The sequence below is a fragment of the Erinaceus europaeus genome, chromosome 16 (assembly GCF_950295315.1).
Source record: "Erinaceus europaeus chromosome 16, mEriEur2.1, whole genome shotgun sequence".
NCBI classification, from domain to species: domain Eukaryota; kingdom Metazoa; phylum Chordata; class Mammalia; order Eulipotyphla; family Erinaceidae; genus Erinaceus; species Erinaceus europaeus.
In genome coordinates this window covers 71,153,952-71,225,552 of record NC_080177.1, presented here as the reverse complement: position 1 = coordinate 71,225,552, position 71,601 = coordinate 71,153,952, and the positions used below count along the sequence as shown (strand labels likewise).

Sequence of the window (71,601 nt, the reverse complement as noted above, 5' to 3'; positions counted from 1 at the left end):
TCTGTCCTATCCAACAACTACAACATCAATAACAACAACAATAATAACTACAACAACAATAAAAAGAAAGAAACTATTGTTAGTGGGATTTAGAATTGAGGCCTGGGGTGGGTGGGGTGGGTAATGGGTGGTGAATTGGATTAAGCACACATAATAGAATTGAGCCCTCACAGTATGAAAAAATTTTAGAGGGCTGGGGAGCTAGCATTATGGTTAAGCTAATAGTCCTTCATGCTAGAGGCACAAAAGGTCCTGGGCTCAGTCCCTAGCACCACCATAAACCAGAGGTGAGCTATGCTCTGGTTAAAAGAAAAAGAGGGTGCCCGACAATAGTGCAGTGGGTTAAGTGCACACGGCTCCAAGCACAAGGACCTACATAAGGATCCTGGTTCGATCGTCCGGCTCCCCACGTACAGAGAGAGGGTCACTTCACAAGTGGTGAAGCAGGTCTGTAGGTGTCTATCTTTCTCTCCCTCTCTGTCTTCCCCTCCTCCATTTCTCTCTGTCCTATCCAACAACAATAACAGCAATAACAGTAATTATAACGATAAACAAGGGCAACAAAAGGGAAAAAATAGCCTCCAGGAGCAGTGGATTTGTATAGTGTAGGCACTGACCCCCAGCAATAACCATGGAGGCAAAAAAGAAAAAAAAAAGAGGGGTTTATGTGTGTAGTATTATGGAAGATATCATATAAAACAATTTTTAAATAAAAGTTAATAATTTTTAATTTTTTAAATATTTATTTATTCCCTTTTTGTTGCCCTTGTTGATTTTATTGTTATAGTTATAATTATTGTTGATATTGTTGTTGTCGTTGTTGGATAGGACAGAGAGAAATGGAGGGTGGAGGGGAAGACAGAGAGGGGGAGAGAAAGATAGACACCTGCAGACCTGCTTCACTGCCTGTGAAGTGACTGCCCTGCAGGTGGGGAGCCGGGGCCTTGAATCGGAATCCTTATGACGGTCCTTGTGCTTTGCGCCACCTGTGCTTAACCCACTGCGCTACCGCCCAACTCCCAAAACAATTTTCAACTGAAAAACAAATTTAAGTGAATCATGACCTAAAAGATAAAAATATGAAGGAGGGGCCAGGTGGTAGCGGGCCTGGTTGAGCACATGTGTTACAATGTCCAAGGACCTTGGGGAGCCAGAGACGACCCGAACTGCCCCTGCGGCTCCAGACAGACTATGACCCACATAGTCAACGACTGCCACCTCTCCAGATTCAAAGGAGGTCTCGAAACTCGACATCAGGCTCAACCTGACGCTGTTGTTGGCTACGGAAGAAGGGCAAATGCTAGAAGAAGGAGGACCTGGGTTCAAGCCCTGGTCCCCACCTGCACAGGAAAGCTTTGTGGTGAAGCAGTGCTGCAGGTGTCTTTGTGTCTCTTTCTGCCACCTCTACGCCTACCCTCATGATTTCTGGCTGTCTCTATCAATAAATAAATAAAGATAATTTAAAAATAAATAATTTTAATAAAAATAAAATCATAAAGAAAAATTGATTCCTTTAATTAATGAAAGGGTCTTTGTTTTCCTCTCCTCAGAAGACAGAGATTTTTGCTTGTTTTTCCTTTTAGAAAATATTTATTTGGGGGGGGTAGATACATAATGGTTATGCAAAGAGAGTCTCATGCCTGAAGCTCCAAAGTCCTGGGTTTAATGCCCCATGCCACCATAAATTAGAGCTAAGTAGTGCTCTGGTTAAAAAAAAAAAAAAATGAGGCCAAAGGATGAATATGGGATGATCTCACTCTCAGGCAGAAGTAGAAAAACAAGATCAGAAGAGAAAACACAAATAGAACCTAAACTGGAGTTGGTGTATTGCACCAAAGTAAAAGACTCTGGGGTGGGGGTGGGGGAGAGTATCGGTCCAAAAAGGATGACAGAGGACATAGTGGGGGTTGTTATGTGGAAAACTGAGACATATTATGGATGTACAAACTATTGTATTTACTGTCAAATGTAAAGCATTAATCCCTCAATAAAGAAATCAATAAAATAAAATAATGGGGCTGGGTGGTGGTGCACCTGGTTGAGTGCATGTTACAGTGTGCAAGGACCTGGGTTTAAGCCCCTGGTGCCCACCTGCAGGGGGAGAGCTTTGCAAGTGGTGAAGCAGCGCTGCAGGTGTCTCTCTGTCTCTCTCCCTCTCTATCTCCCCCTTCCTTCTCCATTTCTGGCTGTCTCTAACTCAATAAAAATAATAATAAAAAAAAATTTAAGTGGTCCAGGAGGTGGCGCAGTGATAAAACTTTGGACTCTCAAGCATGAAGTCCCTAGTTGGATTCCTGGCAGCACATGTGTGCCAGAGTGATGTCTGGTTCTTTCTCTCTCCTCCTATTGTTATGCCTGAAGGTTCGAGTCCCCATCTCACACAAAGAAGACCAGAATCACATGCAATAGCAAGAGCCTTTATTAGCAAGCTTAAGCTTGGGCCGCCAACACCCTTCCACGCAAGGGGAGAGAGAGAGAGTCTGCTACTTGATAATTTTTCATCCTACCTTTTTATAGTTGCCACAGGGTGGGTACAGGTGGAAATATTTATGCAGAACAAGGAACAGTTGGTTTCGGGTTAACAGCTGTTTTCAATATTTGGGGCTTTTCTCTAACCTCCACACTATCTTTCTCTTAAATAAATTTAAAAATCTTTTAAAAAATTTAAAAAAGAAAATATTTATTTTAGTGGTCCAGGATATGGTGCAGTGGATAAAAGCGTTGGACTCTCAAGCATGAGGTCCTGAGTTCAATCCCAGCAAGGAGGTATCTATTTAGGGAGTCGGGCGGTAGCGCAGTGGGTTAAGCACATGTAGCACAAAGCACAAGGACCGGCGTAAGGATCCCGGTTCGAGCCCCTGGATCCCCACCTGCAGGGGAGTCACTTCACAGGCAGTGAAGCAGGTCAGCAGGTGTCCATCTTTCTCTTCCCTCTTTGTCTTCCTCTCCTCTCTCCATTTCTGTCTGCCCTATCCAACAACGATGACATCAATTACAACAATAATTTAAAAAGACAACAAGGGCAACAAAAGGGAAAATAAATAAATATAAAAATTAAGGAAGGTATGAAAGGTATTTATTTTATTTGAGAGAGAAAGAGAAAGAACAGAGCATACTCAACTCTGGCTTATGGTGGTGCTGGGCATTGAACCTGGAACCTCAAAGCCCCAGGGATGGAATATTTTTTGCATAACCATTATGTTATCTCTCCAGCCCTCTTTTTCTGTTTTTTTAATATTTTATTTATTTATTCCCTTTTGTTGCCCTTGTTGTTTTATTGTTGTAGTTATTATTGCTGTTGGTGATGTCATTGTTGTTGGATAGGACAGAGAGAAATGGAGAGAGGAGGGGAAGACAGAGAGGAGGAGAGAAAGATAGACACCTGCAGACCTGCTTCACTGCTTGTGAAGCGACTCCCCTGCAGGTGGGGAGCCAGGGGCTCAAACTGGGATCCTTAGGCAGGTCCTTGTGCTTTGCGCCACCTGCGCTTAACCCACTGTGCTATTGCCTGACTCCCTCTTTTTCTGTTTTTAAGCAATCAGGCTGGGATTTGACCTAGGATTGACTTTAATCTTGTCTGATTAAGCTGCAAGTGCCAACATTCATTTGTTCTTTGAATTATATAGTTAAGTTATGTGTTAATTTAAAGTAGAAAAAGTAACAAAGCAAGGGCAAATGCCAAGGACTCACAATTTGCTGCATTCACTGGAGATTTCACCCCTGGGTTCATTTATCACATGTTCCTTGAATGTGGGCGGGGCTGTGTAACTCAGCCTGTCCCTTGGCTCTGTGAGTTTAGAAAGAAAATGCCAACTCTGTGAACAGATTCTCCAGAATGTCAAATGCACAGACAAGAAACACCAACTATAGCATGTAGGACATATGGAGACCTGGGAGGAAATCCTTATATGACCACTGATTCCAAAGGAAAGGTTCTCAATCTTTACTAAAGTGTAGAAAAGCAACTGCAGATGTATTAAGACAGTGAGCTACAGACTTTCAAGTAAGTGTAAATGGGAAGAAGAAAACTTCAAGCTTGACCAAGGGAATAGTAGTTAGGTGTACACGTTGAATGGATCTTTTTCTGTAGTACCTGGGACATTATAAGCATTCAATAATGCTAAACTGTCCAAGTAATGTGAACTTTAGATAGTTACTGCTTCTACTTTTAGTTGTTTCAGCTGAAAAAAAAAATAGATTTACTAGAGTAGTAAATGTCAAAGTATAGAACTATACTAAACAAAACTCAAGATTGAATCCCCAGGGAAAAGATGCCTCATTCCCATGGACCTAAATCAGGAATGAATGAATACGAGATGAAGAAAATTTACACACAAGGTGCCAGGTGGTGGCGCACCTGGTTAAGCGCTGTGCAAAGACCCAGGTTCAAGCCGCTGCTAGTCCCCACCTGCAGGGGGAAAGCTTCAGGAGTGGTGAAACAGGGCTGTAGGTGTCTCTCTGTCCCTTTCCCTTTCTATCACCTTCTTCCCCTCTTCCCTCTTGTCTCTAGCCAATAAATAAAGATAATTTTAAAAAACTAAAAAAAAAATTTTTTTTAATTCACCCACACACACTATTATATATATTTCATTCATTTAGTTTCACAGAAGACAGAGACTTGGGCTGGGGAGAGCATAAAGGTTAATCAAAATAACTTCCACACCTCCTGAGGATCTGAGGTCCCAGATTTAATCCCTGGTACCATCCTAAACCAGAGCTGAACAGTGCTCTGGAAAATAAAATAAAAAAAAGAAAGCAGGGTGGCTGGGTGGTAGTGGACCTGGTTGAATACACACATTATAATTTGCAAGGCAGAGGGGGTGGGGCAGTAGTGCAGCGGGTTAAGCCAGGTGGTGTAAAGTGCCAAGGACCGGTGTAAGGATCCCGGTTCAAGGCCCTGGCTCCCCACCTGCAGGGGAGTCGCTTCACAGGTAGTGAAGCAGGTCTGCAGGTGTCTATCTTTCTCTTCCCCTCTCTGTCTTCCCCTCTTCTCTCCATTTCTCTCTGTCCTATCCAACAACAATGATAGCAACAACAACAACAATAATAATAACAAAAAGGGCAACAAAGGGGAAAAAATAGCTTCCAGGAGCAGTGGATTGCTAGCGCAGGCACTGAGCTCCAGCGATAACCCTGGAGGCAAAGAAAAAGAAAAAAAAGATGGTAGACTCTTTGCTACTTGCAGTACAGGGCTAGAAGAGACTACAACTCTCAATATTTACAGCAACTGGCCTTAAAGTATGGGCTTTGAGAATGTCTGACCTGTTGGTCTGTTTACAAAATTTTATCTATATGTATGTGGATTTTTCTCAGGGAGGAGGGAGTCTTAGGTTTTTTTTTTAAGATTTTATTTATTTATTCATGAGAAATGATAGGAGAGAGAAAGAACCAGACATCACTCTGGTACATGTGCCACTGGGGACTGAACTCAGGACCTCATGCTTGAGAGTCTAGACCCTTAGCCACCACGCCACGGGAGTCTTAGTTTTAACCATAGTTTCAAAGGTTCCCTCCAAATCAATTTTCTTTTTTTTTTTTTTATAATTTTTTTATATTTATTTATTTATTTCCCCTTTTGTTGTCCTTGTTTTTTTATTGTTGTTGTAGTTATTGATGTTGTTGGGTAGGACAGAGAGAAATGGAGAGAGAAGGGGAAGACAGAGAGGGGGAGAGAAAGATAGATACCTGCAGACCTGCTTCACCGCCCTGTGAAGCGACTCCCCTGCACATGGGGAGCCGGGGACTCAAACCAGGATCCTTATGCGGGTCCTTGCCCGGCATGTGAGCTTAACCCACTGCACTACTGCCCGACTCCCCCAAATCAATTTTCAAGACAAACACCAATTTTCAAGGCATAACCACTTCATCCAAGATTTTATCATGTCAGTATAAGAAATCTATGTTAAAAAGTCCATTGCAGAGAAGGGTAGATAGTATAATGGTTATGCAAAGAGACTGTCATACCTGAGGCTCCAAAGTTCCAGGTTCAATCCTCCTCCCCCACCATAAACTAGAGATGAGCAGTGCTCTGGTTAAAAAAAAAAAAAAAAAAAAAAAAGGCGGGGAGGGAGATAGATAACATAATGGTTATGCAAAGAGACTCTCATGCCTGAGGCTCTGAAGTCCCAGGTTCAATCCCCTGCACCACCATAAACCAGAGCTAATCAGTGCTCTGTTTAAAAAAAAAGCCAGGCAGTGGCTCACCTGGTTAAGCACACACATAACAGTGCACAAGGACACAGGTTCAAGTCCCTGGTCCCCACCTGCCGGGGGAAAGCTTCACGAGCGGTGAAGCAGGGCTGCAGGTGTCTCTCTGTCTCTCTCCCTATCATCCCCCTTTCTCTCAATTTCTGGCTGTCTCTATTCAATAAACAAATAAATTTAATAAAAAATTAAAATAAATTTTTTAAAAGTTGCCCAAAAAAAATTGACACTCACACATAACCAGGGTGTCAGTTACCTGTGGTCCAGGGGGTGACACAATGGATAAAGCACTGGACACTCAAGCATGAGGTCCTGAGTTCAATCCCTGGCAGAACATGTACCTGAGTGATGTCTGATTCTTTCTCTCCTATATTCTTCATGAATAAATAAATAAAATCTTTAAAATATATATTACCTGTGGTCTGTTTTCTAGACACTACAGAAGTTGATCAGAAAATTCCCATTCCCCTTATCTGATTATCTCCTTAGCAGTACACATGGTGAACTCAGGTTTCTGGATTCAGGGAAAAAAAAAAAGTTGAAGGGAGGTAAGAAGGAATGAGAACAGGGAGTCGGGCAGTGGCACTGCAGGTTAAGTGCACAAGGCGCAAAGCGCAAGGGCCCGGCTTAAGGATCCTGGTTCAATCCCCCAGCTCCCCACCTGCAGGGGGGTTGCTTCACAGGCCTTAAAGCAGGTCTGCAGGAGTCTGTCTTTCCTCCTCTCTGTCTTCCCCATCTCTCCATTTTTCTCTGTCCTATCCAACAACGATGACATCAAAAACAACAATAATAACTACAACAATAAAACAACAAGGGCAACAAAAGGGAATAAATAAATATTTTTAAAAAAAGGAATGAGAACAAAAGAAGAAAATGGAATTGTGGGTGCAATAGAGGAAAGAGATGGTAAATTCAACTGGTGTTAGTCCATTTGGCTCTAAGCCTTACGACTCTTGGGTTTCTTGGGTCGAGGAGAACCAGCAGTGTGGAGATGTCTGTGTCCCGCAGGGTCACGCGGCTGTGAGCAGTGAGTTGCTGGGGGGCCAACACGCTGCAACTGCTTTTGCCTTGAGGAGTGCTGATCCTTGGGGGGATGCTGGCACCACTCCTCATTCCGTTGCCGCCTTTTGGGCACTGAGAGCTGCCCTGTTGCTGGTGCCTTTGCCTTTAGGTCTCTGCCGGCAGCGCTCATCCGGAGGAAGGCTGTCCTCATCCTACAGACAAAAAGTTAGTGGCTTTTGGCTTTTCCAGTGACGGTTATGTTTTTCTTTTCTTTTGTTTTTTAATCTTTTTATTTATTTATTTGTTCAGTTTTTTGTTGCCCTTGTTTTATTGTTGTAGTTATTGTTGTCGTTGTTGGATAGGAAAGAGAGAAATGGAGAGAGGAGGGGAAGACAGAGAGGGGGAGAGAAAGACAGACAACTGCAGACCTGCTTCACCCTCTGTGAAGCGACTCCCCTGCAGGTGGGAAGCCGGGGGCTCGAACTGGGATCCTTAAGCCGGTCCTTGCGCTTTGCGCCACCTGCGCTTAACTCGCTGCACTACCGCCTGACTCCCGACAATTATGTTTTTCTACAGCCTATCTAGTGGCAGATAATAATGAATCAATACAAATTTATCTAATTTCACTCCATTATTTAGACTTAATTTTTTCCCCTGCCCCACAACACACTGTAAATCTTTGAGGACAAGGACATTGAGGTTTCCAAAGCTTCTTCTTTTTTAAATGAGGTTCTGGGGATCCAACATGGTGTTTCACTGTATGCAAAACATGTGCTGTACAGATGAGTCGAGTTTCCATCTGTCTTTGTCCTTTGCATTGCAGTGATCACACATTCCTCTTAGTAGAAAAGCCTGAAATACACCTTAACTTGTGGTTTATTTTAATTACATATATTTACTTTTTTTCAAAGTAACTTTCTTTTAAAATTTATCTTGATTTATTTATTTTGGATAGGACAGAGTGAATTTGAGGGGAGGGGAAGATAGGGAAGGAGAGAGACACCCGCAGCGCTGCTTCACCATTTTGTGAAACTTTCCCTCTGGTCCTTGGACATTGTAGTATGTGCACTCAACAGGTCCCTATATATTTACTTCTTAAAAAAACTTGTTTTGGGGCCGGGTGGTGGCGCAGCGGGTTAAGTGCATGTGGCGCAAAGCACAAGGACCAATACAAGGATCCCGGTTCCAGCCACCTGCAGGGGGGTGGCTTCGCAAGCGGTGAAGCAGGTCTGCAGGTGTCTATCTTTCTCTCCCCGTCTCCGTCTTCCCCTCCTCTCTCGATTTCTCTCTGTCCTATCCAACAACAACAGCAGCAATGGCAACAGAGCAGCAATGGTAACAGTAACAATAATAACAACAGGGGCAACAAAATGGGAAAAAATGGCCTCCAGGAACAGTGGATTTGTATTGCAGGCACCAAACTCCAGAGATAACCCCAGAGGCAAAAACAAACAAACAAACAAAAACTTGTTTTACCTTTTATTTTATTTCATTTTATTTATTTATTTTTGCCTCCAGGGTTATTGCTGGAGCTTTGTACCTGCACTACAAATCCTCTGCTCCTGGAGGCCATTTTTTCCCATTTTGTTGCCTTTGTTATTGTTATTATTGTCACTGCAGTTGTTGGATAGGACAGAGAGAAATGGAGAGAGGAGGGGGGTGACAGAGGGGGAGAGAAAGATAGACACTTGCAGACCTGCTTCACCGCTTGTGAAGTGAACCCCCTGCAAGTGAGGAGCCAGGGGCTCAAACCGGATCCTTATGCCAGTTCTTGCGCTTCATGGCATATATGCCATGTGCGCTTAACCCGCTGCGCTACTGCCCAACCCTCTTTACCTTTTATTTTAAATAGAGAGTTGTAGAAAGAGGGATTGAGGGAGACCAGAGCACTATTCATTTCTGGCTTATGATGGTACAGGGGATTGAACCTGGGACCTTGGAGCCTCAGGCATGAAAGTATTTTACATAACCATTATGCGGTCCCCTTTGTCCTACATATTTACTTCTGAACTAATGAAATATAGCACGAAAACAGAAACAAAATACTAACTTCAAAAAAGGAAACAATGAAATATAAGGAGACACTTTAATATATAGCTTTCAAGGATTTGTGGCAATCTCTAGGTACCTTTTAATCTCATCCTGTTGCTTCCAAGAAAGTGTCTTTAATACCATGTGTTCCTCATGAAGCTGAAACAAACTGTCCTCCAGTTCTTCCCGGCTCATGCTACTCAGAGGCCGTTGAGGTTTTGTATTTTTTCCTAAAATTCCAGAATGTAAACGGAGATTTAAACAAAAAAGATTTTATCTATCTATTTATTTATTTATTTATTTAAGAAAGGATTAATTAACAAAACCATAGGGTAGGAGGGGTACAACTCCACACAATTCCCACCACCCAATCACCATATCCCACCCCCTCCCCAGTAGCTTTCCCATTCTCTATCCCTCTGGGAGCATGGACCCAGGGTCATTGTGGGTTGCAGAAGGTAGAAGGTCTGGCTTCTGTAATTGCTTCCCTGCTGAACATGGGCGTTGACTGGTCGGTCCATACTCCCAGTCTGCCTCTCTCTTTCCCTAGTAGGGTGGGTCTCTGGGGAAGCAGAGCTCCAGGACACATTGGTTGGGTCTTCAATCCAGGGAAGCCTGGCCGGCATCCTGATGACACCTGGAACCTGGTGACTGAAAAGAGAGTTAACATACAAAGCCAAACAAATTGTTGAGCAATCATGGACCCAAAGCTTGGAATAGTGGAGAGGAAGTGTTAGGGAGGTACTCACTGCAAACTCTAGTATACTTCTGCTTTCTTACTTTGGTGCCATACTCCAAACTCAGTCAATTTCTGCTTTGCGTTTCTACTTCTTTTTTTTTTTTTACATGCATAACATTCCCCAGATTCCCATTTAACAATACAACCCCCACTATTTCATTCATCATTTTTCATGGACCTGTATTCTCCCCACCCACCCACCCACCCACCCCAGAGTCTTTTACTTTGGTGTAATACTCCAATTCCATTTCAGGTTCGACTTGTGTTTTCTTTTCTAATCTTGTGATTTTATCTATTTATTAATGAGAAAGATAGAAGGAGAGAGAGAAAAAACCTGACATCACTCTGGTACATGTGCTACTGGGGATGGAACTCGGGACCTCATGGCTGAGAGTCCAGTGCTTTATCCATTGTGCCACCTCCTGGACCACAATGGAGATTACTTTTATGTGTGATTTTTTTTTTTTTTTTTTTGGATTCAGGATCCCATGCTGTTGTTTCCAGTTAGCATGAACAAAAGAGAGGAAGAGAGAGGGAAACAACACAATACCTGAGCCTCCTCTGACGCCAAAGCGCCTGCCATGTGGTGCTAAGACACAATCTGGGCTGTGTGCCTGGCGAAGCTCACTTCCTATGCTATGATCTATTGCTCTAGCCCCATGGGTAATTTTTTTTTTCCTCCAGGGTTATCGCAGGGACTATGTATGTAGAGCCTGCACTAAGAATCCACTGCTCCTGGAGGCCATTTTCCCCATCTTGTTGCCCTTGTTGTTGTCATTGCTGTTGTTAGAAAGGACAGAGAGAAATTGAGAGAGGGGTAGACAGCAAGGGGGAGAGAAAGCTAGACACCTGCAGACCTGCCTCACCGACCATGAAGCAGCCACACCTCCACCGGTAGGTGGGGAACTGGGGGCTTGAAACAGGATCCTTACATTGGTCCTTGTGCTTTGCACCATGGGCACTTAACTCCTTGCGCTACCACCTAGCCTCCAGGGATTTTTTTTTTTTTTTAACCTATTAGATCTTTCATCCAAAGGGCTTGAGCTTTTGTGTAAATACATACACAAATACACAAACTTGGTTCTCAGTAGTTGTGTGAGTTTGTGGTTGTTTATGTGGTTCTGAAGATTAAATCAAGGTTCTCACAAAGGCAACCACTGAGACACATCTTGACTCTTTCTTGAATAAATTATTTTTTAAAAGATTTTATCTATTTATGAGAAAGATAAGAGGAGAGAGAAAGAACCAGACATCACTCTGGCACATGTGCTACTGGGGGTCAAACTTGGGACCTCATGATTGAGAGTCCAAAGCTTTACCACTGCGCCACCTCCCGGACCACTCTTGAATCAATTATTAAGGAAAAACTCAGCCAGTGGAGAAATGGCTCAACTGGTAGAGTGCTGGACTCATTCCTGAGGCTCCTGGTTCAATTTCTAGCACCACATGTACCAGAGTGCTTTCTGGTTTCTGTCTCATGTGAACAAGACATATGTAATCATATGTCATATGTAATCAATAAAAAATAAAACTTGGGGACCAGGTGGTACACACCCAGGTGAGCAGACATGCGACCACCTACAAGGACCTGGGCTCAAACCCCTAGTCCCCAGCTGTAGTGGGGAAGCTTTATGAGCACTAAGTCAGGGCTGCAGGTGTCTCTCTTCCTCTCTCCCTCTTTATCTCCTTCCATCTCAGTTTCTGTCTCTACTCATTAACTAAATAAATAAAACCTCAGAAAAAGAGAGAATTCCAGAAGTATCTGAAAGTGTACAAATAAACTATTTATTTATTTATTTTACCAGAGCACTGCTCAGCTTTGGCTTATGGTGGTATGGGGGATTTAACCTGGGACTTTGGAGCCTAGAGCATGAAAGTCTCTTTGCATCACCATTATGCTGTCTACCACTCCTGCCCTTAATGGACCTTTTTGTCATTCCATATTACTTCTAGATATTTTAGATATCATTCAATATTATTTCAGCAGGAGATACGACTCAACCTCCTGAAAAGAAAGTACATTCTTGGGGGCCAGGCGGTGGAGCACCTTGTTAAGTGCATACATTACAGTGTGCAAGGACCCGAGTTCAACCCCCTGGTCCCCACCTTCATGGGGAAAGCTTCATGAGTGGTGAAGCAGAGCTGCAGGTGGGGACCAGGGGCTAAGCTGTCACTGTGAAGGCTAGTAAAATAACAATGACAGACTGAGCTGCTTTAATTAAAAAAAAAAAAAATGGGAGTCAGCGGTAGCACAGTGGGTTAAGCGCATGTGGAGCAAAGCAGGACCTACATAAGGATCCCAGTTTAAGGTCCCGGCTCCCCACCTGCAGGGAAGTCGCTTCACAGGCGGTGAAGCAGGTCTGCAGGTGTCTATCTTTCTCTCCCCTCTCTGTCTTCCCCTCCTCTCTCCATTTCTCTCTGCCCTATCCAACAATGACAACATCAATAACAACAATAACTACAACAACAATAAAAACAAGGGCAACAAAAAGGAAATAAATAAATAAATATTTTTAAAAATCATCCTTGGGGGAGTCGGGCTGTAGCTCAGCGGGTAAAGCGCAGGTGGTGCAAAGCACAAGGACCAGCATAAGGATCCCGGTTCGAGCCCCCGGCTCCCCACCTGCAGGGGAGTCACTTCACAGGCGGTGAAGCAGGTCTGCAGGTGTCTGTCTCTCTCTCTCCTCTCTGTCTTCCCCTCCTCTCTCCATTTCTCTCTGTCCTATCCAACAATGACGACGACAACAACAATAATAACTACAACAATAAGACAACAAAGGCAACAAAAGGGAATAAATAAAATAAAAAATTTAAAAAAAAAAATCATCCTTGGGCACTGAATTTACCTTTCGACATTGCTGCCATCAGAAAATTTGAGTCTGTATCTTTAACAGGTCCTCTAGTGTGTCATCCACCAGACAAAGTGACAGCCTATGAGTCCTCAGACTATGAGAGATCCCAGAGGACACTGAAATAAAAAAACTCTTGTTACAGAAGATTTTCAGCACTTTTGTGAATGCTATTCTAGTCTTTTTAGAAGTGATGTGGAACTCTCTATACTAAAAAGTTAAGACCAAGCACTCAGTAACACTGACATTATTTATTCATAGTGACCTGTTTCTGATTATAGAATTTATGCACACCATTTTGGATAATTTTTGAGTGTCTTCTCAGTCAGGAAATAAACATCATTTCCTCCTAGCTCTAGGAAATGAGCCATTGACCAACCCCTTCCCATTCTATTTTCAGGGACTGCAGAGAGGAGGGGAGGGGATGGGGAAGAGAAGGGAGTGGAGGGGAGGGGAGGGGATGGGAGATCTGGGTCTGACACATGTGCAATTTCACTGCTCCAGGTCACTTTTTATTCAAACAAAAGAGACACACAGAGAGACAGAGACACAACACTGGAGGTACCATCAGCGCCATAACACCCCCCATGTGCTGCTGGCGCTCTTACCTGGGTCACATGCATAGCAGGGTGAGTGTCCTACCTGGTGAACTATATTTGAGGTCCCTCACATGGGAATTTTGTTTTTCTGTTTTACCAGAGCACTACTTAACTCTGGCTTATGGTGCTGCTGGGGATTGAAGCCTCAGGCATGACAGTCTCTCTTTACCAGAGCACTGCTCAACTCTGGTTTATGGTGGTGCAGGAGATTGAACCTGGGACTTTGGAACCCCAGGCATGAGAGTCTCTTTGCATAACCATTATGCTATCTACCCCTACCCATAGAGATTTCTTTTTTAATTTTTTAATCTTTATTTATTTATTTTGAATAGAGACAGAGAGAAATTTTGGCGGGGGACTAGTGCGGGAGAGAGACAGAGAGACACCTGTAGTCCTGCTTCACCACTCATGAAGCTTTCCTCCTGCAGGTGGGGACCAGGGGCTTGAACCCAGACCCTTGCGCACTGTAATGTGTGCACTTAACCAGGTGTACCACTGCTTGGCCCCTACCCCTAGCGTTTTTTTTTTTTCTTAATAATCTTTATTTATCGGACAGAGACAGCCAGAAGTCGAGAGGGAGGTTGGGATAGAGAGGGAGAGAGACAGAGAGACACCTGCAGCCCTGCTTCACCGCTCATGAAGCTTTCCCCCTGCAGGTGGGGAACCCCCTAGAGTTTTTATTTCTCTTTCAGACCTGATCTTTTCTCAGTTTTCCACAAATACCATTGCCATCCTTCCAGTTACAATGTCTTGACTACATCTTTCTTTTTTGTTGTTTAGTATGGTATCAGGGCATGAACTCAGCCCTGACACATGATGCCATCCTCCCTGAAAGACCTCCCTGGCTCAATTTTATTACTTTTTACTTAGAGAGAGGAGAGGCAGATAGAGAGAAAGGAGATGGAGAGTGGTCCAGGAGGTGGTGCAGTGGATAAAGCACTGGATTCTCAACCATGAGGTCCCGAGTTCCATCCCCGGTAGCACATGTACCAGAGTGATGTCTGGTTCTTTCTCTCCTCCTATCTTTCTCATGAGTAAATAAATAAATTATGAAAAATAAAAAAAGAAAAACAGCAAAAAAAAAAAAAAGGAAAGAAAGAAGATGAAGGGACACTGCGGTACAGATACTCCATCCATAGAATTCCTGTTGCTGGGAGTTGGGAAGTAGCTCAGTGGGTTAAGCACATGTGGCATGAAGCAAGGACTGATGTAAGGATCCCGGTTCGAACCCCGGCTCCCCACCTGCAGGGGAGTGACTTCACAGGCGGTGAAGCAGATCTGCAGGTGTCTATCTTTCTCTCCCCCTCTCTCTTCCCCTCCTCTCTCCATTTCTCTCTGTCCTGTCTAACAATGACAACTCAATAATAACTACAACAATAATAAAAATACAACAAGGGCAACAAAAGGGAAAATAAATAAATAAAATTAAAAAAACAATTCCTGGAAGCCAGGCGGTAGCGCAGCGTGCTAAGCGCACGTGGTGCAAAGCGCAAGGACCAGTGTAAGGATCCTGGTTTGAGGACCAGTGTAAGGATCCTGCAAGGGAGTCACTTCACAACTGATGAAGCAGGTCTGCAGGTGTCTATCTTTCTCTCCCTCTCTTCAGCAGTGGTGTAGAAATGCTGCTGGTCCCCCCCCCCCCCCATATATATCCCCTTCCCTCTCAATTTCTGTTTCTATTAAAAATAAAGTGGTCTGGGAGGTGGCTTAGTGATAAGGATTTGGACTCTCAAGCATGAGGTCCTGAGTTCGATACCTGGCAGCACATGTGCCAGAGTGATGTCTGGTTCTTTCTCTCTCCTCCTATATTTCTCATGAATAAATAAATTAAATCTTTTAAAAAAAACCTACACTTGAGAATATTCTTTTTTTAAATTTACTTTTATTATCTTTATTTATTGGATAGAGATAGCCAGAAATTGAGAGGAAGGGGGAAGATAGAGAGGGAGAGAGACAGAAAGACATCTGCAGCCCTGCTTCACCAGTTGTGAAACTTTCCCCTACAGGTGGGGACCGGGGACTTGAACCTGGGTCCTTGAACATTGTGATGTGTGTGCTCAACCAGTTGCACCACCACCAGGCCCCTTGAGAATTTTCCAATAGACAATACAAAGGTACTATCAAGGGAGCCGGGAGATGGGTCAGCAGGTGGAGTGCAGGCCTTACCATGCTTGAGCTCCTCTGTTAAATACCTGACACCACATCAGAGCTCCATGAACAGCAACAGGAATTTAAAAATATATATATTTATTTATTCCCGTTGTTTTCTTGCTGTAGTTATTGATGTCATCATTGTTGGATAGGACAGAGAGAAATGGAGAGAGGAGGGGAAGACAGAGAGGGGGAGAGAAAGACAGACACCTGCAGATCTGCTTCACCGCCTGTGAAGCGACTCCCCTGCAGGTGGGGAGCCGGGGGCTCAAACCGGGATCCTTCTGCCGGTCCTTGCGCTTTGCACCACGTGGGCTTAATCCACTACCGCCCAACTCCCCTAAATATTTATTATTTTTAATTTGACAGGACAGAAAGAAACTGAGAGGGGAAGGCGAGACAGAGAGGAAGACAACTGCATCACTGCTTCATCCCTTGTGAAGTTTCCCTCCTGTAGGTGGGGACCAGAGGCTTGAATCCAAGTACTTGTCCATAGTAGCATGTAGTCTCCACTGGGTGTGCCACTGCTAGCTCAAATTGTCCCTTTCTTGCTGAAGTTACCTTGACTGGTCAAATGAAAAAAGCTTACTAGCCTGCTCATTTTGAACAGATAGACTAATATAAAAACACAAACACAGGGTCTGGACATGGTGCACGTAGTTGAACACACACGAGTGAGGAGCAGGGCTCAGGTGTCTCTCTTTCTCTCCCTCTCAATTTCTCTCTGTTCATTCAAAAAAAAAATAATAATAAGATGACCCAAAGGTGGAGTGTTTGACTTGCAGCATGAAGTCCTGAGTTTGATCCTGAGCATCATATATGCTAGAATGTTGCTCTGGTTTTCCCTCTCATTAAGAAATAGAGAAGTAGCCAACCGTGCCGGCGGTAAAAAAAAAAAAAAAAAAAGTAGGGGCGTTCTTGGGAGGTAGCGCGGTTAAGCGCACTTGGTGCAAAGCGCAAGGACTGGCATAAGGAAGCCGGTTCGAGCCCCCGGCTTCCCACTTGCAGGGGAGTCACTTCACAGGTGGTGAAGCAGGTCTGCAGGTGTCTTTCTCTCCCCCTCCGTCTTCCCCTCCTCTCTATTTCTTTCTGTCCTATCAACAACAATGATAGCAATAACAACAACAATAAATAATAACAGCAACAATAAACAAGGGCAACAAAAGGGAAAAATAGCCTCCCGGAGCAGTGGATTCATAGTGCAGGCACTGAGCCCTAGCGATAACCTTGGAGGCAAAAAAAAAAAAAAGTAGTAGTAGTAAATAAAAAATAAGTAAATAAAATGATCCAGTCAGCTTCTCTTACACTAATTTTGTAGTCGCCTCTGATTAAAATGTGGAAAGGATGAACCATAAGGTTGTGTGTGGATGCCTCAGAATACAAAATTACTAAACCATCTCACGCTTCTCAAAAATACCCTAGCCGGGATGGGGGTAGATAACATAATCATTATGCAAACAGACTCTCATGCCTGAGTCTCCAGAGTCTCAGGTTCAATCCTCTGTACCACCCCACCCCAACCCCCAATACCACCATGAACCAGAGCTGAGCAGTGCTCTGGTTAAAAAAAAAAGGGGGGTTGAGGGGGAGTCAGGCGGTAGCACAGTGGGTTAAGCGCAAGTGGTGCCAAGCTCAAGGACTGGCATGAGGATCCCGGCTGCCCACCTGCAGGGGAGTTGCTTCACAGGCGGTGAAGCAGATCTGCAGGTGTCTGTCTTTCTCTCCCCCTCTCTGTCTTCCCCTCCTCTCTCCATTTCTCTCTGTTCTATCCAACAACGATGACATCAATAATAATTACAACAATAAAACAACAAGGACAACAAAAGGAAATAAATATAAATTTAAAAAAATTAAAAAAGAAAGAAAAGTATTAAAAAAATATTTATTTCTTTAAGACAAACAAACCTTAGCCCTGAAAAGAAGAAGCTCTGTAGTTCAAAGGATTCTCCAGACTCCTTTCAGCAAGTTGTTCCCAACTTCATGTCCGAGGCTTTAACGTACCAGGTGTTTTTTGTTTTGCCAGAACACTGCTGAGCTCTGGCTTATGGTGGTATGGGGACTTGAATCTGGGACTTTGGAGCCTCAGCCAAGAGAGTCTCTTTGCATAAGGATTATGTTATCTACCCCCACCCCTAATTTCTTTTTTTTTTAATATTTATTTATATTTATTTTTCCCATTTTTGTTGCCCTTGTTGTTTTCTCTTGTTGTAGTTATTACGGTTGTTATTGTCGTCCTTGTTAGATAGGACAGAGAAAAATGGAGAGAGGAGGGGAAGACAGAGGAGAAGAGAAGGATAGACACCTGCAGACCTGCTTTACCGCTTGTGACACGACTCCCCTGCAGGTGGGGAGCCAGGGCTTGAACTAGGATCCTTATGCCGGTCCTTGCGCTTTGCGCCACCTGAGCTTAACCCGCTGCACTACCGGTGATTCCCCCCCACCCCTAATTTCTATATAAACCCCATAACACAAATCTCAGGGTTGTTGCCATAAATAAGAGAATAGACTGGCCCAGCCAGTCTATGTTGGCGTTACTCTCAATCGCACTCTGTCATTTCACAAACATCTCATAAAAACTGCAGCAAAGGTGGGCGCGAGGAATAACATCATTGCAAGACTGGCCAGCTCCTCATGGGGCACGAGCGCTTCCACACTACGATCATCATCTCTGGCATTATGCTATTCCACTGCAGAATACTGTGCCCCAGTATGGTTCCGTAGCCCCATGTCTGTTGGTATGCATGAGACCCCTTCTGTTTCATTTGGTTTAAATCCCCCCTGCTTAACACTATTCTATTTACATAACCACTTCATTCTATTTACATAACCACTGTTAACAAGTTCCATCCTCCCTCCAGGGCATTTGTGGTTCAGTGATAGGATTCTAGCCTAATCTGCCCCCTCTTTGTCACACTCTGATTTTCACCAGTCACTTTTCTCTCCACCCTCTCTATGTCACATCCTGTTTCCACCTTACTTGGCAAGTATATATAAAGACAGCATTGTGAGTTTTACGGTACTGAACTTTGAGTTTAACTTAGCTCCTCTTAGATTGTGCTGCATCCTGCATGAATAAAGAGATACTGCCTACAGCTCAACCATGAGTCCCTGGTTGTCTGTTACCCGCCCGTGAAGCCAGCCCATTGAAAACAACATAACCTGTCGAAAACAACACATGTCCACTTGGTCGATTCCAAATTATATTCCTCCATAAGGATAATTTCTGGAACCATCCGTTCCACCCCGGTTCCATGGCTGCCAGTTCTTAGCAACATCGCCCTGCCAGATATTCGTCGGGATGCGGCATCATCTAAGTTCATTTCCCACGTCTACGCTCGACCGGACCTGCCAATATACACGGATATCTTCGCCCACCCTGTCCAACGCTTGACGTCTCGTCACCCAATCTGGTCCCCTACGCCTACACTGAACTTCTCTGTTCCAGACTCTTGGAAACAGAGTTGGCAGTCAGCTGAGGTAAAGAACAAACACCTCATCACAGACCCCTGCAAGCGTCAACCCGGCTTTGACCTAGCACGTTATGATTGGGCCCTCCTCAATCGCTATCGAACAGGCCATGGCCGGTGCGCCATGTTCCATCGCTGGGGAGCCAGAGACGACCCGAACTGCCCCTGCGGCTCCAGACAGACTATGACCCACATAGTCAACGACTGCCACCTCTCCAGATTCAAAGGAGGTCTCGAAACTTGACATCAGGCTCAACCTGACACTGTTGACTGGCTACAGAAGAAGGGCAAACGCTAGAAGAAGAAGAAGAGAATAGACAACTGACTCACTGTAGTTTCATCCTTCCTAATTTGTTTCCTTAATAAACATGCACTTCCATATCTAAAAAGACAGACACACACACCATCTAATAAGAAATTGGGAAACTATAAAAATATATTAGGGGAGTTGGGCTGTAGCGCAGAGGGTTAAGCACATGTGGTGCAAAGCACAAGGACCCGCCTAAGGATCCCAATTCGAGCCCTGGGATCCTCACCTGCAGGGGAGCCACTTCACAAGTGGTGAAGCAGGTCTGCAGGTGTCTATCTTTCTCTCCCCCTCTCAGTCTTCCCATCCTCTCTCCATTTCTCTCTGTTCTATACAACAGCAACGACATCAATAACAACAATAAAAACAAGGGCAACAAAAAGGGAATAAATAAAGAAATAAAATATGTATGTATATTAGATATAAACTTACATTTCTTGCTTCCTGCAGCCACCTTTCTGAATTCTTTTCTGACGCTTGTGATGTCCTCTAGTACTCTATGATCCTCTTGTCCACCCGGCTTAAGAGTACAGTTAATTCAGTTCTGCTTAGCTCTTAAGATGTTAACCCTTTGTAGATCAGAGCTCAAAGGCTACATGCCATAGTTAGAGAATGAGTACTTAAAAGATTAACATACCAACTTAATTTTTTTCTTTTTTTGGGGGGGTTAATGATTTATAATCAACAGTAGAATACAGTAGTTGGTACATGGGTAACATTTCTAAGTTTTCCACATAACAATCTAAACCTCATACACACACTTATTTTTTAAAAATAATTTTAAATAAATTTTTATATATTTACTTATTTTCCCTTTTGGTTGCCCTTGTTGTTTTTCATTGTTGTTGTAGTTATTATTGTTGTTGTTGATGTTGTCATTGTTAGATAGGACAGAGAGAAGGAGGGGAAGACAGAGAGGGGGAGAGAAAGACAGACACCTGCAGACCTGCTTCACCGCCTGTGAAGGGACCCCCCTACAGGTGGGGAGCCAGGGGCTCGAACCAGGATCCTTATGCTGGTCCTTGCGCTTTGCACCACATGCGCTTAACCTGTTGCGCTACTGCCTGACTCCCTTTAAAAATATTTTTTATTTTTTTACAGTCAAGGATAGATAGCATAATGTGGTAGTGCAGGCGATTGACTTGTGACCTCGAGCCTCAGCCATGAGGGGAGGAAGACAAGGAGGGGGAGAAAAGAGGGAGGGGAGGGGGAGAGGATGGAGAGGAAGGGGAGGGGGAGAGAACCAAAGCATTCATCTGGCAATGTGATGCTGGGGATCAAACATGGGACTTCATACTTCTTATTTTATTTTATTTAATTAATTTTTTAACAGATGATATGATTATTATTATTTCTTTTTTTTAATTTATAAAAAGGAAACATTGACAAAACCATAGGATAAGAGGGGTACAACTTGGTACAATTCCCACCAACAGACCTCCTTATCCCATCTCCTCCCTTGATGGCTTTCCTATTCTTTAAGCCTCTGGGATTATGGACCTAAGGTCATTGTGGGATGCAGAAGGTCTGGCTTCTGTAATTGCTTTCCGGCTGAACATGGGCGTTGTCAGGTCAATCTGTACTACCAGCATACTTATTTTAATTGCTACCAGGATTACTACTGGGGTTTGGTACCTGCATGATAAGTCTACCACCCATGGTGGCCAGTTTTGTTTTTTTGGATAGAGACAGAAATTGAAAGGTAGGATGATAGAGAAAGACACCTGTAACATCGCTTCACCATTTGTGAAGCTTCTCCCCCAACCCCCACTCCCCCCTAAGCCCCTACACACACTTCTCCACTCCCATAGCATGCAGGGAGTGGGGTTTGAACCTGGGTCCTTGCACAAGGTAACCTGTTAGATGTGCCACTGCGCACCCAACCATGTATGCCACCATCTGGCCCAGGATCTCATGCTTTTAAGTTCAAAACTTGAGGCACTGGGCCATCTCCCAGGTTAACGGGATTTTTTCTCCCTTTTGTTACCCTTATTTTTTTATTGTTGTAGTTATTATTGTTGTTATTGATGTCGTCGTTGTTGGATAGGACAGAGAGAAATGGAGAGAGAAGGGGAAGACAGAGAGGGGGAGAGAGAGAAAGATAGACACCTGCAAACCTGCTTCACCACCTGTGAAGCGATTCCCCTGCAGGTGGGGAGCCAGGGACTCAAACCGGGATCCTTACGCGGGTCCTTGCACCACCTGCACTTAACCTACTGCCCTACCACCTGACTCCGAGGGATCGTCTTTTGAAGGAGGAAGTAAGCAAGGGAATTATTAGGCTTTAAGTATCTGAAGTGACAAAAAAAATATTAACCTGAGGGTGAATTATGGAATAGGTAGTAACAAAGCGTAAGATTCCTTTTTCCAGGGGTCGGGTGGTAGCTCAGTGGGTTAAGCGTAATTAGCGTGAATCGCAAGGACTGGTATAAGAATCCCTGTTTGAGGCCCCGGCTCCCCACCTGCGGGGTGTGTGTGTGTGTGTGTGTGTGTGTGTGTGTGTGTGTGTGTGTGTCACTTCACAAGTGGTGAAGCAGGTCTGCAGGTGTCTTCTTCTCCCCCTCTCTGTCTTCCCGTCCTCTCTAGATTTCTGTTTGTCCTATCCAACAACATCAATAACAACTACAATAATAAAACAAAAGGGAGTAAATTTTTTTAAATCCTTAAAAAAAATAAAGAAAAAAAATAAAGAAATCACAATTCCCACCACCAGAGTTCCGTATCCCATCCTCTCCAGTGGAAGCTTTTTTTGTTTGTTTTTTAAGAATTTATTTATTTATGAGAAAGATAGGAGGAAAGAACCAGTTATCACTCTGGTACATGTGCTGCCTGGGATCAACTCAGGACCTCATGCTTGAGAGTCCAGTGCTTTCTCCACTGCGCCACCTCCCAGACCATGCTTCTTTATTCTTTATTCAGCATGGACCCAAAAAGAATAAGACTCTAATATATAAAGTTCCTCAGATCTTACTGAAAAAATATATCTCTATGCAGAGAAATGGTTCAGTGAGTGTAGGATGAGAGTTGCATGCAAAAGGACCCAGGCTTGACCTACAGCACTGCATGTGACAGACCGGTACTCTGTTCTCTCATAACATAAATCTCAAAATTAAATATGGGAGTCAGACGGTAGCTCAGTGGTTTAAGCGCAGGTGGCGCAAAGCACAAGGACCAGTGTAAGGATCCTGGTTTGAGCCGCTGGCTCCCCATCTGCAGGGGAGTAGCTTCACAATTGGTGTAGCAGGTCTGCAGGTGTCTATCTTTCTCTCCCCCTCTCTGTCCTCCCCTTCTCTCCCCATTTCTCTAGGTCCTATCCAACAACATCAATAACAACCACAATAATAACTACAGCAATAAAACAAGGGCAACAAAAGGAAATAAATAAACACTAAAAAAAAATTAAATAAGTATTTAAAAATAGAGCAATCTTTTATGGCCCTACCATCCTGAGCATGGCTGATCTGGGCTGAAAATAGAGCAACCTAAGAGGTGGTTCAGTGGGTAGAGCATGGGATTTGTAAGTGTGAAGCCCCGGGTTTGTACCATGACATGGAATATACTGGAATAATATACTAGTCTCCTTTTTTCTTGCCTTCTTGCTGTCTTATAAACTAAATAAGAGCATGGTAGTAGATAGCATAATGGTTATGCAAAGAGACTTTCATGCCTGAGGCTCCCAAGTCCCAGGTTCAATATCCTACACCAATCATAATAAGCCAGAGTTGAGCAGTGCTCTGGTAAAAATAAATAAGCAAATATACTAAATGAGAGTTGGATGAGAGAGAGAGAGAGAGAGAGAGAAAATATTGTGTTAGATCTTGGGTAAAATTTACAATGGCCAGTCAGATTTAAGATAATTACTATGCGAAGTATAATTTAATATTTGAGAATGTCTGGACCAGGGAGTTCACACAGCACTTTGATAACATTTATGTTTGTTCAATAGGTTAATTTCTAGCATAATAGTAAAAAAAAAAAAGACCATGAAGGATGACAGAGGATCTAGTGGGGGTTGTATTGTTATATGGGAAACTGGGGAATGTTATGCATGTACAAACTATTGTATTTACTGTTGGATGTAAAACATTAATTCCCCAATAAAGAAATTTAAAAAATAGTAAAAAAAAAAAAAAGAGTGCTAATTATGACATGTAAGACCTATCAACTGTAAAACACTTTGTAAGCTGTACAAAGATTAGACTAAATTAACAGAGGATAAAAGTGTGCACTCCACTGCTAGAAGGAGAACAGATGTCAGGCGCGTTAAGGAAGGCTTAACCTGAAGAAACCAGATCTAGGTCATTGCTGGAATGAAAATTTAGACAACAAAGAAGACAACAGAAAAGATGGGAAAAAAAATAATTAGAAGGAGAAGGAAGAAATTGAGAAAGACAGCGGAGAGATAGCATAATGGTCATACAAACAGACTCTCATGCCTGAGGCTCCAAAGTCCCTGATTCAGTCCCCCACAATACCGTAAACCAGAGTTGAACAGTGCTCTAGTGTGTGTCTCTCTCTCAAAAATAAAATTAAAAAAATACTTTAAAAAAGAAACTGAGAAAGAGAGAAAGAAAGAGAAAGAGAAAGAAAGAAAGAAAGAAAGAAAAAGAAAGAAAGAAAGAAAGAAAGAAAGAAAGAAAGAAAGAAAGAAAGAAAGAAAAATTGGGGCCTGGGAGGTGAGTAGGGTAGTGAACTGGGAAGCATGAGGTCCTGAGTTTGGTTCCCAGCATAAATGAATAAAAGAATTTAAAAGAGAGACAGAGGGAGAGACACTCACATTAATCTGGTTGAGGAAACAGCATAATAATTATAGGAACAGGAGTCGCGCAGCTGGTTAAGCACACAATGGCACAAAGCGCAAGGACCGGAGTAAGGATCCCGGCTCGAGCCCTCCACTCCCTACCTGCAGGGAAGTTGCTTCACAGGTGGTATAGACACCTGCAGACTGCCTCACCGCCTGTGAAGCAACTTCCCTGCAGGTGGGGATCTGTGGGCTCGAACCAGGATCCTTACGCTGGTCCTTGCGCTTCCCACCATGTGCGCTTAACCTGCTGCCCTACCGCCCAACTCCCCCAGACCACAATTTAAAAAAATTTGAAAAGTAAAATTGAAATCATTTCAAAAGTTAAAAATTTCAAAATCAACAAAAATAAAATAATTAATTGAAGCCTGAGGAGACAGCATAACGGTTATGCAAAATAGTGAGACTGAGGTCCCAGGTTCAGTTTCTAGCACCATCACCACCCGACAAAGCTGAACAGTGCTCTGGTCTTTTGTCTTTCTCTTCTTTCCATGTATCTCTCACCAAAAACGAAATAAGTTGCGTGTTGTGGGGTGGTGTGGGGGGAGGGTAGATAGCATGATGGTTATGCAAAGAGACTCTTGCCTGAGACTCTATAGTCCCAAGTTCAATTTCCTGCAGTGCTATAAGCTAGAGTTGAGCTTAAAAAAAAAAAAGAAAGAAAGAAAGAAATAGGGCAGGGGTAGATAGCATAATAGTTATTAATGGTTATGCAAAGAGACTCTCATGCCTGAGGCTCCAAAGTCCCAGGTTCAGTCCCCTGCACCACCATAAACCAGAACTGAGCACTGCTCTGGTAAAAATAAATAAAATAAAAGTGTAAAAAAAAAAAAGTAAGTAAAAGAAAGAGAAAATGTTTTTTTTTTAAATAATCCATTGGGCCTTGGTTTGGGTTTTAGAGAATGAGGGAGAGGCAGTGGTGTGGGGAGCTTGATTGAACAGACATGTTACAATGCACAATGAGCCAGGTTCTGGGCCAAGTGGTAATGTACATGGTTAAGTGCATACATTACAGTGCACAAGGATCCAGGTTCAACCCCCTGGCCCCACTTGAGGGGGAAAGCTTCATGACTGATGAAGCAGGGCTGGAGGTATCTCTCTGTCTCCCTCTCTATGTCCCCCTTCCCAATCAATTTCTTGCTGTCTCTCTATCCAATAAATAAGTAAAGATAATAAATTTGGGAAAGCTATCGGGGGAGGGGGTGGGATATGGAGATTGGGCGGTGGGAATTGTGTGGAGTTGTACCCCTCCTACCCTATGGTTTTGTTAATTAATCCTTTCTTAAATAAAAAAAAAATTATAAAAAATTTTTTTTTTCAAAGAGCCAGGGGGTGTGGGTAGATAGATAAAGATAATAAAATTTTTTTCAAAGAGCTAGATAAAGATAGATAAAGATAATAAAATTTTTTTTCCAAAGAGCCAGGGGGTGTGGGTAGATAGCATAATGGTTATGCAAACAGACTTTCATGCCTGAGGCACCAAAAGTCCCAAACTCAATCTCCCACCATAAACTAGAGTTGAGCAGTGGTTTGGTTAAAAAACAAACAAAAAAAGCTAGGTTCAAGCCACTGTCTACACACGCAAAGGGGAAAGCTTTGAAAGTAATGAAGTTGGGGCCGGTGGTGGCGCACCTGGTTAAGCGCTCACATTGCAGTGTGCAAGGAGCCCAGTTCAAGTCCCTGGCCCCCACCTGCAGGGGGAAAGCTTCACAAATGGTGAAGCAGGGCTACAGGTGTTTCTCTGTCTCTCTCCCTCTCGATCTCCCCCTTCCCCTCTCAATTTCTCTCTATCCAATAATAAATAAAAATATTTTTTTAAAAAAGTAATGAAGCAGTGCTGCAGGTGCCTCTCTCTCTCTCTCTCTCTCTCTATCTGCTCCTTCCCACTTGACTTCTCTCTGTCCTTTTCCAACAAATAAATAAATGGTCAGACTATCAGAAAAGACAAAGATAATGTGATTTGTTAGAATAAATAGACAGCAGAGGCTGCTAGGCATAGGGTCTTGCAAATAGGATATCACTGAGAGATAGAGAAGAGTCAACCCGTGAAGAGTTGCAAATGAAACAATATAATCATAAGACGAGAATAGAGAGCTATTATGGGATTTTAGTGTGGGAGTCACACAGTAAGTGAATACTTTCAGAAGATTACCATGACAACAGTTTGCAGTATCATGTTGGGGACAGACTCTATGTGAGAGAAACAGAATGAAATAAAAGAGTAAGGGTCTTGAAAATGGTGTTTAGTATCTTTAGCATGTAACTTACCCCATTGAATATGGCTGCCAGTAGAACAGGAGAAGATAGATTTTTAAAAAAATATTTATTTTTGCCCTTGTTGTTTTATTGTTGTAGTCATTATTGTTGTTGTTATTGATGCCTTCGTTGTTGGATAGGACAAGAGAAATGGAGAGAGGAGAGGGAGACAGGGAGAGAGAAAGATAGACACCTGCAGACCTGCTTCACCGCTTGTGAAACGACTCCCCTGCAGGTGGGGAGCCGGGGGCTTGAACCGAGACCCTTATGCCGGTCCTTGTGCTTTGCGTCACCTGCGCTTAACCGCTGCGCTACCTCCCAACTCCCGGGAAGATAGATTTTAAAAACTCAGAAAAGTCTTGGGTGGGTATAGACAGCATAATGATTATTCAAAGAGACTCTTGTGCTCCAAAGTCCTAGGATTAATCCCCTGCACCTCTATAAAGCAGAGCTGGGCAGTGCTCTGGTTAAAAACAAAAACAATCAAAACTCAGAAATGTCCCCAAATTCAGATTTATAAAAGTGTATAAAGTAGTTCTGGCAAATCAATGGTCTCTAACCAGTTCTTTTCTTTTTAAATTTTATTTTATTTTTTACCGGAGCACTACTCAGCTCTCGTTTATGGTGTTGATAATTTAAAGCTGGACCTTGGAATCTTAAACATGAATTTATTCTTATTTATTTATTTTAGACAAGAGCACTACTCAGCTCTGACTTTTGGTGGTGCTGGGGATTGAACCTGGTGAATATATATAACTGTAGAGCTGCTCATCGCCTGTGAAGCGACTTCCCTGCAGGTGGGGAGCCAGGGGTTCAAACCGAGATACTTAAGCCAGTCCTTGTGCTTTGCGCCACATGCGCTTAACCCGCTGCGCTACCGCCCGACTCCCTTTTTTAAATTTCTATTTTGACTGACCTTGAAAGAACAATGTTGTAGTTCGGGAGATGGCACAGTGGCCCGACTCCCACTTTATTTCAAAGGACACAATATAACCTTTTTTTTCTTTTTTTAATTGCTGAATAACATTCCATGGAGTATAAGTCCCAATTTTTAAAAATTTTTTATCCGTTTGTCTGTCGTAGTGTACTTTGGTTTCCAAGTTTTTGTTAAGGTGAATAAAGCTGCTACAAACATGGTGGTGCATAATCCCTTCAAATCAGTGTTATTCTATCTTTTGGGTAAATGCCTCGGAGTGGAATTCTTGGATCATCAGGTATTTCCATTTGTATTTGTTTAAAGATTCTCCATACAGTTCTCCGTAATCGCTGCACTAACTTCCCCAATTCTCTGTTAAGGCATATTGATTGGGGAGGAGGGAGAAAACACTCTGGCATGTGTGCTGCAAAGATTAAATCTAAGGATCCCGTGCTTCAGTCCAGTGCCACCTAAGTTATTTTTAGATTAAAATTTTTTTTAAATATTTATTTATTTTCCCTTTTGTTGCCCTTGTTTTTTTATTTTACTTTTATTTTTTTACTGTCGTGGTAGTTGTTGTTGTTATTGATGTCGTTGTTGTTAGACAGGACAGAGAGAAATGTACATTTACTTTTATTTATTACATATGCGAGGGTTTCAAAGGAAAGTGATAACATAATGTAGAGGGCCACTCTGGTACATGTGGTACAAGGTATCAAGCCGGCAAACTCAGGAACAAAAATGTCCTCAACTGTCTGTCCTAGTTATTATTATTATTTTTAAATATTTATTTTATTTATTCCCTTTTGTTGCCCTTGTTGTTTTATTGTTGTAGTTATTGTTGTTGTTGTCATTGTTGGATAGGACAGAGAGAAATGGAGAGAGGAGGGGAAGACAGAGAGAAGGAGAGAAAGACAGACACCTGCAGACCTGCTTCATCGCCTGTGAAGCGACTCCCCTGCAGGTGGGGAGCCGGGGTTCGAACCGGGATCCTTATGCCAGTCCTTGTGCTTTGCGCCACCTGCGCTTAACCCGCTGCGCTACCGCCCGACTCCCTGTCCTAGTTATTTTATTAAACAAAAACAAACAAAACACTGTTTAGTGGTTTAGTGTATAGTGAGTGGTACTGGGACTTCAAAAATTAAAGTCTTGGGAGTCAGGCGGTAGCACAGTGGGTTAAGCGCAGGTGGCGCAAAGCACAAGGACTGGCATAAGGATCCCGGTTCGAACCCCGCCTCCCCACCTGCAGGGGAGTCGCTTCACAGGCGGTGACTTCCCCTCCTCTCTCCATTTCTCTCTGTCCTATCCAACAACAACAACAACAACAATAATAATAACTACAACAATAAAACAACAAGGGCAACAAAAGGGAATAAATAAATAAAATAAATATTAAAAAAAAATTAAAGTCTTGTGGTCCGGGAGGTGGCGCAGTGGATAAAGTATCGGACTCTCAAGCATGAGGTCCTGAGTTCAATCCCCGGCAGCACATGTACCAGAGTGATGTCTGGCTCTTTCTCTCTCCTCCTATGTTTCTCATTAATAAATAAATAATAATAATAAAATTAAAGTCTTTTGTGTAATATCATCAAAAAAAGATCACTTGTAGTGGGCTTCTTGACTTTATGCACGACTCTGGTTTCAGCCAGGTCCTCACCACACTGAAGGAAGTGTTGGTGCTTTGGTTTCATTCACCTTTCATTTGCCTCTATCTGAAACAACCCCCCAAACAAAAACATACACCGAAAAAGCTTTTTGCACAATCAGTGAGCTATTTTCTAAACACACTATCTCTTTCTTTGCTCAGCTCTGGTTTGTAGTTTTGTAGGGCTTAAACAAGTCCCCACATGAATTTTATTTTATTTTACTTTATGGTGGTGTGGGGGATTGAAGCTGGGACTTTGGAGCCTCAGGCATGAGAGTCTGTTTGCATAACCATTATGCTATCTACCCTCCACCCCAGCATGAAAATCTTTATTCATCATCAATCATTATGCCATCTCCCTTGCTACCCCCACCTCTACCCCCACTATTTTTTTTTTTTCCCTCCTCCAGGGTTATTGCTGGGCTCGGTGCCTGCACCATGAATCCACCGCTCCTGAGGCCATTTTTTTTTTCCCCCTTTTGTTGCCCTTGTTGTAGCTTCGTTGTGGCTATTATTATTGCCCTTGTTGACACAATTCGTTGTTGGATAGGACAGAGAGAAACGGAGAGAGGAGGGGAAGACAGAGAGGGGGAGAGAAAGACAGACACCTGCAGACCTGCTTCACCGCCCGTGAAGCGACTCCCCTGCAGGTGGGGAGCCGGGGGCTCGAACCGGGATCCTTACGCCGGTCCCTGCGCTTTGCGCCACATGCGCTTAACCCACTGCGCCACCGCCCGACCCCCTACCCCACTATTTTTTAAATAACTTATGTTAACAACAGCAGGCTTTACGAGGTGAAAGGGAGGGTAAATTAGGATGTCTTTTTGGTTTCTTTAAACAGGCAGAGGCAGAAAGAGAAGAGAGAGGAATCGCAGCACCAAAGCTTGCTTCAATCAGATGGGGCCCAGATTAGGTGAAGCACATAGGCAAATTAGCGCCCTATCTAAGTGAGCTATTTTGTCTGCTCCAGTTGAGAATAAAGGGGGAAAAAAAAAAAAAAAGAAAGAAAAAGCTTTTCAGACCTTTCTTCACAGACCCTAGGAGTTCTCTGTTCCTTAATCAGAGCACAGCTCAGTTTTGGTCAATGGTAATGCTAAAGTTAGAAGTACTGGTATCTCAAATCTCTTAAAAGAAGTAAAAAAGTCAAAAGTAATTTTTTTTTAAGATGTGGGTGATTTCTTCTCCCCTAAATCAGGAGAGGAATCACCCCTATTACATTTCAGTGTCTCCCTGACCACCAACCTGTTGTGTTTTTTTTCTGCTTTGTTGTCCCACTATGTTTCTTTTCTTGCCTTTTTTCGCTGGGACTCGGTACATGCACTATGAGTCTACTGTTCCTGGAGACCATTTTTCCCCTTTTGTTGCCCTTGTTTATTGTTGTTTGTTATTATTACTGTCGTTGTTGGATAGGACAGAGAGAAATAGAGAGAGAAGACGAGAAGACAGAGAGTGAGAGAGAAAGACATCTGCAGACCTGCTTCACCGCCTGTGCAGGGACCCCCCCCTGCTCCCCGCAGGTGGGGAACTGGGGGCTGGACTGGAATTCTTGAGCCATGTGCGCTTAATCTGCTGCGCTACCCCCCCCCCCCATTGTGTTTCTTAGCTAGCTTAAAGCAAGACAAACCCATGGTTACAAACTGAAATAGTATAGAAGGAAATCTCAGAGAAAAAAAAAAAAAAGGAAAACTATACACTCTCCAAAAAATGTTGAAATACATTTTTTTTCTTTGCTTCAAGGGTTATTGCTGGGGCTTGGTGTCTGCATTATGGAATCCATTGCTCCTGGAGGCTATTTTTTCCCTTTGGTTGCCCTTGTTGTTTTATCATTGTTGTTATTGTTGTTCTTCTTGCTGTTATTGTTGTTGGATAGGACAGAGAGATATCATGGGAGGACTGAAAGACAGAGAGGGGAGAGGAAGACAGACACCTGCAGACCTTCACCAGCTGTGAAGCGACCCCACCTCTTCAGGTGGGGAGCCGGGGGTTCGAACCCTGATCGTTACGCTGATCCTTGTGGCTTTGCGCCATGTGCACTTAACCTCTGGGCTACCACCCGGCACCCTGAAATACATTTATTATTATTATTATTTTACCAGAGTATTGCACAATTCTGATTTATGATGATACATATAGGGGATTAAATTTGGGGCTTCAAAGCCTCAGGTATGAAAGGCTTTTGCTAAGCATTACTCCCCCTAACCATACACGTCTAAGGTTAAGATGGCCGCATAGCTCATGGCTGGGCGCCACCTTAGGAAATAGAACTTTCAGGTTCCCACAAATGCTTTTTTTTCATGCTGCGAGGTGTGTTTTCTTTTCTTTTTTTTTTGAAAATTCTTCTTTTTTTTTTTAAGTATTTTATTTACTTTATTTTTGAGAGAGATGCAGAGAAAGACAGAGAAATACCAGAGCACTGCACAGCTCTGGTTTATGGTGGTGCGGGGGATTAAACATGGGACTTCGGAGCCTCAGGCATGAGAGTTTCTTTGCATAACTATTATGCTGGCTTTGAAAGTGACTGGGATCCATGTGGATTCAGTCGGCTAGGAAGGATCGTCAGTTTCCCCAATGAATGGGTACTCACGGGATGCACCACGGGAAGGTCCATCCAATGCATCCCATCACCCAATCTGGTCCCCTACGCCCACACTGAACTTCTCTGTTCCAGACTCTTGGAAACAGAGTCGGCAGTCAGCTGAGGTAAAGAACAAACACCTCATCACAGACCCCTGCGAGCGCCAACCCAGCTTTGACCTAGCTCGTTATGACCGGGCCCTCCTCAATCGCTATCGAACAGGCCATGGCCGGTGCGCCATGTTCCATCGCTGGGGAGCCAGAGACGACCCGAACTGCCCCTGCGGCTCCAGACAGACTATGACCCACACAGTCAACGACTGCCGCCTCTCCAGATTCAAAGGAGGTCTCGAAACTTGACATCAGGCTCAACCTGACGCTGTTGACTGGCTACGGAAGAAGAGCAAACGCTAGAAGAAGAACTATTATGCTATCTACCCTTGCCCAGTGTGTTTTATTTTCATGAATCGTACCAATAATTTTCTTTTCTTTTTTTTTTTTTTTACCAGAGCACTGCTCAGCTCTGGCATATGGTGGTGCAGGGGATTGAACCTCGGACCTTGGAGCCTCAGGCATGAGAGTCTGTTTGCATAACCATTATGCTATCTACCCCTGCCCTTCTTCTTCTTTTTTTTTTTTTAACACTTTATTTATTTATGAGAAAGATAGGAGGAGAGAGAAAGAACCAGACATCACTCTGGCAGATGTGCTGCCAGGGATCGAACTCAGGACCTCATGCTTGAGAGTCCAAAGCTTTATCACTGCGCCACTTCCCGGACCACACAAATAATTTAATTTTTTAAAATATTTTATTTATTTAACCTTTTGTTGCCCCCTTTTTAATTGTTGTAGTTATTATTGTTGTTGTTACTGATGTCGTCGTTGGTGTGGAAGAAGTCGGGGGTGGGGCGCCCTCCAGGTCCTCAGGAAACCCCACTCCATTCTCCTGCTCCGGGCGCCTTGGTCAGCTAGGTGTTTTCCTCCTGCGTCTCTGTTTTCTTCAGCTTGGCCTTATGGAAGCTGGCGATTTCCCCCATGTCTGGCTTGTCTGCCATTTTCTTCAAACAATTCCGGGCCGTGGTCCAGGTGCTCCCCTCGCGCTGCCGCAGCAAGAGACCACAAATGCTTTACATTTGACCAGGAACCGAGCTTATCCTTTCAGCCGACTCCCGAACACCAAGCCGGCCCTGGTTCCATGCTTGCTTCCTAGTCCGTTTATCTTCCTAGTCATGGTCACTTACGCCATCCTTGCCATCTTGCCCTGTTTTGCCGCTTCTAAAGTCTTCTAGAACTCGCACTCTTCCCAAATCTCTTTGAAGTAGAAACAGAGCTCCTGGGAGTCGGGCGGTAGCGCGCACGTGGCGCAAAGCACAAGGACCGGCATAAGGATCCCGGTTCGAGCCCCCAGCTCCCCACCTGCGGTGAAGCAGGTCTGCAGGTGTCTGTCTTTCTCTCCCCCTCTCTGTCTTCCCCTCCTCTCTCCATTCCTCTCTGTCCTATCCAATAACAACGACATCAATAATAACTACAACAATAAAACAACAAGGGCAACAAAAGGGAATAAATATTAAAACGAATAATAATAAAAAAGAAACAGAGTTCCTATGCGATGGGACACTTTATTACCTCCCGGCCCCCCATGGCTTGCTTCCTTTTATTCAAAAAGACTGTAAGCTGGTTAGTCAATCATTCTGGCATGTGACTGGTGCGATTTTCACTTTCAGTTTAGTTGGGGATGGGCAGAAGAGATAAACTGCAGGCCAGCATCTTAGATTGTCTTTAATTTCGCTCCCCTGCTCCCCGGTCGATTACGGAGAGAAACCAGATAGTGGTTCAGGGATTGCCTGAATAAGGGTTGAGCAGGAGAACTTGGAATTGTCCAGGAGGCTGCTGACATTTGGCTCGTTTTCCATTCTGGATCTAGTCGTCACTGCTACCTTCTCACTATTAGAAAAAGCTCTTCCTCATGAATAAAAATTAAAAAAAAATAAAAGACCCTTCTTGATCTGCATCCCAAGAACCAGCAGTCAGCAGGCCCGTTTTGTTCTTCCTAGGCCTGATCTTTTGAGGCCACTCCCCAATGAAATCCTCCAGTCTTTCCCCGCCCCCGCGCAGCGGGAATCGGAGCTCTGGGCGGGTCTTCTACTAAGCGCAGCGATAGGTCAATGTGGCCGCCCATCAGGTGGCCCGATACCCGGATGTGAAGCGGTACGCTATACAAAGGCAAGTTTCCACCCTTGACGTCATTAGTTACTTTGACCAATAAAAACGTCCCTCGAACTAAATGACAGGACAACTAGCCAATGAGAATCTAGTTTCTCTCACGCATGTGGAAATTCTCTCGCTAAATCTAACCCACCGACGATCACGATTGGGCCAAATTGTGAAGGGCCGTTCAACCAGCGAATGAAGAGCGGAAGCGAGAAACACCTCGACCAATAGAAAGCGTCTTTGACAGGAAGGCGGGCATTAAAGCCTTCGTCTCGGCGGTAGAGGAGACTTGGGGGCCATTTTGTGGCGAGACGAAGACGGAGCGGTTGTGGCGGCGTTTACCGGCCTAGAGTTGCAGTCGACTTAGCCTGCAAAAAACCCGGGAGTTGGAGATTCCAGATCGAATCTCTTCCTTCTCCCTCCTGGTGAGTGGGGGTGGTAGAAGGGAGGCGTTTGGTTTCTTGAGGAGCGTCGGGAGGCCCGAGGGGTGGTGTATGAGAGAAGGCCAGAGTACGCCGCGCCTGGATAAAGTGCCTAGGCCTCGGGTTAGCAATTCGCTTTGCTGGATTAGCTCCTGAGGTGTGCGAGGCCTTCACAGGCCGCAGCCTTCCCGTAGATTTAACCTGGCGTCCTCTGGGCCCCGATCTGATGGCGAAACGCCGCCCTCTTCGCCGTCGCGGCGAGACTAACGGCTGCTTGTCTTTCATTTCCTACGGCCATGAGGAATCCGCCTCAGCACGCTCCTGAGGGTAGTTGAGGTTAATGCGCCTCCGCCTCCACGTTGGAGAAAAAAAACACAACGGTGGACGGGGGGGGGAGGGGAAGCTGGTTACTAAGTAAATAGATTTTATTTTTCTCCACGAGTTTTGATAACCGGGCATAAGAAAAATGATTTGACAAAAAAAAATAATAATAATGCAGACGAAGACGATTCTACTGATGACGTTTAAAAATATCCCGCAGCAAATTAGTTCCCCCAAGTCGGTGTTTTCAAAAAATGTGTTATTTTCTTAACTACTGTGATTTCTTTTGTGTCAGGAAAGGATTAAAGATGACTTTTTCTTTCTTTTTTTAATCTGCAGGTTAAAAAAAAAATCCCTTTTCAGTTAGAGGAACGTTGCCCCAGGTAAGTGCTTATTTATTGTCTTGTTACAGATAAAATGAGGCAAACGGATTGATTGCTCGGGTGGTTGTGTTAAATTATTTGACCAGTGGGTGATAAAATAGATAATAATGGAGGTCTAAAGTACTAAGGCTACTTGAGTCTTTTCCTGTAGCGTAATTGGGGAAATTTTTTAATCACGAGATTTACGTTTGGTCAGAGGTAACCAACTTAAAAGGTGGCTTTGAATACTCAGCTGTTATTTCGCCAGTGTATCCAAACCAAAGCAGCAGTACTTTCATCTAACACACCTCACAAACTGACTGCTTTCTGTTCCATCCTGAAACTGTTTCCAGCAATTACATAAGTCGTCTAGTATACCCACGCTGGCTTGATCACTTCAACGCAGGATTTAGTTGATTCTTCTGCAATGTGATCCCAGAACCTTCTTACTGAAGGTTAAAACGATTTCATTCCTTAGGAAACTTGCTTGATAGAAAGGAAAAGAACTCTTATTCTGATTGAGATGAATTAAAAAAAAATCTGAATTTATTCAACTACAGCCCTGGGTAGCTGTGGTTTATGGTGGTGCACAGAATTGACCCTGGAACTCGGGTGCTTCCCGCATGATGTCTGTTGCAAGACCACTAGTGCCATCTCCCTAGCATAATATATTGCTGTATTTTGTTAAAATTAATTTGACTGGACTTGAGCTCATGTTGCACCTTGATCCCAGTAGCTACCGCTTTTTTTGTTTTTGTTTTTTAACCTCTATTAGATAAATACAGAATTAAGAGGGCGGTGAGGTAGATAACTACAGCACTGCTTCACCACTCGTGGAACTAACTGCTATTCCCTACATATGTGGCTAGGTAAAGGGATCACAATTGTTAATTACGGTTTTGCTTGAAATACTTTATTTTTTAAAAAACCAGAGCACTGCTTAGCTGTGGCACATGGTAGTGCTAGAGATTGAACCTGGGACTTTGGAGCCTCAGGCACGGGTCTCTGCACAACCATTATGCTACCTCCCTCCCCCCCCCCCGTACTATTTTCTAAAGGCCAATTATATTAGACAAGCTAAAATTTTATCACACTGTTAGCAATGAGGTGAGTAGTGGTCAAGTAATCTTAGCTAGTAAAAATTTTTGCCAAATGAAATGTCAAAAAATGAATTTTTTTCTTTAGGCAGAGCACTGAGTTTTGGCTTATAGTGGCATTAAAGCTCTATTGAATAATCATGCTATGTCTCTCTCCCTGAAAATTTTCTATTTTTCTTTTTTTAGAATGCTCCCTTTTGTTGCCCTATTGTAATTATTAGTTTTAAAGATTTTATTAATGAGGAAGATAGGAGAAAGAACCAGACATCACCGCCACATGTGCTGCCGGGGATCGAACTTAGGACCTCAAGCTTGAGAGTCCAAAGCTTTATCACTGCCACTTCCCAGACCACTTTATTTTTCTTACCAGAGCACTGATCACCTCTGGTGCATGGTGGTGCAGGGGATTAAACCTGGGTCTTCCAGAGCCTCAGGCATTGACAATCATTTTTGCATAATCATTATGCTGTCTACCCCAGCCCTGAAAATTAGTTGTCTTTTTTTCTACTTTATTTGGGAGAGGCTATTGGTTAGGAGTATCTATTACATATTTAAATATTTTATTTTAGAGACATGCAGAGAAACACCAGAGCACTGCACAGCTCTGGTTTATGGTAGTGGGGATTGAACCTACCCTGCACTGGAATATATTAACATTTTTAAAATATAAATGAGATAGACTATTGGAGCATCCCTCTGGCAGATGTGACTCCAGGGTTTGAACTCAGGACCTTATGCTTGAGAGTGCAACACTTAACCTACTCTGGCCATCCTCTGAAGCACTTAGAAATGTGACTTCTAATGATGGGGATTGAACCTGCGACTTCAGGCATGAAAGATTTTTGCATAGCCGAGGTGCTGTCCCCACAGCTCAGACTTAGCAAGACCAATTTTGGTCAAAGCTGAAATGAACTGAAGGACACATGTCTCACCTGAAGTGTTACAAACAAGTTTCTTTGGATCAGCATGTACCAAGGCAACACTTAAGTTGATGTCCACTGGGTAAGTTTTGATCACAGAATCCTGTCTGAAACGATTCTAGGTATGTTTTAAAATTGGCCTAGAAACATGTTGCCTAACGAGGTAATTGCTTGAAGGTTGGTGAGGATCCAGTTTTTTCCATGCTGATGCCATTAAACTGGTGAATTCTCAGTAAGGAATTTAAGCATATGATTTGTATAAGCTTTATGATTCTAAGGTTTCATGGCATGCAGATTTGTTTGGGGTGGAATTGAGATACTAACTGGGGAGAGTAACAATTTAAAGATTTTTTGTCCCATTTTTCCTTTTTTGTTTATTTTTGCCTCCAGGGTTATCACTGGGACTCCTGCCTGCACTACCGTTCCTGGAGCTATTTTTTCCATTTTTGTTGTTTAGGACAGAGAAATCAAGAGAAATGGGGAAGGTAGAGAGGGGAGAGAAAGACACCTGCAGTCTGTTCCACCCCTTATGAAGCAAACCTATGCAGGTGGAGAGCCTGGGGCTCAAACCTGGATCCCTCACCGTCCCCACACATCGCTATGTGCACTTAGCCCTGTGCGCCACCTCCTGGCCCCCATCTTTACCACTTTTGATACCCCCCTTCTAAGCAATAATTTAAAACAGTATTTATCAGCTAGACACAGCCAGAAATCAAGAGGGAAGGAGGTGACAGACACCTGCAGCCCTGCTTCACCACTTAGAGCTTCCCCCTGGCAGGTGCACAGGGGCTCGAACCTGGCTCCTTGTGTATTGTAAGGTGTGCTGAGTCAGGTGCGCCACCACCCAGACCCTTCATATCCTTTTTTACACCCTGGTGGTAATGTTAGGGAAATTACCAAGTACTGGGTTTCAGGTGTTTTTTTGTTTGTTTGTTTTGTTTCAGTTTTATAATTGAAAAGGGATTTATACTTGTTACAAGTTTTTTTTTTTAAGATTTTAATAATGAGAAAGATAGGAGAGAGAAAGAACCAAATATCATTGTGGCACATGTGCTGCCGGGGATCGAACTCAGGACCTCTGCTGCTTGAGAGTCCAAAGCTTTATCACAGCGTAAGTTTTATTTAGAGCTGTTTATTTTACTGTTGTAGTTATTTAACACTGATTACTAGTTGCCTTAACTACTAGTATTTTCCTTTTTTAATTTTTATTTATGGGATAGAGACAGCCAGAAATTAAGAGGAAGTGAGGAGATAAGGGAGAGACAGACACCTGCAGCACTGCTTCGCCACTTGGAAGCTTGGCCAGACAGGTGGGGGCCAGAGGCTCGAACTTGGGTTCTTGCACATTGTAACACGTGCACCACCATGTGGTCCCAAGTACTTGTATTTCTAGCTGGTGGGATAGTGTTATTGGCTAGTTTTTTATATTTTTTTATATTTTTATCTTATTATTGAATAGAAACAGAAATTGAGGAAAGGAGGAGATATGGAAAATCACCTGCAGTCTTTCTTCATGCATGAATCTTTCTCCTGCAAGTGGGGACCAGGGACTTGAAACCATGTCCTTGCACATTGTAATGTGTGCTGCATGACCCCCCCTATATTTATTAGGGAGAAATTTGTAGAAGCAGAATTTATATCAGGAAACCACTTGACACGTGTTCAAAGATGCTGACACTGAAGGATTTAAGTCACTTAAAAATTAAATGAATTTAGGGACCTAGCTGTAGCACAGCAGATTAAGCACACGTGGTATGAAGTGCAAGGACCGTGTGTAAAGACCCTGGTTTGAGCCCCCACCTCTTTCCATTTCCTTTCCTATCTGACAACAATAATAAGGGGAACAAAGGGGAAAAAATAGCTTCCAGGAGCAGTGAATTCATAGTACAGGCACAGAGCCCCAGCAATAACCTTGGAGGCAAAATAAAAAAAACCTAAGTGATTTTAAATTGACTAGTTTAAATGAATGTAAATTAACTAGCATCATAGCTTGTTAAAGATCCCCCCTCCCATTTCTAATTAAGTTTTGGGGTAGGCCACTAATATTTTACGCAATGAACAGCTGTTAAGAAATTGACACTAATGATAGATTGCATAACATCTTGAGGTAATCTTAAATTTGAAAGATAAAGTGTAGTTTTCATATTATTAACAGCTGCTTTTTAGCTATGTCTTGATATGCATGTGGAGAGGATGTTTGTGGATGAGCTACAAAGTGAACATACTGGAAATTTTGAATACCAGGTTCAGTCGATAACCAAAACTTACCAGATTCCAGGGAAATGTTAACCTACACTTTCTGTGTGTGGAACATTTGCAGTGTAATAATACATCACTCCAAGACTAAAGTAATGTTTCTCATGTCTTACAATGATTTCTTTTAAAAAGTCAGAGTAGCTATTTCCTTTTTGTAGTTAATTAATACACAGTTGATTTAGAGAACATGTTAACAAATCTAATCTGAAATTTATTTTGGATAAAGACCAACAGAAGGGGAGATAAAGAAGGGAGAGACAACTACATACAGTACTGGTTCACTGCTTTTTGCAACTTCTCTGCAGGCTCAAACTCTGTTCTTGAGCATCATGATGTGTGCCACCTCCCCAGCCCTCCCAAATTCTTTTATTTAACCAGAGTGCTGCCTAGTTCTGGCTGATGGTGGTGCTGGGGTTGAATCTGGGACATTGATGTCTTGGGCATGAGAGTCTTTTTGAAAGGTATTTTAGTGAGAGGTACACAGGGAGAGACCAAAGCACTGCTTAGCTCTGGCTTATGGTGAAGTGGGGAATTGAACCTGGGAGTCTCAGTCTTGAGAGTCTGTTTGCATAGCTATTCTTTCTCCTCCACCACAGATCTTTACTGTTTTGGCTATAAAAAGTCCCCCATTAAGTATGCTAATTTTTAGTCTAATGTTGTATATTAGATTTTTAAGAGTTATATGGAACTACCTGTATATATATATTAGATTGTCAACACTGGTAGCGGTAGCATTGCAGATTACTTAGAACATATCTTTTTTTTTTTTTTTTTTTTTTTTAGACTTCATGAGTAAGATAGGAGGAGAAAGAGAAAGAACCAGACATCACTCTGGCACATGTGCTGCCAGGGATCGAACTCGGGACCTCAAGTTTGAGAGTCCAAAGCTTTATCACTGCACCACACCCCGGACCACAAACATCTAAGCACATCAGAAAAGAACACACTACATTAGTCATGTGCATTATTATGGTTTATCCCTCATGGCATGCACAGTACCACTCACCTACCTCCCAGACCCCAAATATATTATAACAAATAGCTTAGTTACAAGTTTCCCATTCAGTCAGTGAGTAGTAAAATGGGCCTCATATCTGAAAATATCTTACCCTGTTTTTGTAGAACCTACCTGGACATGTAGTTTGATTATTGGTTTCCACATTAGCTGTCATCTTTGGCATGCATCTTAATGACAACATTGCCCTTCAATTTGTATCTGAGAAAGGTACATGATCTTAAAATTTAAAGCCCATAATTCATATTTTGACATCAGGTTTCTCTTTGTCCTGTATTTTCTGCCCAAAAGAGATGTTCTGTTTCATCCTTTTGGAGACCCTTAAAGGGATTGCAAACATGTAATTCTAGTCACCTGATGAACTGTGATGGCAATCACTGTGTGATAACTCTGTAGACGCTCTCCCCGTCTGCAGTGGAATGTTGAAGCTTTTACCACAGTGTTTTAGATGCAATGGACAGATATTTCTGTCCAGGGGGTTAAGGGCACAACATTTCTGAGGAACTCTGACTCAATCTGTCCCTTCTCCTTTCACAGGGCAGCAAGGCGAACCCCATCCCTACTCACTGGAGCTCAGCTTTGATTTTTAACTTCCCTTCCCCACCCTTCCAAAACACACACATTCCCATCCCAAAACTGATTTTATAGAGACATTTTAAGCATAATGATGCAACGTGGTGTGCACTACAGCAAATTTACAGGTGTTTTTTTTTTTATGTTTCCAAAAAAAAAAAAGACTTGGATTTAAGATGTAATTTTTAAAACTTATTTTTTTCTGCAGCATTTGGGTTAGAGGAGGAGGAGCCTTTTAGCCTCTCATAAACTGACCTCTTTAATTCCTCGTGTATTTTTAAGATTGATTGATGATGTGGAAAGGGCTTTGCTTGTCTGCTACTGAGAACTTTATCCTTGCGGTTTTTGTGGAAACTGCTTTTGGAAAGAAATGAACTTTACTGACTTAACATTTTTTCACCTCCCGTTTTTCTAATCTGGACTATTTTTATTTTTGTTTTTTTACAGTGAGATTTTTTTGATCTTCAGCTACAGTAAGTTATTCCAATTTTTTTTTTACATTTTTCCTGACTTTCCGCTGATTTCCTTTTTATTGTTGTTACTAGTTTACTATTTATTATACTTATGATGGTGATGATGATGATGATAATGACACTGATGATTTTTAACCGGATTGAATGGAGTTTTTCCTCACTGTTCATAAGAATTTCTACGGCCTCCTGATTGACTTTGGAGTTTTGCATCTTGGGAGAGAAAGTGAAGTCATTAGCATTTTTAAGTGGATTAATCACAAACCTTTTCTCTCCCAACCCCACCCTTGCCCTCACCCCTCTCCCCAGGCTCGAAAGAATTTTATTGGCTGTTAGTCTGTGACCTTATTTTTCCTGATCTTTAACTTAACTGTTTTAGAGCATCTCTGGACGTCTGTATTTTTAATTTTTTATTTTTGTTTTTTTATTTTTAATCTTTCATTTGTTAAATTTTTAAAAGTGTGCTACAATAAAATGTGTGTGATACTATTTAACATTTATGATGGTGATGGCAACTTCCCCAAAAGCCATCCTGTTACCCTTAAAATCCCATCCTGCTTTTCCTGTACACTACCCCTCACAAACCACAAGCTGCAACAACACGGATGCCCAGCCTGGAGCAGCAGCAGCCAGGATGCCCTGGAGCCAGGGGGGCCTTCCGGAACAGAACACACCCTTCCTGGGTGATGGTAAGAGGTGTGAGGTCCACTTGGTTTCAATGCAAGACTAAAGAAATGGAACCATTTGAAATTGCAAGTTATGTGGTGGTGGTAACAGCTTCTGGAAATGCTTGAGTTAAGCCTTTTGTGTGTATCTCCCTCCAACAGATGTTTCTCAAATGGGACTTAATGAGGTTTTTTTAATGTCTTAGCTTTTTTTTCAAGTTTTTAAGTGTAGAACTGCCAGTGTCTTAATAATTGACAAGATTTTTAGATTATTGCAAATGTGTTTTATTTTAGACATTTTGCATGATTCACACTATAAGGAGCACGTGTTATTGTAAAATTCTCAGATTGGAGCACTTGCAGGAAAATATTTCATGAAAGACAAGGACATTGCAATTTAATATGGTGCTAGGGACCATATTAAGGACCCATATGCAAGTCCTTCCTTCCTCAGCTACGTCCCTGACTACTGGAATTTTTCTTCCCCTTCCTCCCAAAATTGCCTAAAGAAAAGGATGTGACCTGGATAGTTGGGTAAAAAGCCATGTATTTATAAGCTCAGAACTGTGTGGTGCTGGTGATTGAATCTAAGACTTTAAAGCCTCAGGCTACTGTGCTGTCTCCCCACCAAGGCATATTCTTTTGGACTAAGGTCTCAGGTTTGCTACCTGGCATCACCTGTGCCAGAGAGCCCTGCTATTGCTCTATTTAACTTTTTTTTTTCTCTTACTATTGCTCATCTCATCTCTAGTTTATGGGGATTGAACCTGGGAATTCAGAGCCTCGGGCATGAGTCTCCAACCATTAAGCTATCTGCCCCCACCCTATTTAACAGACCTATTTATTCCCTTTTATTGTCCTTGTTTTTATTGTTGTAGTTATTATTGATGATATTGGATAGGACAGAAATGAAGAGAGAAGGGGAAGACAGGGAGAGAAAGACACCTACAGACCTGCTTCACCGCCTGTGAAGCAATTCCCCTGCAGATGGGGAGCTGGGGGCTCGAACCAGGATCCACACCACTTGTGCTTAACCCGCTGTACTACCACCCGACTCCCTTAACATCTTTTGAAAGAAGAGGATAAGTAGGATTTTTTACTTGAGAAAGATCAGGAAAGCTCTAGGATTGACCCTTTAAAAAGTAGACATTTTTTTAAAAATAGACATTAATAATGAAGTAGAATCATACTGTCATTGGCAAATTTAGTGCAGGGGATCAAAGAGCCTGGCATCTCAAGCTGGCAAGTTCAGCTCTTTAATGGGTCACTACTTTGTTCACTTTTTTCCCTTCAATTTATGACTTTGACCCAGTTAAAAGAGGATTGTTGGAATAGAAAGAGTGGATCTGGCATACTTAGAAAAATAATTCTGATTATTATACCATGTATTATGCTGCCCCAAACCACTCTGGAGTATAAAAGTCCCACTGCATAGTGGAGCAGTGCTGTGGTGTCTTTTTTTCTGCCTTTTTTTTATTTTAATTTTTTAAAAGGTTTTAGTGAAATGGTGCTGCTTGTGAAACAACCACTCTGGCACATGTACTGCTGGGGATTAAACTAAGGGACCTCAGAGTCACTGTGCCACCTCCCAGACTAATTTTTTTGTGTATTTTTAATTCTTCTACTTTGACATAAATGAGAGGAGAGTCGAGAGGAGAGTCGGTGCAGAAAATTCCCCCTACAGACAAGGAGCAGACACACGTTAAGGTGTGCACTCAACCAATTTTCCCACTGCCTTGCCCTTCCCATTTCTAATTAATGAAAAAGTTAGCATCAAGAATAGCACTACTAGCTACTACTAGCATCATGTTTTTAATGGTCTTAGGTTTATTTTCCAGGGCCACAAAAAATGCAGAAGACAGCTAGTTGAAAAGTCAAGAAATTTAGGTAGGGTAAAAACAGAATAGGAATTTAGTAAAACGTGAGGGCTTACGTGAAGTAGAAAGAAGGAATTTTATGCTATAAATTGGGAAGTGACCATTAGATTGCATTTTTAGAAATATCACTCAGTAAATTTATGTATCTTATGCCTGGTATCTGTCCAGTCTTTTATCTTTATTGGATAGAGATGGCCAGAAATTGAGAGGAAGGCCAAGAGAGGCACCTGCAGTTGGGCCTGGGACTTATGCCCAGGTCTTTGCACACTTTATATTTGCACTCAACCGGGTGTGAGGTGTGTCACCACCCAGCCCCTTGTTCAGTTTTTGTCTTGTATTTATTTATTAATGGGAAAGATAGGAAAGAGAACCAACATCAGTGTGATCCCAGACTGTCTGATCAGTGTTTCAACTAAGGTTTCTTTTGTATGTACTGATGAACAAATTATTTGGAAGAGATTAAGGTGAGTATTCCGGCGAGTATTTTGTATGTAATCTGAAAGAGAATGAGGATAAAGCCGGACTTCAGTACTTCTGCTAGCGATTTTTACCCTTCTGGATAGAATGTCAGGGCAGCGTGTAGGTAGCATAATGGCCACGCATAGAAGCTCACATTTGAGTACCAGGTTCAATCCCCAGCACCACAATAAACTAGAGCTGAGAGTGCTCTGGAAAAAAAAAGGTGAGGATAAACATAGCAGTAGTATTCCACCAGTACAGCTTCTCTCGTATTGTTGTGCCATCTAGCAAACTTTACTTGAACCCTGGTGCCAAGAATATTCCTTTGTATTTTTCCTAATTTGAATCCTTACTGTACCTGTTTATCAGTTTTGTCCATCTATATTGATATCAAGGTTGTTATTCATTCAATAGTAATTTAACCAGTTTTGAATTATACATTGTGTCAGACTTCTCATTAATGGAGTTTGAATTACCATTAAGTTGTTTGCCATCTCTTTACCTTTTTAAATAGAGCACTTCTCAGATCTTACTGACTGGTGTCGGGAGTTGAAGCTGGTACATAATAGAGAGGGAAGAGAAAGAAACATACAGCACTGTCTCGATTCCCCCACCCCTAAATGGTTCGATCCTCACCCTGTTTTGGTTTTGTTTTTTTAATTGCCATAGTTTTGGTTTATGAAAATGCAGGATAGTGTCTTGGATCTATGGGGACATCATGGACAACACAAAAAATCTTTGACTTGTGTAGTATTTAGGATATATGTATCTAAATCTTGTGATCTTAAATCAGAAGGGTATCAGTGAATAGAGCACCAGAGACTGGAGGTTTCTGCCTCAATTTATAGTCCTAGGAAATGAAAACTGCTCAATTTAGTTCACAGTTAAGTAGATGGACTTTTAATACAAGTAATGTCTATTCATTGATTACATTTTTCAGAGCACTCAAGTAGCTTAACATAATGTGTTTTGAAACCTGTGACAGGAGGTAATTCACACTGTAGACCTATGTACATGAACCTTTGTTGTCCATATGTCACATGTGACCATCATGTATAGTAACGGGAAAATTAAATTTGGTGGAGCATTGCATTTCCATAGTATAATACAGAATGAAACATTGGGTCAGAGAAGCAACTCCATAATAGTGCTCCTGAGTAAAAGTCCTGAATTCCCTGGTGTAGAACAAGGCTTCCCCTGAAATAACTGGATGCCAGAATATGGGGTATGTTCCTGGGTTTATTCCTCAACTAGGATACAGTAAGTTGATTTGTAAATAGAAATAAAAATTTATTTATTTATTTGGTCTCCAGCACATATTTTTTATAATCTCTTGTTATACTGTTAAGATTATAGTGTTCAACACCATACCCACCACCAAAATTTCTGTATCCCTAACCTCTCACCTCCAAGAGATAACCACCATAGTACTCACAAGTCACAGAGTTTGCTTCTGTTCTTTGGATTATTTTGGTAAGATCCTGTAAATCAGATCTAGACGCAGAATGAGTGAAACAGCCTGGTAGTTACCTTTCATTTCTCTATTTCACTAAGCATAATCACCTCCAGTCCCAAAGGACACAAACTTATTGATTACAGAACAATATACCATGGAGAAAATATCTCACAGCTTTTATCCATGGGCATTTATTTAGAGCAAACACTGTTGATTTTTTTTAATTTTTTTATATTTATTTATTTACTTATTCCCTTTTGTTGTTTTTGTTATGGTTATTGTTGTTGATATCGTTGTTGTTGGATAGGACAGAGAGAAATGGAGAGAGGAGGGGAAGACAGGAGAAAAGAAAGACAGACACCTGCAGATCTGCTTCACCACTTGTGAAGTGACCCCCCGGCAGGTGGGGAGCCAGGGCCTCGAACCAGTATCCTTAAGTCGATCCTTGCGCTTCACGCCACCTGCGCTTAACCCACTGCGCTACCACCTGACTCAGGCAAACAAAAGTTTTTAATTTTTTCTATCACTTTTCTGTGACACATGGAATGTATAAAGGTCCTTTTAACTTATTTCTGTTTTAAATGGCTAAATTTGATGATTGTATTTGCTGATATTAGAATGCTGTAATTAAAAAAAAGAATGCTGTAATTGTAGTAGCTTTCTGTGGAGTGGAAAGGGAAGAGTTGACTTCTCAAACGCTGTTTTACACTGGAATATCAGATGTGTTAAACACCTTGGGTTTGAAGCTTACAGCAGAGATGTCTGTTTCATTTCTTGTATTTTTAAGCAAGTCATGGGATTTGCATGTGGGGGGAAGGTCTCAGTTTCTATCCTCAGCAACATGCAATAAATAGCCAGAACTTCATAGTATTACAAAATATGCAAAAAATGGCTTTCTATATTTTCCCAGAAGTATAACAAAGTGTACTGTTCTGGTGCTTATTTTTTGTGTGGGTGTATACTTACTAAGTGAAGAGTTAGGAAAAAGAACGTTTTTTTGACATGTTGGTATATGCTGGTTCTCTGGATTGAACCTGGGATATGTTTGTGTGAGCCTCAGGCATGGATTTTATTTGCATGAACTTAAAGGGACTAAAGCCTGAGCATATGTAGTATCAGGAATGAAACCCTGGGACTCATGCATGGAAGATCTGTAACTTGTTTCTGGCTAACCAGTTAATTTTTCTTTGCTCTCACAGCATTAATAATAGGTGCTTGTTGACTGTTAAGTTTCATTTACCATGAATTTGGTCTCTATTTTTTTCTAGTGTGGGGAGTCTGCTGTATTTGCATTACATTTCAATAGTTCCTTTGCTTTTAGGATAGTAAATAGTTCTTAAGAAAGTTGCCTTAATATATCAGAGGTAAGGTAGATTTATAACTTGAATTAATTTATTACAAGGCTTTAGAAAATTTTTTTCTTTAATAACTTGTTACTGACTCATCTTCAGATCTTATCCCATAGCGTTCTTTATGTGTCATCTGTCCGGGCAGTTAAAGTGTTTCCATTATAAAAATCTTAAAATTTCAGAGAAGGAAGTTTTTCTTTATAAGATAGAAACATAAGAGGCATACACCTCCACACAGTTCCTACCATCAGAACTCTGCATCTCATCCCCTCCCCTGATAGCTTCCCTATTCTCTATCCCTCTGGGAGTATGGACTCAGAATCATGGGGTGCAGAAGATGGAAGGTCTGTCTTCTGTCATTGCTTCCCTGCTGAACATGGTTGTGGACTGGTCTGTCCATACTCCCAGCCTGCCTCTCTTTCCCTAGTGGGGTGGGGTTCTGGGGAAGCAGGGCTCCAGGACACATTGATGGGTTGTCTGATTGGCATCATAGTAGCATCTGAAGCTTGGTAGCTGAAAAGAGAGTTAACCATATAAAGCCAAACAAGTTGTTGGGTAGAGGAAGTTTTTCTTAAGTGGTTGAATGTTCCTATAGTTAAAAGATGGATCAGAAGTGATTGAACATGACTTAAAGGACCAGAGTAGTAGTGATAGTCCTGTGTATACATGTGACATACATGCTCAGTCATGTGCCACCGCCTGGGCCATGTACATGTGTGTATAAGACATGCACATAACCTAAGAGATCTAGTTTGATATTCTCTTGAGGATTAGAAACGTAACATAATAGACATTGATATTTTTGGAAGTTCTTCCCTATCATTCAGTGGACTGATGGGAAACTGTTTAAAAGTATTAATGATGAGGTTCCCTCTGTTGATCACAGGGACCTGCGTTTAATTTCCCACCTACAGGGGAGAATAAAGAAAAAGGAAAGATCTGCCAGGCTTGTCTTAGGCACAAAGCATCATTGTGAACCCTGATGGAAGGAAAAATTTAACTCTTAAGAAAGTTTTAATCTTTATTGTGTGTGACTTTGCTGATTGTTAGAGTTGGTCAAAGTAGCTACAGGCCTAAAACTAAGGATTGTATAAAAAAAAGTCAAGTTCTAAGATATTAATCTTTGTAATAGAATTGAGATTCCGTAACATAAGATTTTTGACTTAACAGTTTGAGGAATATTGCATTCTTAGTATTCTGCATAGTTCTATAGATTATCACCTACCTGTAAGTGTTGGTATTTACCTTATCCTATGGTTTATTATAAATCCACCTGGAGATGGGTTATTTCCAAGGTGAAGAAAATTCTGTGATTTGTATGATTTACAGTGTTGTATATGTTCAATATATATGTTCAAAGAATGGTGTAGGGCAGACTGACTCTATCTTTGTTGGAATGAGAGGGTGCAAGTGTCAGGGATTGTGATAAAAGTTGGAATGATTAGCATGACAAACCAAAAATGTTAGTGGAAACTTGAGGTGTGCTGATGTCCCCTCCCCCCCCCAGCCTTTTCAGATTAGAAACAGAAGAAAGCTTGTACTCTGTAAGTCTCTGAACAGTGCTGCTCACAGTGCTGCTGTGAGAGCTCTCTTGAAGCTGAGCAACAGTCACTCATAGTGGTTCAAGGTAAAGCATAGATGTTGCATTAAGGAATGCTTTTTCTTTAGCGTTTTTCCTTCCCATTTTTTCAGGTTTGTGAGAAGCCTTATCAAAAGCAATGGCCAGCAACGTTACCAACAAGACAGACCCTCGTTCCATGAATTCCCGTGTCTTCATTGGGAATCTCAACACGCTTATGGTCAAGAAGTCTGATGTGGAAGCCATATTCTCAAAATATGGCAAAATTGTTGGATGCTCTGTTCATAAGGGCTTTGCCTTTGTTCAATATGTTAATGAGCGAAATGCTCGAGCTGCTGTGGCAGGGGAGGATGGAAGAATGATTGCTGGCCAGGTTTTAGGTAGGTTTGAAGTTGAATGAATTTTTATCCCATAGTATCCACTGTACCACCTCTTGAGTGCTACCATTGCACTTTTCTTAAGCATAATGAGGTTACAATTACAGTCATGTATTCGAGGATGTCACAAACACCCTTTCCCTCTATAATGAGAAAGGTAGAGATAGACTAGAGCACTGTTCACTTCCAGCTCGTGCTGAGGAATGAGCCTGGGACTGCAGCCTTTTGCATACATTCTTTAGAAATAGGATTATTTGAACCTTTCAACTTTTGCTGACTTAAAGTCAGTGGCCATAATACCAATAAGACATTACCAACTTTTTTTTTTTTTACCTACACTTAAAATTTACTACCTGATTTTTTTTTTGCATCCCTTTTAATGATTTAATGGTTTATAAGATTACAGATAGTTCTGGAGCCACAGACCATCAGAGTTCTGTGCCTCTGCAGCCAGTGCCCTCAACACTATAACCGTCTTGCTTCTTACAGTTTGAATTTTTTAATGGAAATTAACAATTTTTTTTTTTTACCAGAGCACTGTTCAGCTCTGGTTTATGGTTAAGTAGGGGATTGAACCTGGGACTTGACTGAGCCTCAGGCATGAGAGTCTTTTTGCATAGCCATTATGTTACTGCCCCCACCCCAGTCTTTTTTTTTTTTTTTTTAACACTGACAGTGTAGGGGAATACAGAACAAACCCGTAAGTGGAGATTAGTTATATTTACGACTTTATAGGATGGTCATCTAAAATTAACCGAAACCGAATGGTTTATGGTGGTGTAGGGAATTAAACCTAGGATTAGGAAACCTCAGGCATGAGAGTCTGCATAACATTATGCTATCTACCCCACCCAACAGTTATTTTTGCTTTTAGATATTAATCTGGCTGCAGAGCCAAAAGTGAATCGAGGAAAAGCAGGTGTGAAACGATCTGCAGCGGAGATGTACGGGTCAGTACCAGAACACCCTTCTCCGTCCCCTCTACTCAGGTCCGGAACTTTATTATTTATAACTGCATTGTGTCCATCAGTGGGCATATATTCTGTTATCTGAATGTGGGGAGGGATAATGTTTTATCTGTGTTTATGTAATGCTTGATTAATTCTGTATAAATATACCTACTTTTGCCTGTATCCCAGAGAATTCTCTGAGGGTTCTATTGGTAAAAAGTAGTTATGAAATTAAAGCTTAAATTTAGATCCTTCCAGTTGCTTTGCTTCTTGGGAGGTAAATTAAATGGGGTGGTATAAATATGTATAGATGATTGTGTTATTAGAGTATTATTTTAGCTAATGTTTTGTGTTAAATTTTAATCTAAATTTGATGTATGTACGATGACAAAATGTTATAATGGTTGAGTAATTTATTATATGACTGATTTAGTGTTTGGAATTTATTACATGGTTATCTGTAGATGTATTTACTGTGTTTTATTTGGCATGGATTTTAATTCCCCATATGTTGTTTTGAGTTTACACCCAACAGTTCCAAATTAATGTTCTTTGGTATTTATTTTTCAGCTCTTCTTTTGATTTGGACTATGATTTTCAGCGAGATTATTATGACAGGTATGTTAAGAGTATTAAATTTAGGGAGCCAGGTGTTGTTAAACATTCACTACAGTGCAGAAGGTCTCCAGTTTAAGCCCCAGGTTGATTCCTCTCCAGACATCCCCCCCATCTTCAGGGTGGAAAGCTTAATGAAGTGGTGAAGCAGGATTGCCAGGTGTCTTTCTACTGCTTTCCCTTTCAATCTCCTTACATTCTTAGTTTCTGTCTCTATCCAATAATTAAAAAATTTGCAGGAGCTCCCAGCTTCTGGTGAGATAGTATAAGGATTATGCAAAAAACTCATGCTTGAGACTCTGTGGTCCCAAGTTCAATTTCCACCACCATCAAGAGAGCTGAGCAGTGCTTTCGTTAGTATCCTTCAAATTAAAATAATGAAAAGAAATTCAGTCCTTACCACCATATTCCTAAACATATAATAGGACCACACTGATTTTTGCAGGGGTGTGTCTTGTGAGAGATAGTGATATTGTATTCTCTTTGAATAATTTTTCAAAATTAGGTAAGAATGAATAAAGTATGTCTTCATAGTTGAGTCTTTGATCAAACTGTATCAGTAGGGTAGTACAGAACAACACAAGCTTCACAGCTTGCGGGTTTTTGTTTTACTTTTTAAAATTTATTGATAGAAATTGAGAGAGGGTTGGTGGAGACAGGGAAAGTGGCCCTTAGGCTTTTACTTTTTAGTTCTCTTGATATATAATTCTCTTTGAGCCTGAATTGTGATGGACTACTACTATGCTTGCTTTTAGGAAATTTATTGTGCATTCAGTCCTTACGTTTAGCACAGTGGGTGTACATTTCTGTTTTGTTGTTCATAAGGTTTTTCTTTCACTTTCAAGTACTAGAACATTTGACTTTTGAGACAGACCATCAAATAATTTGACCAGAGCGCTGAATAATTTGTGTGATTTCCTTAGTCACTTAGGTTTATTTCTTATACTAGGAGAAATAAGGTTTATTTCTTATACTAGGAGAAATATGCTATTAATATGTAGTAGGTTATAGTGGGCTGAATTAATTAGCCCTGTAAGAACAATGCCTTTGTTGCTGGGTGACCGTCAGGAGTTGTTAAAAACCCTTTTTAGCATGTTTTGGTCTTCAGAAATGTTACAATTATGATTGTTACTGGTTTTTCCAATAGGATGTACAGTTACCCAGCACGTGTTCCTCCTCCTCCTCCTATTGCACGGGCTGTAGTGCCCTCAAAACGCCAACGTGTATCAGGAAACACCTCACGAAGGGGGAAAAGTGGCTTCAATTCTAAGAGTGGACAGCGAGGATCCTCCAAGTCTGCAAAGTGTATGTATTGCTGCAGCTTTATAATTCTGTTGGTTGTTGAATGTTGATCAAATTTATGCAATTTTTTAAAAATTCTTTATTTATGATAGTGACATTAAGATAGACTAGTCTTTCAGCCCTGCTCCACTGATTGGGAAGCTTACTGGGTGTGGACTGGGGGATGAATCTAGGTCTCTGTGCATGGTGACAGTGTATGCTCAACTGGGTGTGCTATCACCACCTCCATGTTTAGTTTCCAAATTGGTGCTATAGTGTAGACATTTGAAATTTGTAAAATACAGGCACTGTGGTATGTTTTAAGCCCGGGTGCTATTCCTAAGGGAGTAGTTGCATATTTGAATGGATACAAAAAAATACCATGACTTTTGGCATCCCTGTAGAATGTTCTTCTGTTGGCAGTTCTAGCACCATTCTTAGAATTCTCATGTAGTTCCCTGTCATTTAGTTTAGTCGAAATGTATTTGATGTAATGAGTAACTTCCTGGTGTGTTTGATTCTAACTTTGGGTTTTGTTGTATTAAAGTGAAAGGAGATGATCTTCAGGCCATTAAGAAGGAGTTGACCCAGATAAAGCAAAAAGTTGATACTCTACTAGAAAGTTTGGAAAAAATTGAAAAGGAGCAGACCCAGAAACAAGCAGGTAAATGGAGTTGGCTGCTCAGTGTGTGTAGGCTGGGTTTAATCAAGATAGCTGAAAGTAAAGCAGTTGGTTGGGTATCAAACTAGGAGGCTTGAATTGGCAAGACCGTCTGTCTGGCTAAGCCTTTAGAATTGTATGGCAGTTCTGTGGTTATTACTGGGTACTGTCTACATCCTTAGACATTACTTGACAGACTTGTTTGTTCTTCTCCACAGTCGAGATGAAGAACGAAAAGTCAGAAGAGGAGCAGAGCAGCACCACCACCCAGAAGAAGGATGAGACTAACGTGAAGATGGAGTCAGAGGGGGGTGCGGAAGACTCTGCTGAAGAGGGGGACCTTCTGGATGATGATGATAATGAAGATCGGGGGGAAGACCAGGTGAAAACCACGGGCAAGGAGAGGAAGAGGTGGTGGAGGGGGGCTCAGGGACGCATGGAGTGCCTCTAACTCCATCCTGTTTGTCTGTTTCTCACAGCTGGAGTTGATCAAGGATGATGAAAAAGAGGCTGAGGAAGGAGAGGATGACAGAGACAGCGCCAATGGCGAGGATGACTCTTAAGCACATAGCGGGGTTTAAAAGTCTTGTCCCATTTATTTCTCTTAGCTAGGCGCTTGTCTAATACAGAAATTTCACCAGATCCTCTCCCCTAGTATCTTCTGCACATGCTCACTGTTCTCTCCATCCATGTCCTTCCCATGTTCATTAATTCATTTTACCCTGCGCCTAGTTCCATTTTCACTTCTTTTGATGCTCCTAGTAGTTATGTTAAGTCTTGCCTTTTGCTTTTAATTTTGATACCTCTTTATGACTTAACAATAAAAAGGATGTATGGTTTATATCAACTGTCTCCAAAATAATGTCTTGTTATACAGGGAGTACAGTTCTTTGCATTCAAACAAGATTTCAGTAACTGCTTCCTCACCTGTAAAGGAAAAGCCACCTCATTAGTTGAGTAGCTCCTGTGAGCAGCTTTGAGTTAGAGGTATGTGCATAATGACCCACCTGATAGTGCTATGTGGGGCTGTCCAACACAAATGTAACAATGTATTTTTGTGAATGAGAGCCAGCATGTGAAATGCATCCTCTAGAAAATTTAGTGTAATAGTTCTAAGATTTGTTTTCTAAAGTTGATACTGTGGGTTATTTTTGTGAACAACCTGATGTTTGAGACCCCCTTTTCTTCAAAATAAACAGTCCTTATTAAACCAGGAATTTGAAGAAAAAATATACCCTGGTTTTTTTATTTTTGTATTTTATAATCATTTATTTAAATTTTTCATTTCACAGCAGCCTTCATAGGTACCCTACAATGTGCTCTGCATTTTCCCCCTGAGTTCCAGTCATGCATACCAACACACACTAGAATGGCTGTTACATTGAGTACCTTCGGTGTGGATTCGAAGTTTGACACCATAGATTTTTGTTGTTTTCCTCACATGAAAACCCATTTATCTGAATATCTGAAAGAGACAGACCACTGTTGCTGATTCCCCCTGCATTCGAGGACAAGGTCATTGAGCACTGTAATCTGTAGCTGTACCAGCACCCACCCAGCTCCTTAGAAAACTCACTTCTGATAGTACTGGTTTTTACAGCTGGACAAAAGTTTGGATTATCCATTTATAGAAACTTGATTTTCCAAAAATTACAATGGACTATTATTTAAATCTCTTTAGGAATTAATGTTTTACATTCAACAGTAAATACAACAGTGTGTACATGCATAACATTTCCCAGTTTTCCACATAACAATACAATCCCAATAGGTCCTCTGTCATCCTTTTTGGACCTGTATTCTCCCCACCCACCCAATCCAGAGTCTTACTTTGATGCAGTACACCAGGACTAATTAGTTAGTAGTGTGTACTTTATTCCACATGATTAGTTGCAAGCAATTTTTATGTAGCCTAGTGCTCTTTATGCTTAGTAAAGTTTAATTGCTTCCAGTGGACTTACTTTTTCTGTGAGAGTAAGAGAGGCACCATATTACTGAACTAGGAACCTCATTGCAACTTTTTTTAGATGTAATGCAGGGACCCTCTGTGGTCCAAGTGCTGTGGTCTCTTATCCTCTCCCTGGAAATAATTTGTGAGAGGGAGGTACCACAGGTTAGAGCAAGTGTTGCAAACCTCGAGTTTGACCTTGCATGTGGCCATAGTGATATGTTCCGTGCATGTCTCAATAATTTAATTGTGAAACAATACCCTTTATTTTATTTGGTCACACCAGTGAAGTCATTAGGGTATATTATTTGGCAAATTTGGAGGTTTTGAAAAGAGTTCTACCATTAGGTTTTTCTGTTTGCTACCTGAAATCAAAGCTTGTAAAAATAGCCAAGTTCTAAAAAGTTAGGGACTGCAGGCAATGTAATGGAAGAGAGAACAAGTAAAATCTATAGCTATGCAAAAATCTTAGAATATTATTTAAGGAATATCCTGAAAAACTTCAGCAAAGTTCAAAATTACATAGAGAAGTAAAACCAAGGTGTATGATGTACTGCTTTTATATATGTTAAAAGGTCTGGACAAAAATAATGGTATCCTTTGTGGGTGTACTTGTGTAGAAGAGACCAGGAGAAAGCCAGTATGAGAACTTTGTGACCTAAGAATCAAACTTTCTGCTGAGACCATTTCATTTCTTCGGAGACATTGAGCTCTGTAGTAGTGTCAAATGGGGCTGGAATTTCTGAACTTCAGTTTATATGTCAAAAGTATCTTGGTTGAATATGGAAAGGTAGCCTATTAATCTAAGGAAACCACTTAACAATAGTAAGTGGCCCCTATATATACTATACTACACACACACACACATACACACACTTTTTGGCTTTTTGCCTATAGTACTGTGTTGGACAATGAAGCTGGTATAAATTAGACCTGTAGAAGCAGGTCATGGCAATGTTGCATTAGTTGCTTTCTAGTCAAAATTTAGTGCTCCTACTTAAGTAAGGGAAATAGACTGGGAGTCGCTTCACAGGTGGTGAAGCAGATCTGCAGGTGTCTGTCTTTCTGTATTCCCCTCCTCCGTTTCTGTCCTATCCAACATCGAAGACATCAATAACAATAAAACAAGGACAACAAGGGAATACATAGGGAATAAAAGAACTGACCCCTACAACACTGAAGAAAATTTTTGTGCTTGGTTTCTTTTGTACCTGAGAAAGTTTGGAATGTTGAAGCCCTGGAGATGTACTGTCATCCCTGTTCAAACTGCTACTCTTGATTACTCACATCTTAATTTTATAATTTCATAGCAAGTTATTTATGGGACAAGAACCAGAAGGTCACTGGTATGATTTGGGGATCAAACTCATGCCCAAGAATGCAAGTGTTTCAGATGTCTTCCCAGACTGACATAGCACTCCTCACCTTAAATTTCTTCCTCACCCTTAAAATAATATCAAAACATCTGAACTGTTGTTATATTTTTATTACTTTATTATAATTTTTCCTCTTCATTGGCGATTAATGGTTTATAGTTGACAGTATAGTGGGTTTTTAAAACATTTACTAAATATAGAGAGACAAATCAAGGAGAAACCTACCACACTGCTTCATTGTTCAAGAAGTTCCTATGCCCTGCAGTTGGGGACTTTTTTTTTAAGTATTTTATTTTTGAGAGATGTAATGAAAGAAATACCAGAGCACTGCAGTTCTGCCTTACTGTGCAGGGGATTGAACCTGGGACTTGGGAGCCTGAGGCATGAGAATCCCTTTGCATAACCATTATGCTATCTACTGTTTTTTTAAAAGATTGTTACTGAGAAAGAACCAGATCCATCTGGTACCTGTGCTGCCAGGAACTGAGCAAATCTAGTTGCACCAGGGTTAACTTGCTGGGTTTAGGTGCCTGTGCTATGAATCCACAGGTCCCATGGCCTTTTTTTTTTTTTTTCCCCCTCAACAGGGAGTTAGGGGGAGACAGATTTGTAAACCTGCGATACTTGTGAATCATTCCCTTGCAGGTGGGGAGCTAGGACCTAAACTCAAGTGTGCCACCAACAAAGTTTGCAGTAAGGTTGAATTTTTTATTATTAGTTTGTAAGCTTTGGTTCTCTCACATGAATGGAACTACTTGGCAATTATCCATCTATTTTGTCCAGAAAAATACATATCTTCACCTTTCTCAAATGAATCTAGGCTCTGAAAATCAGATCTAGCAATAGTGATTTAATTTTTTAAAAATGTCCTTGTTTTTTTGATGTTGGATAGGATAGGGAGAAATGGAGAGAGGAGGGGAGATGGGGGAGAGAAAGAAACCTGCAGACCTGCTTCACATGGCCTATGAAGTGATTTCCCTGCAGGTGGGGGTCCAGGGGCTCGAACCGGGATCTTTATGCCCGTCCTTGAACTTTGCAACCCCCTTTTATAGAGGGTAAAAGAGACCTGTAGTACTGTCACCATGATGCTTTCCCCTGCATATGGGAGCCAGGGGCTTGAACCCAGGTCATCAAACATGGTAATATGTGTGTGCCCCTTAAAACACATTTAATCAGGCCATTCTTCAGGTGCAAATTCTTCAAATGGCTTCCCAATTCACTCAGGTGGAAAGGATGGGTGGGTGGATGGATGGATGGAAGGAAAAAGCTAAAGGGGAAAGGATGAAGGAAGAAAGGGAGAGGAGAGGAAGGAAAGAGTTGGGAGGGAGGAAGGAATAATATCTGCTATAATCTCTAGAAGCAGCATGTTCTCCCCCCAACATCTTTGTTTTCCCTGGTTTCCTCCACTTGCTCCACTGGTCTCCTTGCTATTCTGAAAGCCAGCAGCGCATGCCATCACCACAGGACCGACAGATTCCTATCTGGAACACCCCCCCCCCCCCAGACTCTCCCTCACCTGGTCAAGGTGCTGGAATGGCACCTTTATGGTGGGGTGGGCCTTCCATGCCCACCTTGTTTAATGTCAACTATCTCTCCCCACTTTCAGCACTTTCTCTCTTAACTTTAGCTTCTTCATAGCACTTAGCACAACGTAGCATATTGAGTCGTTTCTTCATTCCTTTATTTTCTCTATAATGCAAGCTATATAACGCAGTCTGTGAGTCTTAGTCACTGCTTTATCCACAGGGTTTTTGACCTGTTTCATTTACAATTAAGTTCCCACCCTACAACAGTGATTAGCACAAGATTATCTTCAGGTAGATCTTTACATTTATTTTTACCATTAGAGTTACCACTAGGGCTTGATGCCTGCACTGTCACTTCACTGTTCCTAGCTGCCTCTTTTATCCTTTCTTTTTCTGATAGAGAGAAATAGAGTGGAGAAGACAGAGGGAGACATCTGCAGCACTGCTTCACCATTCATGAGATTTCCCTACCTGCAGGTGGGGACTAGGGGCTTGAATCTGAGTTCTTGCACATGGTAATGTGTGCACCCTACCTGGTACCCCACTGCTTAGTCCCATTGGTGTTCAGATATTTAAAGAAAGAGATAAAGAAGTTAATTCCCAGTTCTATAAGGGCAGCTGCCACATCTTACAGTTCCTTTCTATATTCTGCGTAGGGCCTGATTTTAAAAAAAAAGATACTTGCCTTATTAATCCCTTGTTTGTATTGGCAAGTGTGAAACATTCGGTCACTCAAGTTGTTCAACATTAAGTGCAGACAGTGCTGAAGCAATATTAAAATCTGTAACTTTTTAAGAGATTTCAAAGTGATTTAAACTTAAGATCATAATCTCTATTCAAGTACCAACAATTCTCAAAATCACCAATAAGAGTTTTTTTATGTGCTGCCAAAAAAATGAAAAATAAAAATGACACAAAGACCTGCCTGAGAAGTAAAAAGGGAATCTCATTTCATAGGTAAAATCAGAGCAAAGAAAAGTAATTTCATTGGTCCGGGAAGTGGCACAGTGGATAAAACAAGAGGTCCTGAGTTCAATCCCCAGCAGCACACATACCAGACTGGTGTCCTCTCTCCACCCTCTCCTCTCATCTCTAATCTTTAAAAAAAAGAAAAGGGGGTCAGGCTGTAGCGCAGCGGGTTAAGCGCAGGTGGCACAAAGCACAGGACCAGCATAAGGATCCCGGTTCGAACCCTGGCTCCCCACCTGCAGGGGAGTCGCTTCACAGGCGGTGAAGCAGGTCTGCAGGTGTCTTATCTTTCCTCCACTCTGTCTTTACCTCCTCTCTTAATTTCTCTCTGTCCTATCCAACAACGACGACAACAACAATAATAACTACAACAATAAAACAAGGGCAACAAAAGGGAATAAATAAATAAAATAAATATTTAAAAAAAGAAAAGAAAATTAATTTCAATGCCAAGGCTTCCAACAAGTCATTTTCACTTAACTGTCTATCTGGGCTGAAGATGATCGTGGGCAGGTGCTTAACTCACCCCTGCTTTGCTAAGTGAAGCTACAGATAAGGAACTAGCCAAATTACCAGAGAATTGTAAAGGTAAGAATGCTTCCTTTCCTCTTATTCTGAATGGAGACCGGTGTATACACACTGTCATCTCCCAAAGAACTCATCTTGAACGAGAGAGACTTAGCAGTCAAAAAGTCTGCAAAATGGTGGAAAGACTCGATCTTTCTCTACTGCAGAGTTGCCTAAAAACACCAGCCATCAAGTACAGACCAAATGCAAATTAAACTCTCTTTCACCTGAGCTGACTTAAAGGTTATGCAGAAACATTTATGAAATGCCTTCATCCATGAAATGACTAAGCTTTCCAAAGAGGGGAATGCTGCAACACACCCAAGCAAAGCCAAGCCTGCCTATTGGGTTCAGGACCCAAAGATTCAGACCCACATGGAACACCCAGTCCTACTAGAAAGCATTCCTTCCCTTCACAAAGTTCACTGATCTGCTTCAAGTCAGTGCCCATAAATGCCTGTTTTGTGAAATCTGCACACATAGTTTTTAACTTGTTTGTTGGACAGAGACAGAATGAAATCCATAACTTGAATCAGGATCCCTGCACACTCTAGCTTTAATGCCTGAGGCTCTAAAGCCAAGGTTCAAGCCCCAGTACCATCATAAGAGCCGAGCACTACTCTGGTTTTAAGAAACTGAATTAAAATACACAGGTTTAATTTAAGCCATGAAGTTGCAGATGCTACTATGGGTCCATCCTGACTTCACTGGGCAGATGATCACACCAACCAATGTGTCCTGGAACCTCACCTCTCCAGAGCCCTGCTCCACTAGAGAAAGAAGGAAACAGGCTAGGGGTATGGATGGACCTGCCAAAGCCCATGTCCAGCAAAGAAGCAGTTACAGAAGACAAAACGCCCACCTTCTGCACCCCAAAAAGAATTTAGATATGTACTCCCAGTGGGGGAGAAGTGACAGGAGGACGAAGACCAGAGAGCTCGGAACTCCAACTTCATTAGGACCCAGAGAGAGAGAGGAAAGAACAAGGGACGTTTGGATGTAGTAATGGGTCTGTTACTTTGAAGGGAAGAAAAGACGGGGCCTAAAAAAAAGTGGGCAATTATATGCAAACATAGACAGAAAATTATAGAAATAATAGTTAATTATAGAAATAATAGTCAACCTATATCTGTGATCTTGGGAGAACTGCTGTTTCCAGTGAAGGGGTTAGGGACGAAGAACTCCAATGATGGGTTAGGTGGAGAAGTATACCCCTATTATAATTTTATAAATCAATATTGAATCACTAATAAAAATGTAACACTAGTCACAGATGAAATATATACATATATACTAGTATAAATGTGATATATACATGTATGTATAAATATAGTCACATACACATATATATTGCAATGTCTTATATTGATGTATGTATCATTTATATATAATACAATATATATGTCATATGCATAAAACATTTACTGTCAAAAAAGAAATAATAGTTAACCTGTATCTGCAGCCTTAGGAAAACTGCTATAGTTTACAATGGAAGGAGTGAGGACTTGGAACTCCGCTGGTGGGAACTGTGGAGTTATACCCCTGTTGTCTTGTAAATAATTTTGTAAATAAATATTAAATCACTAATGAAAAATGCACAGGTTTACACCAGCTCAAGGGTCCAGTGGGCAAAAATAATTAGCCCTCATTTGGAACCTCTCGAACCCAGGAGGTGGTCACTGGCGGTGCTTTAATCCTGCGGGGCTCAGCGTGTTGAGTGAAGTAAACTTGAATTAATCAAATCGAATGTGTTATTTTTTTTTTTTCTTTTTATCACCACCCGGGTTATCACTGGGGCTCGGTACCTACCCTAGGAATGCATTGCTCTCAGCAGCATTTTTTTTTTTTTTATTTAAGAAAGGAATAATTAACAAAATCATAGGGTAGGAGGGGTACGATTCCACACAATTCCCACCACCCAATCTCCATATTCCACCCCCTCCCCAGTAGCTTTCCCATTCTCTATCCCTCTGGGAGCATGAACCCAGGGTCATTGAGGGTTGCAGAAGGTAGAAGGTCTGGCTTCTGTAATTGCTTCCTCGCTGAACATGGGCGTTGACTGGTCGGTCCATACTCCCAGTCTGCCTCTCTCTTTCCCCAGTAGGGTGGGTCTCTGGGGAAGCAGAGCTCCAGGACATATTGGTGGGGTCTTTAATCCAGGGAAGCCTGGCTAGTATCCTGATGTCATCTGGAACCTGGTGACTGAAAAGAGAGTTAACATACAAAGCCAAACAAATTGTTGAGCAATCATGGACCCAAAGCTTGGAATAGTGGAGAGGAAGTGTTAGGGAGGGTACTCACTGCAAACTCTAGTGTACTTCTGCTTTCTTACTTTGGTGCCATACTCCAAACTCAGTCAATTTCTGCTTTGCGTTTCTACTTCTTTTTTTTTTTTTACATGCATAACGTTCCCCAGATTCCCATTTAGCAATACAACCCCCACTATTTCATTCATCATTTTTCATGGACCTGTATTCTCCCCACCCACCTACCCACCCCAGAGTCTTTTACTTTGGTGTAATACTCCAATTCCATTTCAGGTTCGACTTGTGTTTTCTTTTCTAATCTTGTTTTTCAACTTCAGCCTGAGAGTGAGATCATCCCATATTCATCCTTCACTTTCTGACTTATTTCACTCAACATGATTTTTTCAAGGTCCATCCAAGATCGGCTGAAAACGGTGAAGTCACCATTTTTTACAGCTGAGTAGTATTCCATTGTGTATATAGACCACAACTTGCTCAGCCACTCATCTGTTGTTGGACACCTGGGTTGCTTCCAGGTTTTGGCTATTACAAATTGTGCTGCCAAGAACATATGTGTACACAGATCTTTTTGGATGGATGTGCTGGGTTCCTTAGGATCTATCCCCAGGAGGGGAATTGCAGGTTCATAGGGTAGGTCCATTTCTAGCCTTCTGAGAGTTCTCCAGACTGTTCTCCACAGAGGTTGGACCCATTGACATTCCCACCAGCAGTGCAGGAGGGTTCCTTTGACCCCACACCCTTTCCAGCATTTGCTGCTGTTACCTTTTCTGATGTGTGACATTCTCACAGGAGTGAAGTGATATCTCATTGTTGTCTTGATTTGCATTTCTCTGACAATCAGAGACTTGGAGCATTTTTTCATGTGTTTCTCGGCCTTTTGGATCTCTTCTGTGGTGAATATTCTGTCCAAGTCCTCCCCCCAATTTTGATGGGGTTATTTGTTGTCTTGTTGTTGAGTCTGGCAATCTCTTTATGTATGTTGGTTATTAAACTCTTATCTGATGTATGGCATGTAAAGATCTTCTCCCATTCTGTGAGGGGTCTCTTGATTTGGGTAGTGGTTTCTTTTGCTGTGAAGAAGCTTTTTAATTTGATGTAGTCCCATAGGTTTATACTTGCCTTAGTCTTCCTTGTAATGGGATTCGTTTCATTGAAAATGTCTTTAAAATTTATGCGGAAAAAAGTTCTTCCAATATTTTCCTCTAAGTATGTGATAGTTTCTGGTCTAACATCCAAGTCCTTGATCCACTTGGAATTTACTTTTGTATTCGGTGAAATACAGTGATTCAGTTTCATTCTTCTGCATGTTTCAACCCATTGTTTACAACACCATTTGTTGAAGAGACTCTGCTTTCCCCATTGAATAGTCTGGGCCCCTTTGTCAAAGATTAGATGTCCATACGTGTGGAGCCTCATTTCTGGGCTCTCAATTCTATTCCACTGGTCAGTGTGTCTGTTCATGTTCCAGTACCAAGCAGTTTTGATGACAATGGCTCTATAATACAGATTGAGATCTGGCAGTGTGATGCCTCCAGTTCTGTTCTTTTTTCTCAAGATTGTTTTGGCAATTCTAGGTCTTTTCTGGTTCCAGATAAACATTTGTAGCATTTTTTCTATTCTCCTAAAAAATGTGCTTGGGATCTTGATGGGGATAGCATTAAATTTGTAGATGGCTCTGGGTAATATATTCATTTTGATGATGTTAATTCTTCCAACCCATGAACATGGAATATCTTTCCACTTCTTTGTGTCTTTTTCAATTTCTTTGAGTAGTGACTCATAATTTTCAGCATACAAGTCTTTCACTTCTTTGGTTAGGTTTACTCCTAGATATTTTATTGTTTTTGTTGCTATAGAAAAAGGAACTGATTTCTGGATTTCAATTTCTTCTAACTTAGTGTTTGCATAGAGGAATGCCACTGACTTTTGAATGTTAATTTTATAGCCTGACACATTACTGTATTGCCTGATGATTTCCAAAAGCTTCTTGCTGGATTCCTTAGGTTTTTCCATGTATACTATCATGTCATCTGCAAATAAGGAGAGTTTGACTTCTTCTCTTCCAATCTGTATGCCTTTAATTCCTTGCTCCTGCCTGATTGCTATGGCAAGAACTTCCAACACTATGTTGAATAGTAATGGTGATAGTGGGCAGCCCTGTCTCGTACCTGATCTGAGGGGAAATGCTTCCAGTTTTTCACCATTGAGTATGATGTTGGCTGTAGGTTTACTATATATAGACTCCACTATCTTCAGGAATTTTCCATCTATTCCCATTTTTTGTAGTGTTTTGATCATAAAGGGATGTTGTATTTTGTCAAAGGCTTTCTCTGCATCTATTGATATGACCATGTGGTTTTTGGTCTTGCTTTTGTTGATGTGGTGGATCACATTGATTGATTTACGTATATTAAACCAACCTTGCATGCCTGGGATAAACCCCACTTGGTCATGATGAACAATCTTTTTGATATACTGCTGTATCCGGTTGGCTAGAATTTTGTTCAATATTTTCGCATCTGTGTTCATCAGAGATACTGGTCTGTAGTTTTCTTTTTTGGTTGTGTCCCTGTCTGCTTTTGGTATCAGAGTGATGTTGGCTTCATAGAAGCTGGCAGGGAGTATTCCAGTGTCTTCAATCTTCTGGAAGACTTTTAAAAGTAGAGGTATTAGTTCTTCTTTGAAGGTTTTGTAGAATTCATTTGTAAAACCATCTGGTCCAGGACTTTTATTTTTGGGAAGATTTTTGATAACTGTTTCAATTTCATTAGCTGTGATGGGCCTGTTCATGTTATCCACTTCCTCTTTACTTAGTTTTGGAAGTTGGTAGGTATCTAGGAAATCATTCATTTCTTCCAGGTTCTCTAGCTTGGTGGCATATAGTTGTTCATAGAAGCCTCACATGATATGTTGAATTTCTGCAGTGTATGTTGTGATTTCTCCTCTTTCATTTACTATCCGATTTATTTGGGTTTTCTCCCTTTTTTGTTTTGTGAGTCTGGCTAAAGGTTTGTCGATTTTGTTTACTCTTTCGAAGAACCAACATTTACTTTTGTTGATCTTTTGTATGGTTTTCCTATTCTCAATGTTATTTATTTCTGCCCTAACTTTAGTAATTTCTGCCCTCTGGTTGCTTTAGGATTCCTTTGTTGTTCTTCTTCTAGGTCTTTGAGATGTGCAATCAGGCTGTTTATTTGTGCCTTTTCTTGTTTCCTAATGTGTGCTTGAATAGCTATGAACTTCCCTCTTAGGACTGCTTTAGCTGTGTCCCAAATATTTTGATAGCTTGTGTATTCATTTTCATTGAACTCTCGAAACATTTTGATTTCTTCCTTGATTTCCTCTTTGACCCAGAAGTTGTTAAGAAGTGTACTGTTGAGCTTCCACATTTTGGGACTGTTACTAATCTTTTGTTGATTGTTAAGTGTTAGTTTAATTCCACTGTGGTCTGAGAAGATGCTTGGGATGATTTCAGTGCTCTTGAATAGGCTGATGCTGTCTTTGTGGCCTAACATATGGTCTATCCTTGAGAATGATCCATGTGGATTTGAGTAAAATGTGTATTCCAGTTTCTTGGGATGAATGACTCTGAAAATGTCCAATAGTTCTAGTTTATCTATCTCTTCATTTAGCTCCCTTATGTCTTTACTGATTTTCTTCCTGGATGATCTGTCAAGTTGAGATAGTGGGGTGTTGTAGTCCCCTATTATGATTGTGTTACTGTTAATATATTGCTGTAGCTCTTTCAGTAGAAGTTTGATGTATTTAGATGGCTTCTCATTGGGTGCATAGATATTAATAATTGTTAAGTCCTCTTGATTGACTGATCCTCTGAGCATTAAGTAGTGTCCATTCCTATCTTTTTGAATCTTATCTATTTTAAAGTCTATCATGTCAGATATGAGAATAGCTGGTCCTGCCCTTTTTTGTGGGCCATTGGCTTGAATGATAGTTTTCCATCCTTTCACTTTAAGTTTGTGTTTGTCTTGTTGCGTTAGGTGAGTTTCCTGTAGACAGCATATTGTTGGGTTGTGTTTTCTGATCCATCTTCCTACTCTGTGTCTTTTAATAGGTGAATTCAGGCCATTGACATTTATTGATATCAAAGATTGAAGATATTTTAACGCCATTCTTGCAGAGTTTTAGAGTGTTTTGATATATGTCCTATTTGTGGTGGTCTGGTTGTTTATAGGAGACCTTTCAGAACTTCTTTCAGGGCAGGCTTGGTGATGGTTGCTTCCTTCAACTGTTGCTTGTCTGAGAAGGTTTTGATGCTTCCATCTAGTCTGAATGACAATCTAGCAGGATATAGTATTCTTGGCTGAAAGCCTTTCTCATTGAGCACTCGATAGATATCTTGCCATTCTCTTCTGGCCTGTAGTGTTTGTATGGAGAAGTCTGTTGCTAATCTTATGGGTTTTCCTTTGTAGGTGACTCTTTGTTTTTCTCTTGCAGCCTTGAGGATCCTTTCTTTATCCTTATTCCTTTCCAATCTAAGTATGACATGTCTTGGTGTCTTTAGGTCTGGGTTAATTCTGTTTGGGACCCTCTGGGCTTCTTGTATCTTTATGTCTTTGGTGTTGTCTAGACTAGAGAAATTTTCAGCTATTATGGCCTGGAGAATGCTTTCTTCCTCTCCTTCTCTTTCTTCCTCTGGTAAGCCAATAATGCGTATATTGTTTCTTTTGAAGTCATCCCATAGGACTCTGTTGTTGTTTTCAACATCTCTTAATCTCTTTTTGAGATCTCTTACTTCTTTTTTAGTTGTCTCTAATTCATCCTCAATCTTGCTAATTCTGTCTTCAGCCTCATAGATTCTATTCTCTCTGCCCTCTACTGCTTTCTGGAGTTCATCTATTTTGTTGCCCTGCTCTGATACTGTTTTAGCTTGTTCAGCTAGTTGCCTTCTTAGCTCAGAGATTTCAGCTTTCAGCTCTCTAATAACCAATTGATTATTAGAATTTTCTTCCATATTCTCATTTGTTGTTCCTGCATTTCTGATTACAATTTTTTCAAATTCTTTACTCACTCCTATTATTATTTCCTTAGCTAATGTTTGGATGTTGAACTCGTTGTTTTGTGCTTCACCCTCTGGAGGACTTTAGCTGGACTCTTGTCCTGATTCGAGTCTCCAATATTTTTTCTTGTTGTTTTAACCATTTTATATATTATGAGTTCCCTTTATCAGTACTTTTCAAATTATTGATCACTATTGCCTGGATTGACTTGTGTCTAAGTAATTTAATTAAAGGGTTTACCGTGGTGGAAGTTAACAGTTTTTTTTCAATCCCTGAGTTGAAGCTCAGTGGTGTAAAAGCCTCTTTTTTTTCTTCTCTGTAGGCTATGGATGTCTGAGGGCTTTTAAACTATCAATAGGCTTCTTAGCTTAATCACTGACTCCTAACCAAGAGATAAAGCAGGGTGTGGCAGAGATAATCCAGTGGTTATGCAAAGAGACTTTCACAGCCCCTCAGCTATGCCACAGAGGTATAGGTCTTCTCCTGAGTTTCCCGGTTAGATCTCTGTACCCTGGTGTCCCTCCCTGTTGCTGCTCCAGATTCTGAGGGTAGTAGCAATGGAGACTCAGAGTTGCACTTGGTGATTCTCTGGGGAGTCCTTTCCTCCCTTCAGCTGTCCCCTTGTTGTGGAGCAGACTGGAGGTGGTGTCTCCACTGATAAACTGCTGAGTGTTAGCAGTCACTTAATCTCTCCTTAGGCCCCTCTCTCCTCTCTGTCACCAGCCACGCGTGTTTGTACTCACGGGTGATTTACTGGGTTCCTGTGGTCATTCTAGTCCTGTCTTGTTTCGGTCCGGGTGGTCTCCTTTGGTATTCCTAGTTGATCCGGGAGAGGAGAGGAGAGGAGAGGAGAGAAAGCTATCTGCTGCTCGTAGCTCCGCCTCCCGCAGTTTTTTTTTTACTTTCTAATTTTTATTAGAAATTAAGAGAGGACAATTCCAGAAACAAAATCCTTTGCCAACATCTTAACCCGCTTGTTTCTTTGTAGATGGCTGTGCACCATCTCTGTGATTCTCTTCTTCAACAAGCAAGACCTGCTTGCTGAGAAAGTCCTCGCTGGAAAATCAAAAATTGAGGACTACTTTCCAGAGTTTGCTCACTACACTATGCTTAAGGATGCTACCCCGGAGCCTGGAGAGGACCCACGTGTGACCCGGGCCAAGTACTTCATCCGCGATGAGTTTCTGAGAATCACACTGCTAGTGGAGACGGGCGCCACTTGCTACCCCCACTTCACTAGCGCTGTGGACACCGACAACATTCGCTGTGTATTCCCGCCGTGTGTTCAACGACTGCCGCTACATCATCCAACGCATGCACCTCCGTCAGTGTAAGCTGCTCTAAGAAGTGAACACCCAAATTTATTAAGGCCTTAAGCACAATTAATTAAGAGTGAAATGTAATTGTACATGCAGTTAATCTCCCACCCATAGGGCATGATTAACAAAGCAACCTTTCCTTTCCCCAAGTGATTCTTGTGAAACCCCCTCTTTCCTTCTGCTTGCTTAAATATTCCAAATTTAGTAAGCTTAAGGTGGCCTTCAGAAACAGAAAAGGTAAAATAAAAAGGCCACAACAGTTCCCTCTCTCTTTCAGTAAGTAAAATATAAAGCAACAAACAAATGAAATAAATAAGTGGTAAGAATAAGATAAAAAAAAAGAAATTGAGAGAGAACAAGGAGATAAAAAGAGGGAGAAAAAGACACCTGCAGTCCTGCTTCACTGCTTGTGAAGCAGACCGCCTGCACGTGGGTAGCCAGGAGCTCAAACCCAGGTCCTTGAACACTAAACCGCTGCACCACAGCCACTCCCCCTCGAACGGGTTTTCACGTTCTTCCTGCAAGTCAGGCCCTAGTACTAATGAGAGCTCCCAGGGAAGAAAGCCCTCCTTTCCACGTTGTTTTCCATATGCATAGTTCAATAGGTTCTATAGGTTTGTTTGTGTTTTGTTTCTGACCGATTCAGTGGATGACTGAGTCAAACCTTGCTTAATATTTGGGCTCAAGGGGGGCAGCGGTAGCGCAGTGGGTTAAGCACACATGGTGCAAAGCTCAAGGACCAACTTAAAGATTCCAGTTCGAGCCCTCAGCTCCCCACCTGCAGGGGAAGTCGCTTCACAGGTGGTGAAGCAGGTCTGCAGGTGCCTTTCTCTCCCCACCCCCCCCATCTTCCCCTTCTCTCTCAATTTCTCTCTGTCCTATCCAACAACAGCAACAGCAATAACAATAATATAACAACAACATTGATAACAAGGGCATCAAAATGGAAAAAATGGCCTCCAGGAGCAGTAGGTTCATAGTGCAGGCACTTTGCCCCAACAATAAAGCTGGAGGCAAAAACAATTGGGGTTCAAGGCAAAATTCAATCTATTGATGAGACTGAATTCCTGGAGGAGATAGAATCCTTAGTATTGTTTTACAAAATGTAAGTTAAAAAGAATGAATGGTAGCTGAGGGAGATAGCATAGTGATTATGCAAAAGAGAATGTTGTGACTGGGGCTCCAAAATCCAGGTTCAATCCCCAGCACCACCATAAACCAGAGCTGAGGAGTGCTTTGGCAAAATAGATAAATAAATAAATAAGTATTATCCAATTGAAATGTAACAATGGTTATCTCCATGTGCTGCTAACATATTGGTAGGTCTTATTTTATTTTATTTTTTATTCCCTTTTGTTGCCCTTGTTTTATTGTTGTAGTTATCATTGCTGTCATTGTTGTTGGATAGAACAGAGAGAAATGGAGAGAGGAGGGGAAGACAGAGAGGGGGAGAGAAAGACAGACACCTGCAGACCTGCTTCACCGCCTGTGAAGCGACTCCCCTGCAGGTGGGGAGTCGGGGCTCGTACTGGGATCCTTATGCTTTGCGCCACCTGCGCTTAACCCGCTGCGCTATAGCCCGACTCCCGGTCTTATTTTATTTTTACTTTACTATGTTTTCTAAACAACATGTAGTACTTGTTAACTACAACATCTCCTGTAGAATTTACTTAGAGGCTGGGCTGGGTGGTAGTGTGCCTGGTTGAGAGCATATGTTACAATGCAAAAGGACCCAGTGTCAAACCCCTGGCGAGGGGAAGCTTCACAAATGGTAAAACAGGGCTCCAGGTGTCTCTCTCCCTCTCTCTCCCCCTCCTCTCCCAATTTCTGGCTGTCTCTATCTAGTATATATGTATCCTGAATATATATATCTCCAGGGTTATCATTGGGGCTCAGTGCTTGTACTATGAATCCACTGCTCCTGGAGACTATTTTCTTCTTCTTCTACTTCTTCTCCTTCTCCTCCTCCTCCTCCTCCTCCTCTTCCTCCTTTTGTTAAATAGGACAGAGAGAAATTGAGAGAGGTGGGGAAAATAGAGAGGGGGAGAGAAAGACACCTGCAGACCTGCTTCACTGCTTGCGAAGAAACCCTGCAGGCAGGGAGCCAAGGACTCGAACCTGGATACTGTGCCAATCCTTGCACTTAAACTGGTGCACTACCACCCAGCCCCCACTAATTTTTTAAGTAAGTAAATAAAACAAAATAAAATTTTGTAGTATGTATGCCATACTTCTTAAGCATCAGAAAGCCTAACATATAAGGTTCTCCTCCTTTCTGCCCTTTGCATCGTAACAATTGCCAAATCTCATAATTTCTGCCTCCTAGAGTAGCTTCCAGATTTGTCTGTCCTCCATATTTCTTCCACTCCCCCTCTCCCTACTGCCTCTTCCCAGGATTCCAGCAGCAGTCTGAATTAGCTCTCCACTCTACTGCCGATTAGGCGGCCATCTCTCTTGGCAGAAGTGCAGGTGTAAGATGTGTGAAAACAGGGTTTAGCGAGCATGATGTAGTCCCTTCAGATGTCAAATTATAATGCTATACACCTGAAACATATATTATAAGTGAGTGCTACCCCTATAAGGATTTATATTATAGAATAAAGGGTAAAGGTGATTGATTATATCATTAAAAGTTTGGCACCCTTCAGTCTCCCTCTACTCCCCAGTTCTGTTGCTATCAAGTTCAAATCTAGACTTGTTGATGTATCTTGGTCTTAGTCTTCAGTGTTCACCTCCACTCTTGTCCCCACACCCTGATCATACCCTACTGCAAGTTCTTAGACTTCAATGTTCACCTCCACTCTTGTCCCCACACCCTGATCATACCCCACTGCAAGTTCTTAGTCTTCAGTGTTCACCTCCACTCTTGTCCCCACACCCTGATCATACCCCACTGCAAGTTCTTGTCCTCTCCACACTGTGCTGTCTGACTCCAGATGTCCGTGTGGCTTAAACTGCAGAGTTCTGGAATACTATCTCCTTTTTCTCCCCAACCCCACCTCCAATCCCAATAGCAAGTGTCTACATCTGTTTCAAGGTCTGTTTCAAATGCCACCTTTAAAAAAATGGGAGTCTTTTGGTGGTGGGAATGGTGTTTATGTACACTTCTATCAATTTGTAGTCATAGAAATCACTATTTTAAAAAAATGGAGTTTTCAAATTGCTAGGTGGTAGAATTAGTTAATTCCTTTTTATATTACAATAGTATACACTTTGTTTAACAACTATTAATTCAGCTTCTATCATGCACCAGCCACAATTAAGAAATCATATCAGGGCCCCAGGTAGTGATATAGCCCAAAGTTGGCGGCAGCCCAGGTGTCCAACAACAGATAAGTAGCTAAGAAAATTGTGGTATATGTACATAATACTACTCAGTTATTTAAAATGGAGTCATCTTCTTTACCTCATCTTGGGTGGAGCTTAAAGAAATCATATTAAGTGAGATAAACCCAGAAATAGAAGGATGGATATGGAATGATCTCACTCATAGACAGAAACTGAGAATTAAGAACAGACTAGGGAAACACAATGTAGAATCTGGACTGGGTTTGGTGTATTTCACCAAAGCGAAGAACTCTGAAGAAGGAAGGCAGAAAGGAGACTGGGGAGGGGAGCTTACAGGTGCTGGCACACAATAATGGACCTAACTTGGGAGTGAGAGTGTTTTGCAGACATCTATCTTGCTGAGATGAGAAATTGTACCTGTGTTCGAACCACTATACTGAAAACGATTAACCTCCTAATAAATTAAATAAAATAAAGGGGAAATTTCTTGATAGATGTATAACCCAGTATTCAAACTGCCAGATATTGGCCAAAATGAACTGAAAGGCCCAGAGTCACAAAAAAAAACTCATTGAAAAATTTTATGGGGAGTCGGGCTGTAGTACAGCGGGCTAAGCGCAGGTGGCGCAAAGCACAAAGACCAGCATAAGGATCCCGGTTCGAGCCCCGGCTCCCCACCTGCAGGGGAGTCGCTTCACAGGCGGTGAAGCAGGTCTGCAGGTGTCTATCTTTCTCTCCTCCTCTCTGTCTTCCCCTCCCTCTCTCCATTTCTCTCTGTCCTATCCAACAACAACAACAACAATAATAACTACAACAATAAAACAACAAGGGCAACAAAAGGGAATAAATAAATAAATATAAAAAAA

At 41.8% G+C, this 71,601-nt stretch overlaps 2 protein-coding genes and 1 pseudogene across 5 annotated transcripts in view; 2 read left to right on the top strand and 1 right to left on the bottom strand.

Annotated features, from left to right (window-relative positions):
* The window catches only part of RPGRIP1 (RPGR interacting protein 1), a 66,641-nt gene extending 59,002 nt beyond the window's left edge, over window positions 1–7,639 (bottom strand). The window contains 3 exon segments of the mRNA XM_060175360.1: window positions 3,691–3,815; window positions 7,183–7,353; window positions 7,355–7,639. Coding sequence (XP_060031343.1) covers window positions 3,691–3,815; window positions 7,183–7,353; window positions 7,355–7,417 — 359 coding nt within the window. The 5' untranslated portion in view covers window positions 7,418–7,639.
* Window positions 7,640–34,036: 26,397 nt separating this feature from the next.
* On the top strand, window positions 34,037–53,300 carry HNRNPC (heterogeneous nuclear ribonucleoprotein C). Of its 4 annotated transcripts, none has more exons than XM_016194621.2 (10): window positions 34,037–34,177; window positions 34,835–34,878; window positions 41,166–41,191; window positions 48,687–48,953; window positions 49,825–49,900; window positions 50,471–50,518; window positions 51,663–51,820; window positions 52,344–52,460; window positions 52,676–52,839; window positions 52,937–53,300. In XM_016194621.2, exons 4-10 carry the CDS (start codon window positions 48,713–48,715, stop codon window positions 53,018–53,020), a joined length of 888 nt encoding a protein of 295 aa, XP_016050107.1. In that variant the 5' UTR covers window positions 34,037–34,177; window positions 34,835–34,878; window positions 41,166–41,191; window positions 48,687–48,712; the 3' UTR covers window positions 53,021–53,300. The 4 variants fall into 4 exon arrangements, with proteins under 4 accessions (XP_016050107.1, XP_007537018.1, XP_060031371.1 ...); XM_007536956.3 differs by having other exon boundaries at window positions 49,825–49,939; XM_060175388.1 differs by lacking the exons at window positions 34,037–34,177; window positions 34,835–34,878; window positions 41,166–41,191 and adding an exon at window positions 41,253–41,877 and having other exon boundaries at window positions 49,825–49,939.
* Window positions 53,301–53,826: 526 nt separating this feature from the next.
* Window positions 53,827–68,429, top strand: LOC103126955 (guanine nucleotide-binding protein G(s) subunit alpha-like; annotated as a pseudogene).
* The last annotated feature ends 3,172 nt before the right edge of the window (window positions 68,430–71,601 follow it).

What these genes read in the sequence shown, in the direction of transcription:
- HNRNPC (XM_007536956.3), top strand. Translation starts at nt 48,713, where the DNA reads ATGGCCAGCAACGTTACCAACAAGACAGACCCTCGTTCCATGAATTCC. An exon ending in TCTCCGTCCCCTCTACTCAG is followed by an intron (nt 49,940 to 50,470) that starts GTCCGGAACTTT and finishes TTTATTTTTCAG; the next exon opens with CTCTTCTTTTGATTTGGACT. An exon ending in CAGCGAGATTATTATGACAG is followed by an intron (nt 50,519 to 51,662) that starts GTATGTTAAGAG and finishes TTTTTCCAATAG; the next exon opens with GATGTACAGTTACCCAGCAC.